Consider the following 71,707-nt stretch of genomic DNA (forward strand, 5'->3'; position numbering starts at 1 on the left):
GGTTCCGCCTGGATCTGGGGGGCGTCAGAAGAGATGGGATCTCTGGAGTTGTGCAGGCGCCTCCAGGGCCGTCCGAGGCACCTGTTGGTTTCAGATTCACATATGGGATCTGGCCACTGAAGAATAAACCTTCATTTTTTCTTAAAAATAATGTAGTCATTTTTGAGTTTTAATAAACCTCATCATCTGAATGTATTAAGTGCAATTTAGAAACAGCACAGGCCATACAGATGACATTGAGGTCAAACTGTGGATCTAGGTGGTAATTCAGGGAGTCCAGGTTGTAATTGTATGGCGTGAGGTCACTACTGTTCTGGTGACACAACCTGGAGAGGGGGTCGTGGGGTGGGGAACCCATTTCTGGGGACACCATCTGAAATTTTACTTTCTAAATTACAAAGGTGTGTTGGAAGTTACATTATAGGAAATTTAGAAAGAGGAGAAAACATCACCCACAATCCCACTACCTTCATTCCATCATGTCTCTTGCCACTGTAGATGCCCCAACAGTGTTCATACAGTTTTTTAGCCTGCTCTTTTCATCGTCATGAGCATTTCTCTGCCACTCATAGTCTTCACAACCGTGACCTTTAACAGAGACATACTAAGAATGTACTTTGTGTAAAAGACTTGAGAGGAAGTAAATTGGCATTGTTGTCAAGAAAATACTGACCTATATGAAAAAATCCTAAAACCCGATGCCAACCGCCAACCTACCGGATTTCTAGGGGCCACCTGTTCCTGAATTCATAGCCACGCCCTTCCTGTCCATCCTGCTATGGGATTGCCAGGTCTGCTGCTCCACGGTGGGAGTGCGCCAAGCATAGAAAGCAAAGTTGGTGGGGCAGGAATGAGGGGTTGAGTCCATGCTGATCGAGGTGAGGCCAGGGGGAGGAGGGAGGTCAGAGGGAGGAGGGAGGCCAGAGAGAAGAAGGAGGGAAGGGAGAAGGAGGAAGCTATGACCCCCCCCCCACCCCCACCAGGGGCCAGCCCGGAGCAGGACCCAATGAAAAGGGCAGAGATGGGGCACACAGGGATTCTGGCCTCAGAGGGAGGAAAAGGAGAATCCGCAGTATGAGAACTGCTCCCGCCAAAGAAAGAGCACTGGTTCTGGTGAAGGAAAAGGTCAAGGAGCACAGAGGAGGCTGAGGGAGGTCTGGTCAAGATGCCCCGGGGGCTGCAGATCCACAGCAGAATGTCTGCCGGCCTCCCAGCCAGCATCTTCTTCCTCCTGTCCCGCCTCTCACCCACCCTCAGCACTGTCCCGACGCCAGGTCACCTCTTGTTTTTAGGAGATCCGGGGTGCTTTGTGTCCCCTGGGAGCCCTCCTTGGGAAAGGCCACTCTTCTCCAGACAGCCCGTGCTTTGAGGCCCAGCAGATGCGGCCTCCCCGGGGTCTGGAGCCCGTGCAGAGGGCTGAGAAGCCCCTGGGTGTGGTCTTCATCCACAACTTTGACATAGCACGTGTCACTGTTCCTGTATGAGCTGTTTCTCTTCTCCCCAAACATGTAAGTGAGCTGCAAAGACCACTGACAAGCAATCATTTGTTTGGCCTCTCTAAATAGCGTATGAGAGGGAAGGGAAGAGGGCTGGGACAGAAAACGTCACATGTGGGAATGCCAGTGTTGGGGAAGAGGGAAAACGGGGGGTTGAGAGAAGGCACCAAAGGGAAGCCAACAGTGGAGGAAAGATCACGTGGCCCCAGTTCAGCCTTGGAGGGGCGAAGCGATGTCAAAGCCAGGGGGTCTTAGGATGCATCCCTGAGGTTAGAGGAGAGCAGAGGGAATCAGGTCAGAGGATCCCACTGGCCTTTTCTCTAGCCTGGGGCCATCGGAAGCCCTAAAACTTATGATCGTGTAGGGTGGTGAGTATAGTTCAGCATCTCACAAGAGTCCCTTAAAGCTGCCAGCAGATTTGCGGGGGGGGGGCAATTTTTGATTTTCTGGAAGGAGGGTCCAGAGCCCGCTTCACGGGCAGTTGTCTGTAGGAGCCGAGACCTGTCTAGGGAGGGTGGGCAGCTTGGAGATGGTGGGGAAGCCAGCTGGGGTGAATGGTCCCGGGTGGGTCTAGACTGGGCATGGGGGCTCAGATGGCCCCTGATAAGCAAATAAGAGGCCCGAGAGAAAGAGGATCCAGAAAGAGCCAGAAAGGTGAGGGGCAAACCAAGAAAGAGTTTTATAGCAACCAGGAGAGATGGGAGTTTAATAAAGAGGGAGTGAGTAACAGGGCTGGAAAGTCAACGGCTGCGAGTGTCTGCCGGCTGGGAGAAACTGGGAGGCGAGTGGTGTCCTCAGTTCCTACACTGGTGTGGTGGGAAACCGGAGGGAATGGGCTGATGCAGACGCACAAAGCACTGGAGAGAGTGAGGGCCTTTGCTTTGCAAAGGGGGCCAGGACACTTGCTGGGAGCTGGATGTAGGATCACGAGAGTTATTGTTCCTTGAGTTTTTGACGAGGTGACAGGCAGATGGAAAGAAGCCAGCGCAGGCCAGATAAAGGCTCAGGAAAGAGGATGGAGAGTGTGGAAGCCAGGAGCCCCGCTCCCGGGGCAGGGAAGGAGGGAGTCAAGGGAGTGCAGCCTGTTCACCTGCACAGAGGCTGAGAGTTGAGGTCCGTCATGCCCAGTGACCTCCACTTTGCCCGTGGAGTAGACAGAGCAGCGTCTGCTCAGGGAGACTGGTCCAGGGTGGGGTCCGCTGGGGAGGCCCAACCGCACTGGAGGCCACGCATGTGCAGGCATGCCCGTCGTGCCGCCTGGGTGCTCTGTCCAGCAGTGAGACCGGCCGGGGGCAACCCCTATGATCAGCCTGATTCCCCTGTCTGGCCTCCCCAGGTCCCAGCCCTTCCTGTCGACCCACTGCCTCTTCAGGAACCTGTTCCAGGCTGATCAGGTTGTGTGTGTGTGTGTGCGTGTGTGTGTGTGTGTGTGTGTGTGTATTTCACAAAAGCCCTGCAACACTTCATTGCCTGAAATGAGTTTTGTCTCCTGTGAAAGTTCTCATCATGTTGATGCCAAACCTGCTTCCCAGACAGTCGGTATTTTGGGGTCGCAGCAACTTCCACAACAACTGTTCTCTAAATCTACCTCCCAAAATCAGACCAATTGAGACCTGAGTCCTGTTTCTGCTCCTCACCAACTGTATATCCTTGGGCAGAGTTTTACCTAATGGTACTCTACCTCAGTTTCCTCAACTGTAAAATCAGAAGGATAATACTGTCTTAGGGGGTTGTTGAAGGATTAAATTAGAAGGTGTGCAAAGCATTTTGTGCAATGTGTGACCCATGGTGCAAGGTGAATAACTGGTCACCATCATGACAACGTATTAACGACCGTCATCTTTGTAAGATTGATAACAGTTCTTCAAATATTTAAAGTCAGCTGTGTTTCCACTAAACTCTTTTCCAGCTTAAAGATCCTCAGTTCTTTTAACATTTTCTCCTGGGGGCAAGGTTCAAATAGCAGCTCTGTCAGAGGGGAGAGAGTCCCATGTCCCTGGAGGAATTCAAGCAGAACATGAAGGGACACTCAGCAGTGATGCTGTACAGGGACTTGAACTTTTTCTTTTTTTTAAAGATTATTTATTTATTGGGGTGCCTGGGTGGCTCAGTTGGTTAAGCGACTGCCTTTAGCTCAGGTCATGATCCCAGGGTCCTGGGATCAAGCCCTGCATCGGACTCCCTGCTCGGCCGGAAGCCTGCTTCTCCCTCTCCCACTCCCCCTGCTTGTGTTCCCTCTCACGCTGTCTCTCTCTCTCTCTCACTGTCAGTTGAATAAATAAACAAATAAAATCTTTAAAAAAAAAAGATTTTATTTATTTATTTATTTGAGAGAGCACAAGTGAGCAGTGGGGAGGGGCAGAAGGAGAAGCAGGCTCCCCACTGAGCAGGGAAACTGATGCAGGATGCAGGATGCAGGATGCAGGATGCGGGTTGTGGGATGTGGGGCTCTGAGATCCAGGACCCCGAGATCATCACCTGAGCCGAAGGCAGCTGCTTAACCGACTGAGCCACCCAGGAGACCCCAGGGACTTGAACTTCTGATTGAGGCTTAAGCTGGAAAACCCTAGGGATCCTTTCCAACCTCATGGTCTCCCAACCTGCTGACTTAAAAAGCAAGTTCAGGAAATAGAGTGCGCAATAAACACTACTTCCTATCATAATAGTTACCACTGTCAAGGCCAAGGCTTCCAGACTCTAAAATCAGTGCAGAGGGTCTAACCAAATCACGAAACATCAGCAGCATCCTGCTTGATTCCTAGGGCTTACAGGTGTGTGAAGTGTTACTTTTCTTGATAAGCATCAGGCAATAGTTAGATGACGCTTATTCTTGAGTTCGGCATGTCTCATGTGGGTTCATTTCCTTCATAAAAACTACGAGGAAGGTCCTGCTGTTATCCCCATTTGACAGAGGAGAGACCGAGGCTCCGGAGGTTAAGTGACACACCCAAGGCCACCACGCTGGTGAGTGTGGGAGCAGCACCAGAACCAAGGCGCTCCGGCTTCAGAGTCCTTTTCTGACCACTGAGCTATACTACATGTCTGTGGACGCTGCGAACTGCAAACCTCTCACGCTGAGGTTGTGGGCCATTTCTCAAAAGAACTCCAGCCACTTAAACTCATTTTGTGGCTGGAAAGGAATCTTTGAAATCTCTTTGTTCAGCCCCCATCTTACAGATGAGGACCCTGCGACCTGGGGGAGTGTGGGGACTTGCCCTGAGCCCACGGCTCTTGCACCCACCGCGCTGCGCATCCCTGTCGCTTCTCTTCCAGGGGGGTAGGCCCCTTCTCTGGCCTTGACAAATGCTGGCGGAGAAGACTGGGGTACAGTGCCCTCATCACAGACACTCGTGTTTCCGACCCACCGTCACAGGCCTTGTCTGAGCCTTTGAAGAGCAGTAAACTCCGTCCCTGGTAGTTCAGTAGAGGCCCCGCTAACTGGGCAGCCTAACTCAAGAACTGGCCCTTCCCGGCCAGACCGAGAAGGCTTTGTCCTGGTCTGCCCTGCCTCCAGCTTTCGGGCTGAAATCCAATAAACGACTTCACCACTAGGGAAGTGTTAGGAGCAAATTGGGAATTCTTTATCAGAGACACAACTTGATTGGGAACCACTCCGGATGACTAATTATGACTTCAAGGGGAATTCGCCCAGTGGTTACAGCGTTGGAAGAGGTATTCTTTGCATATAAACTGGGCCATCTCACAGCTCTGAATCTAATAATTTAATTAGCCCCGTAGATAGTTAGACATTATAGAAGTCAGGGCAGCATGTCAAATAGACAGTTTTACCGTGGCTGCGCGGGGAGGCTTCATCCTCCACGTACGTGGGGGAGCAGCCACCTCGTGCTGCCAAGCAGGTGCAACCCCGTGGGGCTCTCCAGGCCTGTCACCTCCTGGAATCTCACCACGGACCCGTTTTCCCTTTGATTTGAGCCTGGAAAACGCTTCAGTGCAGCTCTCAAGATTTTAAAAATTAATCGCATTCATTTCACTTTTTATGGAATTTTAAAAACATACACAAATGCGGCAAGAAGGGTAATGAGGCCCCCTGTACTCAACACCCAGCCTCAAGCATCGTCTTGCTGATTCATCCAGTCTTCCACAAACAAACGATTTTGTTGAATTGTCTGTTCACTTTTGCTGGAATATTTCAAAGTGAGTTCCAGACGACATATCATTTCACTTGTAAATACGACAGGAATTATCTCTAACCACTAAGTACTTTAATAAAAACATAACATGATCCTGTTATCACACCTAACATTACCAAGAACTTTTCAACATCATCTAATACCCTGCTGCTAAGATATAATAACAATATCCTGGGATTCAATTATTGTCCAATTGGCCCAATTTTCCCCAGTTGTCTCCAAAAATGCCATTTTGCAGTTGGTTTCTTTGAATGGACTCCAAATAAGCTACACACTTTGCATTTCTTAAATCCCATCAAATCTCTAACAATTCCCTTCCCACCCTACCCCGATTTTATGCCTTTTATTTGTTGAAAAACCATTTATTTGAGCAAAATTTATTTGTTCATTTGTCCTATAGTTTCCCTGACTCTGGGTGGGCTGGTTGCATCTGGTGTCATTTTACATGTTCTCTTTCCCCTGGGTTTCCTATCAAATCAAGTCTAGAGACTTGATTGGAGTCAGGCTCAATTTTTTACTTTTACTTTTTTGCAAGAATTCTTCATAGGCAGTTCTGGGATCTTCCTATGATGTGATCTCTAGAGGTCCATAATGCCTGGTAGACTCAACCTTAGTGGGATTCAGATTGGTCAGGGACTTCAGGGAAGTTTGGCCTGACCCACCCGTCACGAAGTCCCCATCATGTCCAGGTCTGTTCCTTAATTAGGAGCTGCCCGCTCAACTAGACTTACCAGAGGCTTTAAAAGAGATCAGCTCAGTTCTCGTTAGTGGTGATTTTTCAAGTCTAGCATCAGATTTCTTTTGCTTTATCATTCTGTGTGCTGTTCTGAAGACTCTGCCCTCTTACCCAGAAATGCTTCCCCCCAGGAGAGCTACTCTAACCTCCTGTGCTCTCTGTTCCTGGTGAGCTGAGGTCTCCGGGTGGGGAGTTTTACTTTACACAGAAGCCAATTCTAGAACTCCACTAGCAATCCCAAATTGATTCAACCAGAAAAATCAACATTTTTTATTTCCTTTTCTTTCTTTTTCCACTCCCTTCCTCCCTCTCTTGGTGATTTTGGATAGAGGAGACAAGGGGTGTGTTCACAGAAAGTCTGAATACTCAAGTTCCTCACATCTTGCCCCACAGATCAAGTTGACATTTGTTGAGCACGTCCGTGTAACTGCTCCATGCAAAATATGTCCCATGTATGACTTTACTGGATCCCCACAACCTCCTTCTGATGCAAGGTATTCTTTCGAGACCCATTTTTCAGATGGAAAAGCTGAGATTCCAACAGACTTAGAATCTAGAGCCCTTGCTCCAAGCCACCACGTCACAGTAGCTCCCAAACATATGCAGGGAGCTCTGTTAGGTTTGTTTGCCTGTTTGCCTGTTTGCCTGTAAGAATGTCCGCTCTTGATTACAGGGCCCAATCTGCAGGTCATCAGGGCTGTGGAGCCAATAGTCAGGCCCAGTATTTAGCAGGAGCTTCATAATAAAAATTTGTTAAATGAATGAACCAAGTTAGTCTATAAAGACTAGATCTAGGATCTAGATAAGGATCTACAAAGATCCTTAGTTTATTTTTGTAAGTAGAGATTAAAGAAGACCTTTGCAGGGTTGTTTTAAGATTCATTGAGATGCCAGCACAGTAGCTGGCACAAAACAAGTGCTTGGTCCCTGGAAAGTCTCACCATGTGAATAATCCAAAAAAGCAGATAATCCCAATTATCCCAAACTCAGCCTTGGGAGTGCATTATCTGATTCAGGTAAGGTTTCACCTTCCTAATTATGTTTCGTCTGGGCTAGTACCATCGAACACCATGGAATGTTGGTCCTTTGAGATAATCTGAGTTCATGGTTCTCACCAGAGAGAATAAATGCCCTGAGCCAGCCTGCACTAAAGGAAGATTTTAACTCAAAGTTGCCCAAACAGCTCACCATAGAATTCCTTTTCCAAGTAATACTCACTGAAGTCCTCCAAAACTATTTTCTGTAGGTCACCCTTGGGGAATGTTGGCAGAGCAAATATTAAAGAGAGTTTGCATCCCCTCATTTCTCAACTAAGGAATATGATATGCTCAGTCACAAGAAGGGTAGGCCCTTGGAGAGAGCCCTGATTAAAGTTTGCCACCTGCCATCTACAAAGTGGGTGAGAGAGCCAGGCTGAGTTTTCATAGCAAAGGATGAAAAAGATGAGCATGTTTATAGCACATGAATCGAGGCTCAACTTCCCTAAAAGCTGTCGCCTTACTAGTAGCAGGAAGCCTAATGTTCTAGGACTGTCTGGTTTTAATTATTTCAATTTATCTATTTGATTTTGACTTTCTCTCTGTGGGGTGCCTGAGTTTCTGGCTTCCATCCATGAGATATGAGCTAAAAACATTTGAGAATATCACAAAGACTGCTCTGTCACTCACCCCACTCTTTCTATTAAGGATCTTGCTATTGACTACGATTCTCTATGATGGAAAAAAATCAACAAAACGAAACAGGTGATAATGATTCGGTGGGAGGGAGCAGTCATTAGGATACCTCCCTTGTAATTTTTGGCCATATCAGGGTACCATCTGTATTAGTATCGACATACTTTAAATCATCTCACCTTTTTAATATAAAGAAATATATTTAAATGGAAGTTTAGGGGCACCTGGGTGGCTCGGTCGGTTGGGCGCCTGCCTTCGGCTCGGGTCATGATCCTGGGATCCTGGGATCGAGCCCCACATCGGGCTCCCTGCTCAGTGGAGAGCCTGCTTCTCCCTCTGCCCCTCCCCCTGCTCATGCTCTCTCTCCCTCTCTCTCAAATAAATAAATAAAACCTTTAAAAAAGTGGAAGTTTATTGTACTGTATAAACAGAAAGCCAGAATCACTCACCATAAAGAAGGAAATTTTAAAATTACAATAAAAATAAAATAGCTTGTTAAACTTGAAATGTTTAAAAGGATTCGAAGAAAATAATACAGGGCACCTGGGTGGCTCAGTGGGTTAAGCGTCCAACTCAATCTCAGCTCAGATCTTGATCTCAGGGTCGTGAGTTCAAGCCCCACATTGGGCTCCATGCCAGGCATGGAGCCTATTAAAAAAAAAAGAAAGAAAGAAAGAAAAGACCAAATAACACAACTACTGAAAAATTTAAAACACATACCTAGAGGTCAAGAGATATATATTACATTTATTAGATAAACATAAGTTCTTTATGTGTTGTTGGTTTTGTTTGTTTTAATTCCTACCCGGAAAGGGTAAAAGAAAGCAGTTTAGCACTAGCTATTGAAATGGCAAATGCCCATACTCCTTGACCCTGTCATTCTCCTGCTAGGGGTTAATCTTATAGACACACTAAACACTTGCCAGGTAACAGTACAAAGCTGTTACAGCATTGTTTGCATCACAAAAGATCCAAAACAACTCAAAGATTGGAGACCCCTAAATGTCCTGGGGGATAAGTAAAAGTCAGTAGAACATGAGACCCATCCCATGTAATCAAAGACTAGGCAGACACAAAAAGAACCACACAGATCTTTATATATCAACCTGAATGAACTCCGGGACATATTTTTTAAATGGGAAAAAAAAAAAAAAGCAATATGTAGGACAGTGTTTATAGTGAAGGTAAAAATTTTTTTAAAACCCAAATATACATATTTGCCTTTATATGCATAAAATAAATCTAGGACACAGGATAACATCAGTTGCTTCTGGGGAAGGGAGCTTCCTGTCTGTGACCAGGGCGCAGACACAGAAGGGAGATTTTCCACACCTTTTTGTGTTTGGTTTTTTGTGTTTTAAGTTTTGAATTTTGAAATAAGAAAGTTGTGGTAGGCAGAATGATGACCTTGCTAAGACGTCCACGGCCCAATCCCTGGAACCTGTGAGTATGTTGTGTTATATCACAAGGAGTAATTAGGGTTGCAGATGGAATTAGGGTTGCTAGTCAATGACCTTAAAATAAAGAGATTATCCCGGATTATCCAGATGTAATCACAAGCGTCCTTAGAGCTAAAGAGGGAGACAAGAGAACCATCGTCAGAGTCAGAGAGAGAGAACTGAGGGTAAATTTTAGGCTTCTGTCTTTGAAAACAGAAGAAGGGGGCTAAGAGCCAAGAACTGCAGGTAACCTCTAGAAGATGAAAAAAGCAAGGACACAGATTTTCCCTAGAGCCTCCAGAAGGAACGCAGCCCTGAATACACCTCGATTTTAGCTCAGTGAGACCCACTTCAGACTTCTGACCTCCATGATACGAAGGCAATAAAATTATACTGTTTTGAGCCAATAGGCTTGTGGTCATTTGTTCCAGCAGCAATAAAGTATCACTTATTTTAAACATATACACACATATTTATATATTTAAAATATATAACATAATGGTTGAAAGTTTGGCTTGAGAAGCCAGAATTGTCTGGGTTTTAATCCTGGCTTCTCTGCCTGTGCAACCCAGGGCAAGATGCTTTTTTTTTTTTTTTTTTTGACAGGGGAGAGAGAGAGAGAGAGAGAGAAAGAGGGGGAGAGCAGGAACACAAGCAGGGGGAGTGGGAGAGGGAGAAGCAGGCTTCCCACCAAGCAGGGAGCCCGATGCGGGACTCGATCCCAGGACCCTGGGACCATGACCTGAGCCAAAGGCAGACACTTAACAACTGAGCCACCCAGGTGCCCCAAGATGCTTAAACTTTTGTGCCTGTTTCATCATCTATAAAACAGAGATAGTAACAGTCGCTTATTTATGGGATAATATCTGCCTCCCAGTGTCATCGAGAGGATTAAAGGAGTATGTGCATTTCCAACGGCGCCTTGCACAAGGAAAGTGCTAGTAAATGTTGACTGCCCCTCTGTTTAATGGTCTTCTATGACTGGATCAGATGCTGAAAAATAATTCCCACTTAAAATGACGTAAGTGGAACAAAACGATATAAATGATTGTATTCAAAAATGAAACAAACAAAAAAAACAAACGAACCAAAAAAAAAGCGGCTTCAAGAAACCATCTGAAGCTATCTCTAGAACCCGTTCTTCTTACAAAGGTCCAAAGTTATTTGGTGATGTCCTAAAGTGGTGCTGTAAGAGTTTCCTTGTCCGCCAAACCACTTCCAGTTTGACTTATAGAGCCCTTTTATTAAGTCGTCTCTTCCTATTTTCACGTGGGTTACTAACCAGATCTTTCAGGCAAGGGCAAAAATCTCAACTCCCCAGACCAAGGTGGGGCCAGATTTCCAGCACTGCGACTCCTGGGTCTCCATGGTGGACCACTCACTCCTACACTTGCCTGGTAAGAACACGCACCGGAGTTGACATGAGTGCAGAGATTGACTTGTGAAGCCAGGCCCATCCACGCACAATATCTCCCCCAGGGAAAGTTTTCAATGAAAAAGAATAAAGTTCCTTTTACAACTTGAGAGAACGAAAACTTTTCTAATCAAAAGACAATGAGCTTTTGTTTGAAACGGTGCTTTGCAGTCATGATCTGTCTCTTCATACAGCCAAGAAAAAAGGCCAGGTGTTTATTTAACAGCCTGCTTGGGACGTGGTTGACAATTTTATCAGCTTCATTAAGTACCCGTCTTAAGTCTTCATACGTATTCTGGAGGGCAACTGTTTCTTTGTAACAGCGTGAAGGTGGAGATGGTCTTCTGGTGTTGCCAACCAGACCTTCAGCCCGGGCACACCTGTCCCAAATTCTCACTTCCGGGTTATATCACGAGGCATTCGTCAGTTGTCTGTGCAAGTCGGCTAAGGTTGGCAGCCTAAAAATATTTTCATGGGCTTCTTTACCTAGTTCATAGGTTGTCATACTGACAACCCTAAAAGAACACTAGGATTCAGAATATCAGTGGGTTTGCCAGTTTGCAATGACTCATTTCACCTGGTTGTGCTAATAAAAATAGCTGCCTTCTACCGGCCGCCATTCTGTAATTTATTCTGTGGGACAGAGATATCTTGCCAATCATTATGTTTACTTTGATCATCATTCTCCCCCTTTTTTTTTTTTTTCTGGTGTCAGGACTGAAAATTTATCAATAAACTTAGCAGTTCTAGGCATTGCAATTAAATACAATCCTACACATTTGGCTTCCACACAGTTTACAATTTTATCTCCTGATACACTGTGTTCTAGTCATAACATTAAGTTACTTTGATAGTTTTTAAATGGTATTCTATGTACATTTCAAAATGATGCCTGATGTTGGATAAGTTTATGTCAGAATTTAGGAGCATCTCTAAAATATGTGATGCATGATGGCATCGGTTCACTTTCATTGCCAGTCCATTGGTAATCCAGATTTCAAATAATTACCACCACACTTGAATGTATTTTATTGTTTTGTTGTCATTTGCCTTGTTTGCATCTGATACCTTTGCAACACTAATAGTCAGTTCTGAGATTTATTCATGTGGTAATTACCCTTGCCCAAAGACAAATGCCTTTTTAAATCCCAATACCCAGGAATGCTCCCATGTCCTTCATAATTTCCACCTGTCTTCAACCACTGGTGCACAATGGGTTCAATTGGATTAGAAAAAAATCAGATCAGAATCCCAACTCCAGTGCACAACGATGTATTCTCACATATTGCAAACTAAAAAACTGTCAGCTTCCAAAAGGGGTGTTTTGATTTATTACTGAAAAGAACACACAACACATACAGGTGTTGGAGAATCTATTCCAGCAAATTGCTCTGTTTTTTTTTTTAACATAGCACTTATCACTTTCTAATATATTATTTACTTGTGTATTGTAGTTATTTTTATGATCTGTCACTACTGTCTCCCTTCCCCCCAGGAATGGAAGCTCCATGACATAGGGATTTTTGTCTGTTTTGATTTACAGCTGTCTCCCCAGCATGTAAAACAGTGCTTGCTACATAGTAGATACTCAGTCAGTATTTGTAGAATAAGGAGATGAATGGACCAGCAGTGCAGACAGAGGGTGGGCTCCCAAGAGCATCAAAGACCCAGACTATCTCTCAGCCCTGCCATGCTCAATGACAGCTTTGTCCTTGGCTGGTTCCCTTCGTGGTCACAAGATGGCCGCCAGAGTCAGTCAGCATTATCTTGTCCACATCTATGAGGATAGAGAAAACATTTAAGTGGGTCAACTTCAGTCCTGTGCTCCCAGTGGGGGGTGATGATACACATGCAGACAATGGCTTAAACTAATCAGAACCCATCCTTTCTCTGACAGCTAAGTCGAACAGTTTGAGTCAGCATCTCCTGAACATGTAGTGGGCCATGGAGGCTGATGGACACCTGAAGTAAGGAAGTGGGGGTGGAAATGGGTGACAGGAAGCCAATGCTGTCTACTACAACTCTCCTGATTTTTTAAAATACCAAATAGTTCAGGGGCGCCTGGGTGGCTCAGTTGGTTAAGCGACTGCCTTCGGCTCAGGTCATGATCCTGGAGTCCCAGGATCGAGTCCCACATCGGGCTTCCTGCTCAGCAGGGAGTCTGCTTTTCCCTCTGACCCTCTTCCCTCTCGTGCTTTCTATATCTCATTGCCTCTCTCTCTCAAATAAATAAATAAAATCTTTAAAAAAAATAAAATAAAATACCAAATAGTTCAGAGGGTAAGGAGGAAAAGTAAATCTTCCTCTCTTTCCTCCATCCCAACTGCCAGAAGTAACCTTGCTATAGCATTCTATTGAGCAACTATTAAGGGCAGAGCATCAGCAAGAGACATAACACAAGAGCTGCCAAGACTTGGGAAACTGGTAGCTGAGACTGAAGAAAGTCAGAAGAAAAATGATGCCAATTTTTTTAACCTGGATGTTGGTATAAAAAGGTGTCAGAATTTGTTTCTAGAAAGGGTGAGTTTGAGGTGGGAGCCGAGAGTAGGTATCCGATAAGCCACTCATTTGTCATTCAATAAATAAAGACCTACTATGTGCTAGATACTGCTCTAGGCAATATCTGCAGCAATGAACAAGCCCCACCCTCATGGAACTTATCTTTTATTGGGGGCAGATAGGTAATTAACAGAATATTAATAAATATGTAATATATCAGGCAGTGATATGTGCTATGGAGAAGAATGGTTTTATGACATGACCAGTGAGGAGGTGGCTGCAGATTTCAATAGAATGACTAAGGAAGCCTTTCCTGAGAAGGTAACATTTGAATAAAGTTTAGAGATGAGGGAACAAGCCCACAGACACTGAGGAAGGGGCTCAGTTTAAAAAATTTTAAATTCCAGATACTTGCAGAACATCCAAGAGCTTATCTCCTATAATGAAGTCAAAATATGTACAACAGATATGTAGACTCATATTCCATACAGAGTAGGAGATAGTAGGTTGCCCTTTTAAAACTTGGATCCAACCAGAGTGGCTGCCCCCTGGAAGACCCGGGATTAAAAAAAAAAAAAAAAAAAGCAGATTAACAAAGATTGGAGAATTCTTGAACAAAATCTTCTCTGATTGCTTCATTAAATTTGACCTTTTAAATAAACTTCTATGAGAGAGTAGTACTATGTTGTACAAATTTGGGGCACTTAGATTTGGTTTATAAAACTAGGTAAAGTAAACTTTCCCTACCAGCCTTACAGTTTGGAGGGGGAGAGGACACAATGAAAATATAAAATGAAAAATATAAGAGGTTAACACACACACACACAATATTGGGAAAAGTCTTCCTGCCTGAGGAGTCACCAAGAGGTGACATTTGATCTGGGAGAAGAGGACGTGGGGAGAACATTCTAGGCCAAGGAAAGAGCATTTCTGGGGAGCAGGGAAAAGAACAAGACCATTCCAGTGTTGAGGGGACAGGAAGACCACAGGGTAAAGGGCTGAGTGTGCATACTTCTCTCTCCAGAGATGAAATAGATTGTCCTTGCTTTGGGAATCAGGAATACTCGTGAACATTTCCATTTTGGACAACTTCACTGAACCATTATCAGGTGAGCATCTCCCCTGAGCAAAGCACATGCTTGGGATCCACTGTCCTGCTGGAGGTTCAAGGAAGAGACCAAGCAGGGGGATGGAGGTTGGGAAGTGAATGGTGTGGACAGCCCTGATAAAACAGGGACATGTAGGCTGAGAAAAGAAATGGCAGGACTGGAGCAGGCCCAGAATGCGGGATGAGGAAAATCTGGTGCTCTCCAGAGAGGCTGAGGGACTGCGGCGGAAGAGGCATGGACCAGGCTTGCTTCACTTGGTCTCAGGAAGATGGCGGCCCCTGGAGGCATTTGCTCTTCTGGGCAACTCCCTCCCGTAGAACTCTTTCCTCCCCAGTCTATGGAGCCCGAGTCTCTCCTCTCCCTCCCATCCCACTCCAGAACTCTCCTCAGTAGAAGCTCTTCCTTGGCTTGACTATTGGATATTGACATTTCCTGGAATTGTGCCATGGCCCTCTTGTTTTGTACTTTAGCTGCACTTTCCCTAGTTGACTCCTTCAAAGCCTATGGTTTTCATTTTGGCTCTTCCTGCTTTGGAAAGAGGGAGAGCAATTGAAAGGAGGGAGGGGAGGAAGGCAGGAAGGAAGAAATAAGTGGGGAAAAAACTTCTGGAAAGCACTGCCACCCAAGATACTGCTTCATTAAGGTCTTATTTTACTATATTCAAAATGTTTTAGGGATTTGACCTTTGATTTCTAAAACTCAAGGAAATATTGGTATGATAATAGTGCTTATTAATCAGGGCTCAAAATAGCTATGGTATTTTATTTCTTAACCTGGCATTTTCTTGAACCTAAAAAGTACACAAGAAAGTCCATGCATGACCACGGTCAGGTCTTGGTCTACTTCTCTGAGTCTCTTGCTAGGGTGACTACTGACCAGAACCCTTAGATCTACCCAGGCAAGAGGATCCCCTGTCCTGGCTCCTGTTCTCCGTGCCCCTTCTCACTGGCCAAGGAATCCACAGGGCCAAGGGACCAAACCTATCCAGAGTCCATGCCCTTCTCCCAGATCCCAGAATTTCCAGCTCTAAATGGCCCAAACCAACTCTAGGGCCTATGCAAGGCCTCTTTTCTGGGCCAGTCCTCTGGAGCCACCGCGGTGCTCAGGCCTGAGGGTAACCTGGGGCACCGATTGCAGGTGCATGTGGTCGAAGCTTGACCCTGGGCCCTGGTGTCAGCCTCTACTCTGAGAGGCCCCTCCAGGTGTGCTGCTGAGGCAGGTCGTGGGAGGAGAAGGGGCCGGGAGGGAGCCCTGCCCACGTTCCACACTCCAGTGCAAACGCCAAAAAACCTGACCATTCTGACTTCAATCCTGGACTTTCCATTGGAAAGTGAATTGTCAGGGTAGAGAGACAAACTATACGCTAATGAATGGTTTATGGGTTTAATAGTTGGTAGATTCTTGCATATGCACGATCTGGGCCTCCATTTGTACTCTTGGCCCAAGCCCTGCAAACGTTAGAGGTACACCAGGGACTGAGAGTGGAATGTCCCTTCTGCGGTCTCTGTGAGGGGAAGCATTTTGAGGGGAGCGATAAAGAGGAGGTACAAATGCAGTGTGTGCCCCGGAAACACTTGGTCTGACCCCTCGGGGGCATCGGGAGGAATTTATGCTCCACAGTTTCACCAGCTACTAACTACTGTTTCTGGTGCTTCCTTCTAACCTATAAACCCTTCTCCTTACATGTTCTCAGCAGTGCCTGCTGTAAAAGGGGCTAGCCTCACAGCAGACCCAGAAGTTCAAGGAAATGCGAGCATTCCTGACTTAAAATAATCTGACAAAAATATTCTTTCATTTATTAGGAGATGTTAAAATGAATACAAACAGATTCTTTGATATGAACATTACATTTCATTGATAATATATAGTGTGGGTGTTTGGTTATATCGCTGAGGGAAGTCTGGTTTTAAAAAATCTGGGAAGCTTTTTGTTTTGTGCTTCTGAGAAAGAGCTTCTGGAGCCATGTTCCAGCTTCCCCTCAAAAACAACACTGGTTTAGGGACACCTGGGTGGCTCAGTCGGTTAAGCGTCTGACTCTTGATCTCTGCTCAAGTCTTGATCTCAGGGTCATGAGTTCAAGCCCTGTGTTGGGCTCGACACTGGGCAGGGAGCCTACTTAAGAAAAAAAAACAAACACTGATTTAAACTACCACCTGTTCAACCGCCTTTCAAAGCTTTATCTCCAGGCCTGGCTTCTCTCCCAAGGGGTGCTCCATGTAGCCACTCGCCCAGCCAACACCTCTGTGTAGCTCCCCACCTTCGACATGGAATAGTTCGTATTAGTATCCTGTGGCTCTTATAACAGATAAGCACATACCTAGTGGCTTAAAACAAAAGATTTTAGTCTCTCACAGCTGTGGAGGCCAGAAGTCTGAAGTCAAGGTGTCAGCAAGGCCATGTTCACTCTGAAGCCTCTAGGGGAGGATCCTTTCTTGCCTCTTCCAGCTTCTGGTAGCTCCGGCCATTCCTTGGTTTGTGACTATAAGGAATCCAATCTCTGCCTCCATCTTCACATGGCCTTCTCCCCTCCCCTGTATGTCTCAGATTTCCCTCTGCCTTTCTCTTATGAGAACACCTGCCATTGGATTTAAGGCCCATTCTAAATCTAGGATAATCTTGTCTCAAGATCCTTAATTATATCTGCAAGGACCCTTCTTCCAAATGAGTTTACATTCACAGGTTCACAGGTTATGGTTGGACAAAGGATATGTCCAAGTGGATAACCCACTATTCAACTCACTACACAATTCATTGCATTCCCCCAAAACCAGTTTCTTCTGCCGGCTCTGTCTGAGGGTAGGGAGGAACGGTTACCCACATTTCCAAAGTTGACATGGGAAGCCATCCTGGACCATCCTCTGTTTTCTCCCTCATATCCGGTCTGTCACCAAGGGCTGTCAATTCACTCCTCCTAGCTCTGGAGTCCATCTCCTCCCCTCTGGTACCCACTGCCACCCTCAATGGCCTTTTTCTGTTTTTCAAACTCCGACCTCGGGACCTTTGCATGAACTCTTGCCTCTCTCTGGAAGTTTCCATCCCTCAAGCTTCACAGGCAGGCTTGCTCTTTTCACAGAACTCTTAGATCAAGTGTTACAGCTTCTGAGAGGGCTTCCACCTCCCCACCATGTACCTCAAATAAATTCCAGGGTTTCTATCCTGCCACTCTGCTTTATTCTTCCCAAACCACACACATACACAATAAATTCCATCAGGCCAGAGTTGTCTATTTGTTACCTCTGCCTCCCTGGTCAAAAACAGTGACTTGTGCATATGTATTATCTCTACTAACTGCTTCTTCAGGTGTCAGCAGGAATCTATTCACCACCTCTTTCCCCAGAAACCTCTCTCAAGGTCATCAGTTTGCCAAATCCAACTCCAATATACCACTTAGTAAACATGGTCTCGTTCCTTCTGTGATATTTTACACCTGCAGTTCCTCCTCCCTGATACTTTCACCTCCTTGACCCTCTAAGGATGGTGAACATATCATTTGTCTTCCAAACTGGGTCATTGCTTAAAGTGACAAAGGGCACTAATGAATTATTATGCCAGGCTGTCACAGACCAAGAACCTCCCAGGCAGACTCAGACGTGTGCTCTCCCTCCTTCCAAGACCCCCCTCTCCCTTCTCTCAGCGGCCTGTCCGCAGACTCGTCTCCTCCATCTACTCTTTAAATGTGCCCTGGACCCTCCTCCGTTGTCATGCTGCACCATCTCCCTGGGTGACCTTATCACCCACGGCTCAGTCCCCATCTGTCTACAGTGTCTTGATTCCTCTATTCCATGTACAAACCCAACTGCGGACCAGAAGTCTCCGCCTGGATGTCCTCGAGGAGCTCCGCATTGACATCTCAAACCAAATTCACTATCTTCGACCTCACACATGTTCTCTCGCTGTTGATGAACGGTAAATGGGGGAGCACGGAGGAAGAGGTGGTTAAGAGCATAGTTTCTAGAGTTACGGCTGCCTGGGTCCGAAGCCGCACCCCAGCCGTGATGTGAGGGCCATTATTCAACCTTTCCAGGCCTCTGTTTCCTTACTTGTAAAATGGAGATAAAAGCATCTACCTCATAAGTTGGTTGTGGGGATTCAATGAGACAGTAATACCAATGGCAGATATTTACGGGGGCACATGAGCTGGGCACTTCTGTGTAGCTCCCATGTATTATTTCATTGAGTCTGCACAACAGCCTAGTGAGGTAAGTGCCATTATTTATTATTTTAAGCTCCAGGCCCATGTGGAGTTTGAACTCACGACCCCAAGATCAAGAGTCACATGCTCTACCGACTGAGGCAGCCAGGCACCGGGGTAAGCGTCCTTATGGTGCCTCCTTCACAGATGAGCAGCCTGAGGTACAGAAAGGTTAAGTAACTTTCTCCAGGTCAGTGACAGAATTGGGTTTCAAATGCAGCAAGTGTGGCTCAGAGACATTTTCTCAAGCACCTCAATGTTCTCTGTGTGCAAAGTGCTTAGCACAGTATCCAGTATATAATAAGTACCCAGCAAGGGGCGCCTGGGTGGCTCAGTCAGTTAGGTATCTGCCTTCAGCTCAGGTCATGGTCCCAGGGTCCTGGGATCGAGCCCCGCATCGGGCTCCCTGCTCAGCGGGGAGCCTGTTACTCCCTCTCCCTCTGCCCTCCCCCCCTACACACTTGTGCTCTCTCTCTCAAATAAATAAATAAAGTCTTTAAAAAAAAATAAGTGCTCAGCAAATTATTTCCACCCTCTATCCAGTCTGCCAAACCATCTGCCTAGGAGGAGGCCTTATTTCCTCACGCTTCCTCATGCTATGCCTATCAAGTCCTGTCACCTATAGTTTAAAGTGCTCTGTGCTTTCCCAGAATTTACTTATTTAATTATTATTCTATATTCCTAGTTCATTGTCCAACGTGTCTTGATATTGAGAAGTCAATGACCAGGGGACCCATTGTGAATGGAAAGACCCAGATCTCTGCCTCTAGTTTGAGGCTTTTCCTTCCAAACCTCTATTCTGCTCGCTTTCTTGGAACCTTGCTGCATTGCCATAAAAACAAGTTCAGCCCCGCGTGCTGGGGCACAAGAATGCATGGAGCAGGGAGGAGGCAGCCCAGCAGAGGCCACCCTGAGCCAACAGCGTCCAGCCGAGCTAGCAGCCAGCCACAGACACGTGAGTGGACCTGGCCCACACCGGAAGAACCACCCAGCCGAGCCCAGAGCAAACTGCGGACCTGCAGTTTGGTAAGCTAAATAAATGGTTGTTATCTTCAGCCACTACATTTTGGAATTGCTTGTTATACAGGGAAAGCTAACTGATACACTTAGATATAACAGGAGCTTCAGCGGCTGTAACAAGATGCCCCGGGCTGGGGGCCTTAAACAACCAAAATTTGTTTTCTCATGGCTCAATATGCTAGAAGTCCAAGATCAAGGTACCAGCAGAGTTGGTTTGTGGTGAGACCTGCGTTCCTGACTTGCTGTATCTTCACATGCCGTTTGCTCTGTGCGAGCCCACAAAAAGGAGAGAGATCTCTGGTGACTCTCCCTCTTCTTATAAGGACATCAGTCCTATCAGATTAAGGCCCTGCACGCATAACCGTATTCACCCTTAATTACCTCCTAGCAGCCCCACCTCCATATACAGTCACACTGGAGGTTGGGCCTCGACATATGAATTTGGGGGGCACACAATTCAGTCCATAAGAGGTATCAATCACCAAGCAGAAGCAGAAACCCTAAGAACTGCTAAGATCACTTGAAGGGAGCGTGAGAGCACAGAGGAGACTCATAAACTAAGGACAAACTCAGGGTACCAACAGCACTCCTGGGCCAGCAGAGGGTGACGAAGCCCCGAGGGGACGGAGGAGGGAAGGTAGAGGAAGTACGAGGAGAAGCAAGTGTATGCTAAGGAGTCACTGAAGTAAAGCTATTTCACAAAAGAGGAAAGGATCAACAAGGTCCAGTGCAGTAGGCAGAAGTCAGGGACTGAGAAGTGCCCACTGACCTCGGCCAGGTCCTTGGTGATGGCGATAAATGTCAGAATCATGGTAGGGCCAGACGCCACATCGGGGTGGACTGAAGAACAAACAGTAGATGAAGAAATGAGTGAGCCGATAAAGCAAGCTTCCGAGAAGTTTGGTCGAGAAGAAACAAGAGAAATCTGGAACACAGGATCAAGAAGAGATTTCTAGGATGGAGGGACTTCTGCATCTTTACAGGCCAAGAGCAATGAGCTAGAAGCAGGGAGAGGCTCATAATGACGGAGCAAGGTCTGGAGGGGGCCGAGGGGGAAGGACCGAGAGCTAGCCCTTGTTATTACCATTTGCTCCGGGCCAAGACTGTGCCGAGCCATCTGTGGGGGTTATCTCACTGAATCCTTCCGTCAGCTCTATGAGGTAAAGGCAAGTACGATCCCATGTCACTGATGGGGAAGCTGAGGCACCGAAGAGATGAGGAGACCTACTCAAGATCACACAGCCAGGAAGTGATATAAATGGGATTTGGACCCTGGTGACCTGACTTCATAGGCTGGGGGGATCTGACCTGGATTTTGGCCTGCTTCTAAAATTAACAGGAAAGCAGGAGGGATGGTGGTAGCAGACTCGGTAGGGGGCAAGAATTTGATGGCGATCATGTGTTCCCAGTGGCCTCAATTTTGTTTTGCGGTCATAGACAAGGAGCTAAGCATTATGCCCGGGGTCGGGAGGGAGCGCAGGCCCGGCCCAGGAGGAGCCTGAAGACAAGGAGCCTCAGGGCTGCTCCCCACGCTGCCAGGTGAGGCTGAGTTGGGAGTCTGAGTCTGGGGAGGGGAGGAGAGGGTGCACTGGCCCCCCAACCAGGGTAGGAGGCTTGCCAAGGGGGTGCCGCCAAAGGGTGAGGGAAAGGGCCGTGGCTATTGGTGAGAGTCGGTGGTGCCTATGAAGGCTCGGGAGGGCTGCGCTCCACCTCGCAGCAATTACACCAGAGTCTCCAGAACTGGGCCGCAGCTCTGCTTAGTTGCGGTCCGTGATGGGGGCCTCTGATTCCAGGCCAGCACGGAGTGCAGGCTGAGTCCAGGAGGGTAGGGTGTAAGAGGTGTACAAGGCAGAGGAAGGGAGTGAAGGAAGGTGGAAATGGAGGTGTGAGTGCTAGCGGGGGTGGGAGGACACCTCAAGGTCAGAGTTGTCCTGCTTGGAGGGCTGGGAGAGGTTCCACACCCTCCTCCACACCCATATTCCTGTGGCCAAAACTGAATGGAATTGTCTCTGACCTTTCCCTTCATCCTCGGAGCAGAGAGGTCCGAGGGGCTGAACTAGGGGAGGCCTCAGGAGCTGCCTGAATGGGCCTGTCTTCCCGTATGACCAACACAGCCCTGCAAGAGCCACCAAGGAGTGACATCAGGAAGGGGTTATCTGTAGGGCTGGTATCTTCCACAGCTGAGGGACTTTTCAGGGCAAGGAATAGTAGGGATTTGTTTAGGATGACTGAAAATGGGAGAAACATGTTCATTTTAGCCAACCAATATTTTTCGAGCTCTGATAGGTACCAGGCAATATCTAAACACGACAGGTAATATGATCTTGTATGGCATTTCCCAAAGCATTCTCTGGGATGGTAACAGTGTCCCTTTTAAAAAGGGGGTGGGATCCAAGTGCAAATAAGTTCAGGACACATTAGGCTAGAGCGAGGTAAACAGATTTACGCCCTGCAGGACTTCTCAGAGCCTTTCATCTGTCAACATGGTCTGAGACTCTCCCAGAAGTGGAGATGCTAGCTAGCATCTCCCTAGTAGGCTTGACCCAGGTCTCTTTCATTCCTGGCAGACCTAGGGGAATGAATGATTCATGGAACATGCTTTGAGAAGTGTAACGTGGTGGCAGAGAGCTCAGCTTTGAAGTCATAAGACCTGGCTCCCAGCACAGGCCATGCTGCGTGTGACCTTAGGCAGGTGCTTATGTCCATTTTCACATCTGTAAACTAGAGCTCCTTGTGTCTCCCTCACAAAATTGTTGTCAGAAGTACATAATGCCCGTGAAGCACTGGGCGCAGTGCCCAGCACACAGAAACCACTCATTAAAAGGGCTCTGGGCTGGCTGGGGAGATCCTTGTGTCTGTACTAAAATCCTGGGACACACTGGCCTGAAAAACTGGTTGGAGACCAGGGGTCAGAGTTTCCGTCTTCTACCAAGTTCCACAAGACTCAAATGGCTTTCAAATCCTGTGAAACTGACCAAAGAAAGAAGCGTTAAAGGGGATGGGGGCGGGGAGGAAGGCAGGCAAGGGACGGGGGGGGGGGGGGGGGGAGGGGGAAGGAGAGATACTTCTGTTTCCATTCGTGCCCGAAGAAAGAGACTCTAGGAGCCGGCTGGTGGTGGGCTGATTTGGCTTCTTGCAGAGGGTGGCGACAGGGAGGGGATTGGCCAGCCACCACACCTGCCCCCAGGGCCCCAGGATTGTGACATTCAGAGTGGGCACACAGGAAGCCTCCCCAGGCCAGGCAGGTGCTGAGCAGCTGTGGGACTTGGCCTCACCCCAGCGGTGTCCTTCCCGGAGGCGGGCGCTTCGAGAAGGAGATTACCAGAAAAGCTCCACAGCCCTGCTTCTGGCTGACGTCAGTGCCCCTGGAAGATGTTGGGTTTGAGGAATTTCTACCGCAAAGGATGACTGGGAAAAGGGTGTCCTTCTCCCAAGTGCTCCGTCCCATTTCTCTGGGGCGCTGCGGAAGTGCGAACAGATGGTGGAGTGTAGGGAGTAGGCATCTGAACTGGGGGACATCGAGTAAGGACACCCCCGCCCTGGGACTGGGGTGCTGCTCCAGAGACACGGCGGGGGGTGCACCCAGCTCCCTGAGGTTCCAGACCCCACCTCTTCACTCTGGCCCCTAGAAACCAGCCCCCATGGCTTTCATGACACAGGAAAGACCCAGCTGTATGTACACTTGAGAGCATCTACCTTCATATTCATTAGGTCTCTTGGTAGTCTCCTCACCTGTGGGGTGGGGGACGGGAGACTATTCGCCAGCGAACACCTACCAGTAACTGTGATCTCCATTTTACAAGTCTCAGAGGTCAGGCATCCTGCCCAAGGTCAACGGCCACACCAGGATCTGAACCCACCTTCTGTTCAACACCAAGGCTTTCTCTAATTAGGAGGGATGTGCAGGGATCCCCACTTTAACCTGTGGCTATGTCCTGGTTTACTGGGGAAAAAAAACATACGTATAAATCAGTAGAACATCTCTGATGGAATGAATGCTAACCTTGTTTTTTTGTCTTTCCTAAGGAAAAAAAAATTGCAGAGCCTGCTGCACAGAGCTCTGTCAGCCTCTAAGCAGGAGCTAACGGTTTTTCCAGGAGAATACCCCATCATCACCAGACAATTCAGACAGGCCCCCCCCGCTCCCCTGGCTTCTGGGCTGCCCCCCAACACTCCCCTAGTCTCTTTTTCTAGCCAGGGTGGGGCCCCTGGGACTTATGGCCTTGGGCCCAGAACTCGCCTCGCCTCCTTTCTTGGCAGCTGCTAGGCATCTCCACAGTTTTTGGCCTAGTAAAACCCTTTTTTGCCTGCCCAGGGGAGAGTTTTGATTGGCTTCAGCTGGATGACTTCATCCTCTCCAGAATTTGGGGGTGTTCCCATTTTCCACTGCTCCACCTTCATCCAAGGAGTTCCCTCTAGCCATCTGTTCTCTAAAAGCCACCCCCAGCCCCAAATTGCCCAGGCTCTGGACTCCCCCAGCCTCTGCTGGGAAGGCAAGTGTGTGCTCTGGATACCTGCTTGCCCCCCAGCCAGGCACTCAGCGCTGTCTGGGCTGCCCCCCCGGCTCTGCCCAAGCCCCTCCTGCACATTCCCTCCGCCTTCACAGTCCGCTTTCCCATCCATGGGCCTCTGCTCAATCTCCAGGGCGCAGGGGAAGCTGCATTATTTTAAATAATCATATTACCCTTGTGGCTGCCCTTTTCATGTTACAGTATCTCACTTAATCTTCACAATAATCCAGTGATAGAAGGATTCCCCAGTTTGCCGATGAAGAAATGGGAGACTTAGAGAGTCAATGTGACCCACTCAAGATGAGCCGTTAGTGTGGACGGAGTGAGGAGCCACACACAGGCGTGTCTGCCCCAAAGCCACGACACCGTGCTTGTCACGTTGAGAGATGCTGCTGGCTGGGCCCACACGAGTGACCCTGCCAGCCACACATCTGGCTTCCCTGGAAGGACCAACAACAAATCCCATTAGCTCTCCCTTCCAAACATCTCCAGAATGTGACCACCTATACCACAGCCCATGGCTGACCCACCTCTGCCTCCCACCTGGATTCACTGAGATCCCCATCTAAAGGGTCTCTTGCTCTGCCTTCACCCTCCCTGGTCATTCTCCACACAGCGACCAGAGTGGTTCTTTAAGCTGTTTTCTTTGATCACATCTCTCCTCTGCTCAGAGCCTTCCAATGGCTCATGTCTCACTCAGAGTCAAAGCCAAAATCCCCACGGTGGCCCAGAAGGCCCTCCATACCTGCAGTCCCATTATCCCCCCACACATGATCTCTGACTTCACGTCTCACTGTTCTGTCTGCTCCAGTTACACCAGCCTCCTTGCTTGCCCTTCAACACAGACAGCACGCTCCTGCCTCAGGGCCTTTGCACTTGCTGTTTCTGCTAGTGACAGCTTCATCCACCTCAAGGGGTCCCTGAGACCCCGGAAAAGGGTGAACTGGATCCCAATATTACCCAAGTCAAGTTTGACACACTGCTGTTCAGAGTTGATGATCTTCTGGCGAGAGAACCAAGACAAAGTCTAATTGAGAGTTATACTAATGGTGCTCTTTAAATTAAAATAAAAAAAAAATAGCAGGAAGGTGCAGGTACTCAAATCATGATGAATTGTTGAGCACTTTGCCTACCTTCCTTCCTCCTGCACCTCCTCCCCTGTGTCTGTGGCATCCGCAGCCTTCCCTGCTTGGCACACAGAGTGACAGGTGTAGGCTGTCATTGTGAGAACTGGAAAATGCGGTGTGTCGGGCTCATTAGCATGCAAACAGCAGTGGCCTTTCTCTTCTCCAGAGGAAGGGCTGGATGGGTCGGAGGCGCACCAGCAGGAACTGTGCTTCCTGCAGAGGTGGTTGGTGGAGAGGGGGATAGTCCTTTATTAGAGCAAACGTCCATCAGTGTCTACATGGAAAAAAGACTTGCACTCTCAGCATGTTCCTCCAGGGGAAAGCACAGAAAATGCGAGATTATACTTAGGAAATCCGCAGAAGTGGTGAGTGGGCTCCAACCTCTCTAGTCGCGGATCTCCATGCGAAAGATGTGGCCCACAGGAGACAGCCTAGTGGCCAGGCAGAGCCAGGTAGCAGGCAGCGTAGCGTTTGGCTAAGAGCTGCTGTCAGATGGTCTAGGTTTTGAATATTGGCTCCTTAACTCTTCAGAGGTGAGATTTTCCTGTCTGCCTCCCTCCCCCCAAGAGAGGTCTTAACCCCAATACCAGAGAATGTAGTCTTACTTGGAAATGGGGTCTTTACTGACGTAATAGAGTGAAAATGAGGTCATTAGAGGGGGCCCTAATCCGATGTGACTACTGTCCTTATTCAAAGGGGAAATTTGGACACAGAGGCACACACCCAGGGAGAATGCCATCAGAGATGAAGGGAGAGATTGGGGTGATGTTGGCAAACATCAAAATCTAGGAGAAAGGCATGCGTGGAACAGATCCCCCCCACAGCCCCCAGAACCAACCTTGTGGACACCTTATTCTCAGATCTCTACTCCCCAGAATCATGAGGCAATCAACTGGTTAAGGCACCGAGTTTGCGGCACTTTGTTATGGCTAGCAAACTAATACACTGTTACGTTTCGGGGGCTCACTGATTCTGATTCTCTGCTTTCTGGTCTACAGAATGGGGATGATATTACTTCTCACACTTGCAACAATTACATACAATTAAACCATCTCTGTAGTAATTCCAGGCACAGAGTGTGCCCTCCACGTCAGTGGTGGTGGCTCTTAGAAGTTGGAGCAGCTCATAGCAAAGATCTTTTCCTACACCTCGTTTCCCAGCCATCCCTTTCTCACCACCATCCCAGATGAAGAGAGCCACCCAGGAGTAGCGTGTTCTGTGCACTGAGCGTCACTTAGTTACTTACGCTGCCAGGCAGTCCGCAGGGAGGGAAGGGCAGGAAGGCCCTGCCGCAGCCTTCCTGGAGCCTGGGTTGACCCTGATCCTGACCACTGCCTTGTGGCTCTCAATACACAGATGGAGAGAAAGGAGAGGAAGCTAGGTCAGCCCTTCCAGGTATTCAAAATGACTTTCAAAAATTAATAAAATAAAATAAAATAACTTTCAGTCAAAGAGGCAGCATCATTACCAAAAGCAGACACTTAAATCATACCCCTCATGCTCAGCACTGAGCTTCAAGGAGTGATCTTGAACATCCCTCCTTGCTTCAGAGAAAGGGAAGGCACGCGATGAAGCAGTGCCCCACTTTGAAAGTGGAAAGTGAACAAAACTATTGTCCATTAAATGTGTACTGTTTACTGTAGCTGCCCTACCATACCTTGGGATGTTCTAAAAGTTGTGAAGTTGTGTGTGTTGTTTAATATGTGATGCGTACACTTAAAAGTTCATTGCAGGTCTTTAGATAATCAATGTGATATGTGTATTTTGTAGGGCCTGGAAAATAATTTTACTTTTTTGAATAATTGTGGAGATTTGTAGTTACTATGGCATTGGTTTTATGGTATATTCTTGGCTCTATGATTCATTTATTTGTTCAGGAACCTGCAATGGTAACATTATTCCTTTTGGAAGCTTTCCTCCTTCTCCTTGACACCTTAAAGTTTATCTTTTTTTCCTCTTTGCTTCTACAGTTTGTGTTGTTAATTTTGTGTTTTAACAACATCTACCACAACTAAAAGCTTTTACGGGGGGGATTATAAATGTGATCCATGCTTATTTTTTAAATTTTGGAAAAGACAGCGGAGTATAAAAAAGAAAGTAAAATCTGCCGGGATCAAAACCTCTTAGAATATTTCCTTCTTGTCTTTTTTCTCGATCTGAGCATAAATCAGCAGTGCATGTGTAAGAGGAACAGGTGGGAGTAGAGAGCTGTGTCTGTGGCCCAACTGGGAGTGTCTGGGCTTGTGTAGGGAAATGGTGGGGCAGCTGCCAGGGGCTGATGATACAGAAGGAGTGAGGAACCTTCTAGGTGAGCACTCATCCCATGGGGAGAGAAGGTCAGGCAGATGCCTTTGCCTCAGTGAGTAAGCCTTCATTATTAAAGGAGTGCCTCTGGATATAACCTAGCTCAGCTCTGAGCTCAGAACCCATGGAATCGATCTGAGTGGGGGGGGGGGGGGGGGGGGACTCCTGGGCAGCGATGTCAGACACCGCAGACCTGTTTCCCTAAAAGCGCTGTAAGACGCTGGGGCTCGGACAGCCCAGCTTTACAACTCCCTGGCAGAGTACGACACTGGCAGGAGAGAGGCATGCTCTGTGACATCACCCCAGGTCTAGGACCTGCTTCATCAGCCGTAGCAGCCCAGCAGGGGTGTGGTACACAGGGCACCAGAACTGAGCAGGGAAGAGGGGAAAGCAGTCACGGAAATTATGTGTTAGCGGCAATGCCCAGACTTAGGCATGAGCCCAGGTGGAAACTTCTAGAAACACTTGGAGCGAACTTGCAGAAGCAGATGGGAGCAAGAATATGCAAAGCTTAGGTGCCTTTTACTGTGAGGACTTGCTCTATGACTCTCTCCAGACAGTGAGACTCCTAAGGTCATATCATATTTAACTTTATTCCCATCACTTCGCTCACTGCCTGGCATATAGTAAGTGCTCAGGGCATGAAATTTTTGCTGACTAAATATCATCTCCTTTTTGATAATCTGATTTATGACATGGTTTCCAGGGACATATTATGGTTAAAAATGGGACTCCCTGGACAGAAAAATGAAGCCAGAGATGCTGCTCACAAATTTGGCATCAACGAACCTTGGTACTGCCTTCCCCCAAATTCTCTGCAATTCATTATTTTCAGAAACATCAAGGTTAGAAAGATGGCGGAGTTCTCCATCCATGAACGCCCCTGAGCTCTGACACTTCTCCTCATTATTTAAATGGAACTGGGAGTAGACAAGAGATCAGAACCACCCAAGCCACCTCCTTAGGTGGACAGGAGCCTAGAGATCATAGCCTTTGTTTTACTGGTGAACTGGGCACCAACCATGTGTCTGGCACTGTGCTGGGTATCCTGGGGGTTCTAGATAAACAGATCTTGGTCCTTGCCCTTGGGGAGTTTGTCACAGTGAGAGAGATTAACAGTGCAAATACCTCTGCACTGCAGAGCTGTTCAGGGCAGTGTGCAATCAGGAAGCAGTAGCGTAGAAGAAGTGGCCGGGAGGATCTGGCGAGACAGAGACTCTGGAGGCCGGAGGAAGGAGAGAGCTTTGTGAAGAACGTGGAGAACAAGTGAGCATGGGGGACAGTGTCGCCTTGAGGTTGAGAAGGAAGTCAACTAGCTGGGTTCCAATCCAGCTCTACCCGGTCTAGCTGTGTGACCTTGAGCTAATTATGTCACCTCTCTGACTTAGCTTCTATAAAATAGTTCCTACCTCATGGGGTTGTTGAGGAGTAAACAATATGCATAAGGCACTTAACACAGTGCCAGGCACACAATAAGCGCTCAATAAATACCAGCCACTGCTTTTGTTACAAGGAAGAGTGGGTGGGATTTGGAGAGGGATAGAGATTGGGGAGCCTGAGAGAGCTTCTGGAATAGTTCAGTTCAACTGGACAGATGTTTACTAAACACCTAGTATGTACCAGGCGTTGTTCTTGGCTCCCGCGTGGTGGGGACAGGGTCCCTGCCCTTAAAGAGCTGACAGGTGAGCAGGGACAAACAGGCAACATTCCCTACTGTATTCCCTACAATAAAGCAGGAAGGGTATGGGGTCTGTGGGCTTACAGAGGAGGTCACGGGGCCAGGGCTACAGGTAGCCAGAGAGCCCTTTCCCAGGACGGTGCGCACCTCGGCTGAGCTCTGCCTTTGAGCAGGAATTAGCCAGCGGGTAGGGGAGGGCTGGACGGGAGAAGAAAGGGAGAGTCTTGAGCAGAAGGAAGCACATTTCAATCATCTGGAAAGTTCAGTCCATTCAAGCCACAAGTCAGCTCGGTGTGTCTCCATCCAATTGGATGGGGAGGGAGTGAAACTGGTCATGAGGGCTCTGTCTGAGGCCAGTGGAGACTCTAAAAGGGAGGGCCACAAACTCGTTTGTGCCTTCAAAGGATCACCCTAGTGCCCGGTGTGAGGGGACAAGGCCAGGGGGAGACGGGCCATGATATTTTGTGACCATCCGGGTGAGGGACTGGGGCCTGAGCTAGGGCGGGGGGTGGGCATGGTGACAAGGGGGCACACTCCAGAATTCCTCAAGAGCAAAAGTGATGGCAGTTCTTTCTGCCCACAGGTCCTGTTCCTGCGCTCTAATGAAAACCACCTTTTCTGCGCTGGAAAAAAAAAAAAAGAAAAGAAAAAAGTGACAGGAGCAAGTCTTTGTCCCTGGGATTCTCCCACTCCCACCGCGCTGGCGTCAGGAATGGGGGTGACAGACACGGAGACCGCGCGGGACGCCCAGTGGCGGGGACACACGCGGCGGGGGGAGGGCACAGGGGAGGGCTCACTAAAGGCCGCCCCCCGGGGCCCAGGTCACACAGGCCGAAGCTCCTGCCGGAGGGAGGCGAGAGTGGCGGCCTGGGGGCCACTGGGCACGGAGTGGTCTTCCCCTGGCCCTCGGGACCCCAGCTGGGTCACACCTGAGGGTCCGGGCTGTAGGGGCCTTTCTGGGGTCCTGAGAGGGAAGGAGGGAGTGGAAACGGAGCGCGGGGGGGGGGGGGGGAAGCAGCTGTCGGCAGGGTTCATTGGAAGCGGGGAAGGGGGTGGGGGGCGCGGGGGGCGGGGAGCCGGAGCCCAGAAAGGCAGGTGTGCTGGTCTGGGCCCAGGGGAGAGAGACGAGGAGGAGTGAGGAGGAGAAACTTTGCAGGAAGTGACCGGGCCGACGGAGGGAAGGGCTCCCCTGTGGCTCAGGGCACGAGATGACAACAGTAGCCCTGTCCGGACCGCGCGGCCAGACCAGAGCGTTGAGCACCCCGCAGCAGGAGGTCAGAGTAACAGCGACCCTGAGTGCTGAGTGCCTGCTGGGGCCAGGCCCACAGCCTGGAGGCGTGCGGGCGTCGTGACGTCATTTCGCCCTCACTACCACCTCCGCCCGTGGTGTCAATCCCCACTTCACAGACGAGGCCACTGTGGGCCCCAGAGCCTAAGCAGCTCGCCCAGGTGCCTGAGTGATGTGAAGCCATTCAGTCAGCACAAACCTTCAACATGGACTATGTGAGTTAGGGTTAAGCATGAAGTACACGGATGTGTGCAGAGGACACAGAACAGCGCCTGGGACGGAGCGAGCATTTTCCGAGTGTCTCCTGTTATTATCACTGTCAGACACAGAGTCAGGCCCTGGAGATACTGTGCTTAATGAAACATGAGATTCCTGCCCCCATGGATCTTAGAGTCCTGTGAGGGAGCTGGATGTAGAAGAAAGATGCAAGAAAACATAACACAGGAAGTGCCATGAAGGAAAATGGACTCCACACGATGAAGCCCCCAGTCTGACCCCGAAGCCCAGGCCACTGGACCACAAAGGATCCAGGCATTATGGTCGGGGACCTCGGTTCTCCAGCTGGCTCTGAAACAATACTACTCATGGTGGCACCTCCACACCAGGGTCTCTTCACGGGAAGAAGCAGAGACAGACTAAGCAGTGGGTTTCAAACTCTTTTAGCTGAGGAAACTTTTATTAAAATATGATCTTAAGCAGAAGCCAATCCAGTGTGCAAACCAGTGCAAGCTCAGCTACTCTGGTTGAGGGAACAACTTCCCCCAGCCCAGTCCTCCTTTCCATTCCTGTTCTCAACAGCCCCAGAGGAGCTTCACAGAATTCCCAGTAGGTAGGAACACTACGGGATCATAATAGGACTTAACATTATATGAGCACTTACTAACAGCTATGCTCATTACGCATGCTAGCTCATTTAATTTTCTCAATGACCCTATGAGGCCATCATTTTATGAGGAATCTGAGCCTCAAAGGGGTTAATAACATCAATCAATCAACAGCTGCTTGAAATAGCTGTTTGCCGATCATGGTCTGGCACCTGTCCAGCTGTGCAGCCTCCTCGCTCACACCCCCTCACACACACCCATACACACACACACCCATACACACTCACACACAAACACCCCAACCATAACTTTTCTCTTTAAATCAGGGTACCCATCCCACATCCCTGGCCTTGGCACATGCTTTTCTACTCTTCAGCTGGTGTGTTAGTCCCTTATTGTTGCTGTAACAAATGATCACCAACAGTGGCTTAAAGCACCACACATTTATTATCTTATGCTTCTGGGATCAGAAGTCTAAAATGGGCTAGCTGGCCTTCGTTCTTTTTGGAGACTCCAGGGAAGAATCCATTTCCTTGCCTTTTCCAGCTTCTAGAAGCTTCCCTGGCACATGGTCCCCTTCCAGCAAATTCTTCACTCAACCTCTGCTTCCATCTTCCCATCTTCTCTGACTCTGACCCTCCTGCCTCCCTCTTATAAGGACTCCTATGGTTACATTGTGCCACCCAGACAATACAGGATACTTTCACTTCTCCAATCCCTAGCCGAATCACGGCCATCTTGCTACCAAGGTAACTTATTCCTAGGTTCTGGGGATTAGTACGTAGACATCTTTGGGGGGGGGGCATTATTTATCCTGTCACACCTCATAACCACACACTCATTCTTCACATCTGAGCTTAGAGATCATGTCCTCAAGGAAGCCGTCCCTGACCAATCAGATAAGACCTTCTGGGTATGGGGTCTCACAGCAGCCTGTGTCTGTCCCTCACATGGCTTGTCACAGTCACAGTTGAGCATTTGTTTGGACATTTGATTAATGCCCTGCCTCTAAACTTCGGGAGTGTGGGGAGCCACTTGGTTTTTCCATTTGTGTTTTCAACAGAGCCTGGCACACGGTAGAGGCGCAATTATCATTTGCTAAATAAATGGATGAACAAATGAAGGACCCTGCCTGGGGCAAGCAGCAGAGGCAGGATTTCCTCGCAGGCAGCGGGTTTACAGAATCCCAGGCTCTAAGCCTTACACTGGATTGCCTCTCACAGACCTGACGTGCTCAGGCGCACTGAGCCCCTGCTGTTTAAGCTCCGGGACGTCCGTCCCACCTGGTTATGCGGTTGGCTGGCCAGACCGCGCCTGAACACCTGCTGGGGTACCAGTCTGACATCCAGTGATTTCGGACGTGGGGTGGGGGGTGGGGGGAGAGTACTGTAAACCCCAGCCACGCGGGACTGGGGACAGTGGATGGCAGAGGCTGGAGAGGCGGCAGTGGTGGGAGGCAGCGAGAGGCAGGGGCGGAGGAGCGCTCCACGGGGGCCAGGAGGGCGGGGGGACGCGGGAGGCAGAGAAAGCCAAGGGCAGCGCCTCGGGCAGGCCCACGGGGAGAGGCTGGGAGGGGGCGATGGCAGCAAGGAAACGAGCTGTCAGAAACTCGGAGGCGGCGTGGGAAAGTGCAGTGTCATGGAAACCAGAGGAGCGAGCAGGTCCATCCGGGAAGAGGCGGCTGTTGAGCATCGGCGCAGGGCGGGAGCGGGAGTGGGAGGCCCAGGGCCACCTGTCCTTGCTGGGAAGGCCGGCTCTGTCGACCTTCCGCAGGGTGGTTTCAGCAGCGTGCCGGGGAGTTGGAGGATGAGGCGGAGGCTTCCAGGCTCTGGAGGCTGCAGACCAACCCGCCCGTTTCCGGATCGGGGCGGGGGGCGGGGGGGCGGAGGGTGGTTGCTAGGAGGGGCGGAGGGCCCGGAGCGCTTGTGGGCTGGCAGGCGCCTGGAAGAGCCTGGGAGGAAGCGGTGGAGGAACCAGAAGGAGGGCACCTCGTGGGCGTGCACCCGGCTGGACAGGCAGAGTCCGAGCATGAGTCAGCAGCCACGGAGCGCAGTCAGTGAGGTGGGAGACGCCCGGGCACCGCAGACCAGCTCGGGGCTCCCGCCCAGCTCCCACAGGCATCGCGCCTGGGGCAGGGGGGCTAAGCTTTCTCCCTTCAAAGGAGCGCCCAGATTGCTCTGGAGAGGACCTCCCCCACCCCCACCCGACCCCGAGACCCGGGGCTCAGGCCACTGAACGCAGAAGCACAGCACAGCCTCCTGCCCAGAGGCCAACTGCTCCCCAGGCTCTAGGAGACCTTGGAGGGCCCCATGGCCTGGGCTGGGAGAGACTGGATGGGACTGTGGAGTGCCTCTCCTGCCCCACTTCTCTAAAAGGTTCTAGAACTGCCTTCCCCACCAAGGGATCTGACAACCATATTTTGAAGATATGAGTCCAGTTTTGTGCTTTGCATTCCTTTGGGAGGTTGGGGAAGCCTATGGACGTTTTCTCAGAATAAATGCATAAAATGTATCAAAATACCAACAACCTTTTTCACAGAACTAGAACAAATCTAAAATGTGGATGGAACCACAAAAGACCCTGAATAGCCAAAGCAATCCTGAGAAAGAACAAAGCTGATGGCGTCACAATCCTAGATTTCAAGATATACTACAAAACTATGGTAATCAAAATAGTATGGCACTGGAACAAAAATAGACACGTAGATCAATGGAACAGAATAGAGAGCCCAGAAATAAACCCATGCTTGTATGGTCAATTAATCCAACACAAAGGAGGCAAGAGTATACAATAGGGAAAAATAATCTCTTCAGTAAATGGTGTTGGGAAAACTGGACAGCTACATGCAAAAGAATGAAACCGGACCACTTTCTTATGCCATATACAAAAACAAACTCAAAATGGATTAAAGACCTAAATGTGAGACCTAAAACCATAAAAATCCTAGAAGAAAACACAGGCAGCAATTTCTTTGACATTGGCCCTAGAAACATTTTTCTAGATATGGCTCCTCAGGCAAGGGAAACACAAGCAAAATAAACTATTGGGACTACACCAAAATAAAAAGCTTTTGCACAGCAAGGAAAACCATCAGCAAAATGACAAGGCAACCAGTTGAATGGGAGAAGATATTTGCAAATGATATATCCCAGAAGGGGTTAATTTCCAAAATGTATAAAGAAATGATACAACTCAACACCAAAAAAACAAATAATCTTACTGAAAATGGGCTGAGGGCCTGAATAGACATTTTTCCAAAGAAGACATACAAATGGGCAACAGACACATGAAAAGATGCTCGATATCACTAATCATCAAGGAAATGCAAATCAGAACCACAATGAGTATCACCTTACACCTGTCAGAATGGCTAGAATCAAAAAAATAAGAAATGGCAAATGTTGGTGAGGATGTCCACCTCACCAGTTGTTGTTGAGAGCACTGTTGGTGGGAATGCAAATCGGTGCAACCACTGCGGAAAACAGTATGGAGTTTTCTCAAAAAGTTAAAAATAAAATTACCATATGCTAATAATTCCACTTCTGGGTATCTACCCCAAGAAAATGAAAACTCTAATTTGAAAAGATATATGCACCCGTATGTTTACTGCAGCATTATTTACAATAGCCAAGATATGGAAGCAACCCAAGTGTCCATTGATAGATGAATGGATGAAGATATGAGATATATTTATATGTATAATGGAATATTATATATTATTACAATATGTTATATATATTATATTCCATTATATATACATAATGGAATATTACTCAGCCCCAAAAAAAGAGAGATTTTTGCCATTGACAACAAGTGAACCTAGGAAGGTATAACACTGAGTGAAATAAAGCAGAGAAAGACAGATACCATATGATCTCACTCGTATGTGGAATTTAAGAAACAAATGAACAAAGACAAAAAAGATGAACAAAAAAACAGACTCTTAAATACAGAGAACAAACCAGTGGTTGCCAGAGGGGAGGTGGGTGGGGGATGGGTGAAATAGATGAAGGGGGTTAAGAGTGCACTTATCATGGTGAGCACTGAGTACGACATAGAATTGAATTATTATACTGTACACCTGAAACTAATATAACACTGTATGTTAATTATACTTCAATTACAAAATACTCAAATGCATAAAATAAAACACATGGGATTACAAATGAAACCGATTATATTGAAAATCACACAATATTTTGAAAACCAAACTTCTGGGGCGCCTGAGTGGCTCAGTCAGTTAGGCATCTGCCTTCGGCTCAGGTTGTGATCCCAGGGTCCTGGAATCGAGCCCCACGTCAGGCTCCCCGCTCAGCGAGGAGCCTGCTTCTCCCTCTCCCTCTGCCTGCCGCTTCCCCTGCTTGTGCTCTCTCTCTGTCAAACAAATAAAATTTAAAAAAAGAAAGAAAACCAAACTTCTAATATCACAATTTTTGTTCTTCTTTATCAAATGCATTAAAAAACAAGATCTAGTGATAGGCCCTGACGTAAGAGTAGTGATAAACACAAATGACATTTGGAGACATCTGCAAAAAAAACCCTCTAATGTGATAGGAAAATGTCTGTGATTTCTTCTGGTGACAAAGTCACAGATCCCATTACTACTGTGGTCACTGCCTACAGCCATAATGGAAGGAAATGTTCAGTTTTAGGTAGAGGTTAGTGAAAATAAAGATATAATTTTTACCCACGCAACTTCTTGGACTCCCTTGAACTCTGTCCATAACTTTCAAAACATTGAGAGTTTCTGTTCTGTAGCAAAAGTGCTTGCAGGAGCCAGACAGGTGCCATCACAAAGCAGTAGGGAATGGCTGTGGACTTGGCACCCAAGAGAGCACACACTCCTTCTAGGGTGAGCAATACTGCTCAGCTCCTAGTATTGCCCATCTTCACATTTTTAAGAAATACCACAGCAAACACCAATTTTTATGTGAGTTCTCCTAATTTTTAAATGTTAGCAAAAATACTCACATTTTAAAGGATATTTTGGGGGCCAAATAGAACACAGCTGTTGGCCAGATGCATAGTGGAGACACTGGGTTTTGGATCTCTGCTGGATGGGGTTCTTTGTGGGTCCTGGGCATCACCCTCCAGGTCTACAGTCCTCCATAAGGGGCCTGTTGGATCCTACGTAACCCATAGCTCTGGTCTAAAAGTGGACTAGGCAGTAACCCCAATCCACAGTAAGTTACCACATTCAAACTAGCAATTGTCAACTATGCCACCTCATGGGTTCTGCTTCCCTCCCTACCCCCATTAGCCCAGGGGCTGACAGTGTCAGCCCCATGTAAATTGCTCAACCAAGGGAGTTGGATGGGAACCAGGAGCCCTGAGTTTCAGTCTTAGCTCTGCCACTTCTCAGCCTGGTGACCTTGAGAAATTGTCACTCTCTTTCAACCCCTACAAGCTCTCATCTACAAAATGGTTTAATGGGTCAATGGCACATTCCATGTTGCAGGATGCTGTCCACATGCAAGGAGTTCTGGTTATTTCTATCCAGTTTCTTTTTGTTCTCTGCTCTAGTCAGCTGGGTCCCTGTTAGGTAAGCATGTAAGAGATAAGGGAAGCCATGTTTGTCCCAAAACGTAGCATAATGGACAATATCTGTTAAATGCCTAAAGCAAGAGCCTACCAACGCGAGGCAAGGCAACTGTCTGATTCATTCAAACAGTCACTCTGGAAGGGTCTAGGGATTGGGCTGTTACCTGTTTTTTCTGGCAGCACTGGAATCTGGGTGTTTTGTAGATTTAAGAGGGGAAAAGAGACGAGCTGCAGGCTTCAGGGATGCCGGCTGCCTTCATTTTGCACACACTGTGTTCGGCTGGCTCCCAGGGGTCTCACTCTCATTTTCACATAGAGCAAAAGGATGCTCTGAGCTGCTCAGCAGTAGGTTCTCAGGGGCTGGGCTGTTATGGGAGCTGGGAAATGAGACTGGGTAAGATTCCTGCCACCACACTGTCACATCAGAGCTTTTTTTTTTTTTTTAAAAAAAAAAAGAAGGTCCTGTGGCTCCGTGGGAGTTTTGCCTGCGTTTTCCGGGTAATTGCTTCGCCCCCGCCCTCTGGGAGCTGGGCTGTGGCAGGCGCTCAGGCTGGGGGTGGTGGCCAACGTCTGCCTCCTTCCCTGCAATCAGCCGCGGGGCTGCCTGGGACACAGCAGGCAGGCGAATGAGGATGAATTAGAGCCCTAGGGAAGCAGGATCAATCCATCCTGGAGGCACAGAGGGAAGCCAGGAGCCACTCACAGGAGGCAGACCCAGTGAAGACTCTGCCCATGTTCTGAAGGCAGACTGCTAGGTTTGAGTCCCAGCTATGCCCTTGGGTAGCTAGATACTCGAGCAGATACTTAAATCTCTCAGTACCTCTGAGCATCTATCTGCCTCATGCTTTACTGTGAAGATTAACAAATTAATACAGGGAAAGCATTTAGAGTGGCTAAACGGGAAACAAAACCAAACCAAACCCCTACACTCACCAAATACTTCTGACATCAAATGTGTGGAGATTTTCCAACTGTTCGGACACCAGCTAGGTGTCCTCTAATTCTATTCCCTAACTGCTCAGAGTCAGTGCTGAGGCCGCAGTCCCGCAAGACTGACCCCCATCTCTGAAGCCAGTCATACGTCCCAGGTTGTCACCTGGACTCTGACCAACTGCCTAGGTTCCCACAACCCATCCTCGGGTTTGATGATCTGTTATAATGGCACACAGAACTCAGGGAAACACCTCTTTATTTACATTTACCAGTTTATTATGTAATAAAGGATCCAGATGAACGGCCAGATGAAGAGGTGCATAGGGCAAGGTATGGGAGAAGGGGCATGGAGCTTCCAGACCCTCTCAGGGTGTACCACCTTGCCAGCACCCCATGTGTTCACCCGCCCAGATGCTCTCCAAACCTCATACTATAGGGATTTTTTATGGAGGCTTCATCACGTAGGCTTGATCATTATGCATTCCATCTCCAGCCCCTGTCCAATCCCCAGAGGATGGAGGGTGGGACTGAAAGTTCCCAGCTTTATTCATGCTTGGTCTTGGCTGGTGACCAGCCCCCATCCAGGAGCCCACCGAGAGTTGCCTCATGAGAGCAAAAGACATTCCCGTAACCCGGAAAATCCCAAGGGATTTGGGGCTCGGGGTCAAACACTCCTACAACCCCTGTCACTCGGGAAACGACAAGAGCTTTAGGAGCTTCATGTCGGGAACCGGGGTCAAAGACCAAATATTACAACAAAAGATGCCTCTAGTACTCCTATTACTTGGGACAGCAAAAGAGTTTTAGGAACTCTGTACCAGGAACCAAGGACAGAGACCAAATAGATGTCTTAGTACACCACAGCGGTACGTGCCAAGTGCCAACAAATGGTGGCTTTTATTATCCAAGCAGAAGCACCCCCTACAGTCTCTAATGGGCCCATGGAGGCACCCCTGCACAACCCGCAGTCACCTGTGCTCCCGCTTCCCTGTTTGGAACCTGGTAAACCTCTGCGTGTCCATAAAGACCCAGTTCAAATGACCCCTCCTCTGTGAGGTCCTTTTTTCATGCTCAATTTTTTTTTAAGATTTATTTATTTATTTTAGAGAGAGACAGCCCAACGGAGCAGGGGGAGGGGCAGAAGGAGAAGGAGAGAGAGAACCTCAAGCAGACTCACCACTGAGCACAGAGTCAGATGCGGGGCTCAATCTCACAACCCTGAGATCATGCCCTGAGCTGAAATCAAGAGTTGGCCGCTGGGACGCCTGGGTGGCTCAGTTGGTTAAGCGTCTGCCTTCAGCTCAGGTCATGATCCCAGGGTCCTGGGATCGAGTCAAGCATCCGGGTCCCTGCTCAGCAGGAGGCCTGCTTCTCCCTCTGCCTGCCGCTCCCCCTGCTTGTGCGCTCACTCTCTCTGGCAAATAAATAAATAAAATCTTTAAAAAAAAAAAAAAAAGAACGGCTTAAAAAAAAAAAAAGAGTTGGCGGCTTAACCGACGGAGCCACCAAGGTGCCCCTTTTCATGCTTATTTATAAATACGTTTACTTATTTCATGCCTATTATTTTTACATTATTAAGTGATGGCTTTAAGCTAGGATCTATGCTGAGCACTCTGCATATGGTCTCCTGCAGAGGCAGATTCAGGTTTTGTGGGGCCTGACACTTAAAGAGTTCAGCAGGCTTTCTTTTAAAAAAGAATGAAAAACGACCTGATTTTATAAAGTTTATAAAACAAAAAGGTTTTATAAAGTTTATAAAACAAAAAATTTGTGTACACATAGCTAGGGCCTTGGAAAGAGCCTGGGCAAGTGAGGGCCTTGATGCTTAAGCTTTGTCAGATTCATGGTAAACCCATCTCTGGTCTCCTGTAAACCCCATAGTAGTCAAGTGAAGTGGTAAGTATTGTTCCCGTAAGTATCTCCACATCCAGACATAGACAGCAAGACTCAGAGAGAAGTCAATTGCCTAAGATTGTGCCCTCAGCCATTGTGCTACATTGGCATTCCCTGCTGTCCCTGATGGGTAGAGACTGTCATCAGGCTCATCCCTCCATTACAGGGCTCATCCCTGTGAAGATAGGGCGCTGTAAATACCAGTTGCCCAGCTGTCTCCTCTCCACCATAATGTCAGCATTTGGGGGGGGGGGCGGGATGGCCATAGAAGGCACTCAGTAAAGGCATGTTGAATAAATACACACACTCCACCTTGTCTGTTTTGTGCCCTTGGTCTCCACCAACTAAACTGTTTCATGCTCATGGGTTCCCAGTCTTACCTTAATGTTTTGGATAGAGTTTTTAGGGAGCATGGCAGGGGCAGGGAGGGGAGAAAGAAACCTTCCCATAGGGTCTAACAGGGCTGTAGAAGAAGATAGTCCATTTCTACCCTCGACAACTGTTTATTAGGTACCATTCTAAATAAATAGCCCTGCTTCCAAGAAGTGCACATGCTACTGAGGGGAAATAGACTATAGCAAAATAAATAATATCATAGCCTGACAGATGCTGATAAGTGCTATGGAGAAAAATAAGGCAGGAAAGGAGATCAGGTTTGCTAGGGGAAGTGGGGGTGTAGGAGGGTCTCATGCAAAAAGTGACATATGAGAAAGCCCTGAAGAAGAGGGAGTGAGTGAGTCATGTGGCTATCTGGGGAAGGGCCTTCCCAGCAGAAGGAACTGCCAGTGCAAAGGCCCCGAGGTAGGAGCATGCCTGATGAGTGAGAGGAATAGTAACCAGGCCTCTTGTGAGTGAGGGGAAAACGTGTGAGAGGGATCAGTAAAGGGACAGGGGCCAGATGAGAGAGGTACTGTGGGCAAGCCTGCAGAATTTGGATTCTACTCAGAGAGAGATGGGAGCCTGATTTTTACCTTAGAAGGATCCCTCCATCTGCCACCTTGAGATTAAACTGTAGGAAGCCAGACTTGAACCAGGGAGACCAGTGAGCGATTATTTCAAGAATTCAGGTGGGAGATGGTTGCAGTGAGGACTGGGTTGGTGGCTGTGGAGGGGTGAGAAGAGGTGGCCTGTTTCCAGGTGACTTTGAAGACAAAGACATCAGGAAGCAGGATGTGAGGGAAAGGATAGAATAAAGATGACTCTGGGATCTCTGGCCTGAGTCACTGGAAAGATGGGGAATTCTAGGGGAGCAGAAGCATTTGGGGATAAGATTACGATTTGAGGTTTGGACATGTGAAGCTTGAGACGTTTCTTGGAGTCAAGAGGGCAACTGTGTGCACAAGACTGTCATCAGGGGAGATGTCCAGGAGAAGAAATAAAATTGGGAGTCATCCACATATGGTTGGTATTCAAGGCCATGAGACTGAATGAGATCACCAAGGGACTGTAGACAGAGAAGGTGACCATGGTCTGACCTCTGGGGCTTGCCAGTGCTAGGTCAGGGAGAAGGAGCCACCCCAAGATCAGAGAGAAAACCAGAGAGCATGGTGTCACAGAGGCCAAGGAAAGACAGTGTTTCTAGCAGGAGGGAGTGATCATCTGGGCCCAGTGCTGCTGCTGATTCTGGTAGACGAGAGGAATGATTACCAGATTAACGACATGAAGGTTTTGGTGACCCAGTCAGTAGACGTTGCCACAGAGTGGTGGGGAAGGAAGGCTGACTGGGGTGGTCTGAGAGAGAAGCAGAGAGAGGAAGTGTGGAGAGCAAGTACAGACCATTGTCCTGAGGAGTTTTGCTATGAAGGCGAACAAAGAAAGGGACAAAAGCTGGTGGCGGAAGCAGAGTCAAGAGAAGTTTCCTGAGGATGGGGAAATTAAGGGTGTGTTTCCCTGTCACTGGGAACAATGCAGTAGGGAAGTGATGACGCGGGAGAGGAACAGAGAGTGCAGGAGGGATGGACTCCAACAGGTGGAGGGTGGGGATTGAGGTGAGCATTGGCCTCGGAGTGGAGCACCCAGATTGGCAGCAAAGACGGATGGGACCGTCGACCCTTGTCAAGTGAGGGAGGACTAGGAGTTGGGGTATAGGAAGGAACTGAAGAGGGCTGAGTGAGAGGTGTGGCCATGAGGCAGGCAGCAGGCACGGTGAGAAGGGGATGGCTTCGGAGGGTCTGGGTCCTGGGAGGGCAGCAGAATAACTGGAGATTGTGGAAGACCCCTCGTTGGCCCCCAATCCATTCTCCCCTTCTTCCGTAACTACGGAGTCCTACTGCGCACACGCCTGCCCAGGGAAAAGGCATATTTCTCAGCCTCCCTTGCAGCTGGGTGTAGCCATGTGACTGAGTTCTGGTGGTGGAGGGTGACAGAAGTGAAGTGTGCAAGTTCCATATCACTTGCATAAAAGGAATTTGTTCACCCCGCACCTGTACCCTTCTCCCTTTCTGGAATGCTGACACGCAGGGGCCCAGTTTCAAGCAGTGGAGGGAGCAACACGTGAGGCAGGGCTGCTTGGATTTTGGGGCTTGGACACCTTGGGCTGTCTGGAGGAGCCAATGGATGCTTGTCAGAATAATGTTCTCAAATTCCCGGAATAAAAATCGTAAGATGACAAAGGAAAGCAACTGTATTGAAATATTACAGAAATATTAAAGATTGCAATCGTTTAGCTCATATTAATAACTACCCTGCCTTCAAAGTAGCGCTAATGAGGATAAGTGGTATTTCACAATATCTGCAACAACTAAATGGGATACGAAAATCTCTGTGATTTCTGTCAGAGATGAGGTCACGGGTATTGCCAATACTCCTATGTTTGTGGCCTGCTGTCGTAATGGAAGGGAATGCCAACTTCTACGTAGACCTTGGTGGACATCAAGGTGTGCTGTTTTCCCATACAAGTTCAGAGAGCCAGTGAATTCTGGCCAACCCCGTTTAGAGCCCAGGTTTAGAACATCAGTCTTTGGGGGTGGTAGAACCACAAGCCGGGGAAAAAAACCACATTCAGGAATAACTGCAGGAGGCAGAGCCACCCTGTCGAGGGGGAGCGGCCTGGCTGTTCCGGGAGACAGAGTGAAAGGCCTGCCTCATTGACACATTCGTCTTTGGGGGTCTTTTTGTTATAGCAACTTACCCTGTACCCTAAGACAGAGGTGGACGGTGACTAAGCAATTTTCAGTACACGGCCGCATGAGTCAGTTGCTTGCCTTGTCCCAAAGCAACCTGAAAGCCAGCTGAGGGCCTCCAGACTCCCGGGCCTGGGAACGCACAAGCGAGTCCTTCTCGTTCTGCCACGCACCCTCTCATGCCCAGACATGGGCCTCCTCACGTCCCACTCCCACCTGGGCCTCCGCAAAGTCCACCTGTTTCCTGTTCTTGGCCGGGACAGGCTGTGCCCTGGCCTCGCCCGCCGGGACTGGTTGACAAAAGAGCAGTTGTCGCTCCCCCCCCCCCCCCCCCCCGCAGGCGCAGACACACCCGGACAGACCTCGGCAGATCCCTGACCACAGTTAGCAGGAATGTGAGCGGAGGACTCCGGTTGGCTGGGGCTGTGATTGCTGGCAGGACCTCAGGACTCCGAGAGGGTCTGAACCGGAGCTGACGCAGCAGCTGGAGCAGCAGAAATGCCCTTAAAAAGGGAAGGGAGAGAGAGGCCAAGGAGAGAGCCGAGGCTTCTGCCCGGAGCATAGAGATCTCAGGAGGTGGGCAGAGGGGACGGAGTCAACAGTCATAATGGTGAGAGCTACCCTTGACCCAACACCTGCTGTCAGGACTGTTCCGGTGCTTTCCACAAGTGGCCCCTTTTAACCCTCACCAGTATTGACTTCACTTTATGAGTCTGCAAACTGAGGCTCAGAGAGGTTGAGGCGCCTGCACGGGGCCACAGAGCCAGTGAACTGGTAAAAGTTGAAGCCTCCTCTTAATAATAAGGACAGGAGCAAAGCATGAAGTGCCTCTTTCTTCCCTGGGAAAAAGGAGGACCAGCCTTCACTTCAGACATTCCTGCTCTTCTGGGTCACTGTATGGGCTTCACAGAAAAAGGCAAGGTTGGAATCTCCAGGGAAACTGCTCTGTGTCCTGGGGTAGAAGGGGACACCCTACGGTAGCCATGTTGAGCTGTGGGATGATGACAAAGTCAGAGCCGGTAGCCTCGGCCTGGGCTTCAACCAGGGCTGGCCAGTCTGTCCATCCTTGCCCTGGCCCAGAACGAGCTGGACAGGACCTCTGCCCTGGCAAAAGGCCATGGAGAATGCCCTGCGGAGTCCCAGGAGGCAAGGAACGAGATGGTTCCAGACTTTGTGAGAGGCCCCATTTCCTGGGGGAAGGGTGGGGCCAGAGAAGCACCCATAGGCAGCGCTGCACGGTGGGGTAGCACAGACCCAGCATGCCCCAGGTGTGTGGAAGCGTGCTTCTTCACCTACGAAGGACAGTTCCCATCCCAGCAGCACTGGTGTCTGCTGGGTGATGGAGGTCATATGAACTCTGTTATAAAGGGACACTGAGGAGCGCGCTGGGCACACAGTGTCCTCTCCATGGCCGCCCTAATCACTGAGTGAAGGTCAGGACGTGGTGCAGCAGCCATGAATCCTGAGAAACGGGTGAAGGCTCAGGGGAGGTGGGCAAGCTGACTCACGCAGAATGGGCTGCCTGGCTCCCTGACCTGCAGCCAAGGAAACATGAAATCCATCCGCTCCCCACAGTCCAGAGAGCACGTGGGACTGCATGTGAGGGGGACCTGCCACCCGTGGGTGCTCAGGGAGGGCTTCTCGAAGGAGGTAGCATCTGAGCCAAGTCCAAGGGCTCAGCCAGACAAACGTGGGAAGTACCCTGGGGTAAAGCACAGAATGATGCAAGAAGGTTATTAGAGGGAGCTTGGCATCACTTTAAAGATGTGCAAGGAATTCAGTGAGCAAGCCAGTAAGAGATGCAGTGAGGAGTAGGAACCAGGTCAATGGGGAACGACTGAAGGGTTTTACAAAGGAGGAAACCTGACTGAACCATTATTTTGGGACCAACCTCTGGCTGCGGTAGGAAGAATAGATGGGAGGACAAGACTGGAATCGGAGTTAGGAGGCTGCTGCAGGAACCTGGGTGCCAGGTAGTGGTGGCTGCAACCCAGGTGAAGGCAATGAGGGTAGGACCAAGAAGTGCAGGTGAGCCAGCAGGGATGAGAGGGTGCAGGATCCAGGAGAGGAGGTGACTCCTGGACTTCTGTCCCGGGCTGCTGGGTAGATGGATGGTGGGGTTATTCTCAGGGATCCAAGAGGAGAGCAGGCTTGGACAGAAGGGAAATGATGATCCCATTTGGGACCTAAGTGTAAGCTGCCTGTGGGGCCTCAAGTGGAGGCGATCCAGGAGACAGATACATACAAGAGTCTGGCGCTCAGGAGACCACCTGGGGAACGGGCTTAAGGGAGCACATGGATGCAAACATCTGGGCTGCGAGGCTCAAGAGAAAGGGGAGACTCTGGGGGGAAAGACAGGCAGAAGGGCTGGCATGTTCACACCCAGCTCGACTGAGATAAAGCAAGACACACTTGGGAAACCAAAAGTGGTTCCATGCAGCGGGGACAGGTTAGGGTGGGTAAGAGAGTTCCAGAATGATGGACCGCTGGAGAGCTGTAACGGGGGAGGCTTACAAGCCATGTTAAAGAATGTGGGCTTTATCCCGAGGGTAATGGGGAAACACTGAAATATATTCAGCAGGGCAATGCCTTGCTCATGGATGTTCTGATCTCACCAGATGTCATAATGCGGTGGTGGCAGAACCCGCTAGTTGCCCTCCAGTAGCCACTCTCCCTTTCTTCCATAATAATAGAGTTTTGGGTGGGAATGTGGTTGCCCAGCTAAGGACTGTATTTCCCAGCCTCCCTTGAAGCAAGATGTGGTCATGTGACCGAGTGCTGGCCCACGGGATAAAGGCAGAAGTGATTTCTGTTGGCCTGATTACATGAGTGCTCCCCTGTCTCCCTTTCCCCCTTCTGTCAGCTCTGGGACATCACAAGAACTAAAGCAACTTTGGAGCCAGAGGCCAATGCAAGGAGAATGGTAGGGTCTCCCCTAAAAGCTCTGGACCACTGACCCGCAGGCAAATAAACTCTTGTTTTGTCCGAGCCGTTGTATTTGCCTGGATCCTACTACTGAGGGGCAGTGACAACAGATCCCAATGGGCCTCTGACTGCGCCCATTCTGCACCCTTTCCTGGTGTCTTAGGAAATTCTTGGAGCATCCTGTCCTCACAGTAAGTAAGGCTGTTGCAGAGATTTAAGGTCGGAGAGATGTGCAGAAATAACAAACAGATACAATCTTCTAAAGTCCTTTCAGTACTAATATGCCAGATACAACCACATGGAATCCTCACGATCGCCCTTTGAGACGGGGAGGGACTGCCGCGTACCCATTTGCTAGCTTCTCCCTGAATTCCACCCTCTCCTTAATGAAGAGCCACATCTAAAGCAACTGGAATCGGGGTGGCTGGGGAAGCAGAATATCCCAAAAATCTAGAGCTGGGACACAGAGCTGCTACCATTCAGCTCATTCATCCAGCAGCCAGCTATGGAGCACCAACTGTTTGCCAGGCTCTGAGCTCCGCATGAGAGGTACAGAGGTAAGCAACCTGACGGGCGCCTGCCCTCCTGAAGCTTGCAGCCTGTGTGGAGAAGTCTTAGCCAGACAGAGAATCACGCAGCTGATACATAATGCCAGAGAGATGAAAGGAAGGAAGGAAAAGATTGCCTGGCCAAAGTCACTAGCAAGTTTGACGCAGGGGATATGGAGCCGGCTCTGGAACTGGGGTGGGCCCTGGACCGCTGGGAGTTTGGGGAGATCAAGAAGGAATTGGCTAGAGTCTTGCCAACACAAGGAGGCCATCTATTTAATATGACCCACTCTGACTACGCATGCCATGACTATGCCCAGAGCAGTCCTAAGAACCTGTGTCCTGTGTCCTAAAAATCTGACACATGGACTTCCTCACAACTCTTTGGTTTTACTCCAAGATGATTATTTTCAAAACATGTTTTAAAAAAAAGAAAGAGCTCTGACTTTAGCTATTAACGAAAAGACTCCATTATGTTCTTACTAAAAAGGTATGTTTTTTATGATTGAACAAGTCAGGGCCCACTTGCCAAGAGGCTAAATCAGAACTGTGAGCTGGACCCCTTTCTCTTTGTGCCTCTTCATGCAGCACAGCAGGTCTTAGAAATTTCTGGAAACTGGTCTGCTTTATCATTTAGAGATGGATTTGTCTGGGAGCCTCCCACTGATAAGCTAAGTCCCAAGGCCTGCACATTGTCATTTCCCAGAGTTACTGTATTTGCTTTTGCAGTTCTCCAATTTAACAAGGGAGTAAATAAGGTAGTGGTATATTTTATGGAAGAATTAGCAGTTTAAATATTCCACAAGCAAAACTCTGTCTGACCAGTCAGCAGTTCAGGAGCGAGCTGCCAGCTATGGGGGACTTCTTGTGCATAACAATTTTTAAATTGAATTATAATTGACATACACTATATTATTTTCAGGTATACAACACCGTGATTCAGTATTTTTATACTTTACAAAATGCTCACCGCCATAGGTCCAGTTACGCTCTGTCACTATACAAAGTTACTACAGTACAATTGTCAGCCCAGCCTTTGAGTTTGAATCCCTGTACAGGGATCAGCTTCTGCCCATCCTGGATAGTTATAGGGAGCCGGGGGGCTGCAGTAAAGGCTCCCCTTGTGGTTTCCTGGTGGGCAGTGGTGCCACTTTTCTCTTCCACAGAAATCTGAGCCTCGGGTGGGGAGAGGGAAGAAGTAGGCATGGAAGTATGCCTTTAGTTAGGCACGTGGGATGTGGGTGGTTTCAGTGAGGCCAGGAGGGAGCAGTCAGGTGGCTGGTGAGGGGACAGCAGCTGTGGGAGTGACACAGAGTGAGGCCCACTTGGGAGCACTTCAAGGAACAGTCTATACTCCACAGAGTCATTGGAAGCAGGCCCCAACCTTCAGCCCTGAGGACCGGCTCCCCTGTGGTCAGGAAGAAGGGGCTGGTGGGGGGTCCTCAGATGGGAGCCAGTACCAGGCCTATCTGACTCCTTCACTCAAGGAAACTCTCAGGCTGACACCACCCACAAGGGGACCAGCAGCCAAAAGGGTCAGAAGAGTCTCCAACTCGGTCTGCCCAGTGGCTGCTTGGCCTGTGCAGGAAAGGGAACTGTGATGTCTCACCGGCAGCAGCCCTGGGAGAGGGGAGACCCCCAGAGCGCAAGCACGTGCCCGCAGGTGCACACAAGAAACTTAGTTGAGGGTAATACATTCTAGTCACGTGCTTTTAAAATTGAAAGCAGGGATAGAACAGCTATTCGGTGAAGGTTGGTCAATTGCATGGCCAAGGGCTACAGGATAGAGGCAGCCTTTCCCACCTGGTTAAAGGAAAGAGAGGAGAGAATCCCAGGGGAGAAGAAGGAGGAGGAAGAGATGGGGTAGCAATGAGGTGAGATCAAATGAGAGGAAGGAGGGAGCCCACAGAGCTTTGCTCATGCTTCAGTCACCACTCACTGGCTTTTCTTATAACTGAGGACCCACTGTGTGCACATGCTTTACTCCCATCATTGACTTTGACTTTCACAACAAACCGGGAGTATGATTAACCCCACTCGTAGATGGAATAGCTCAGGTTCAATTACGTGGACAAAGCTACGCAGTAGATCCAGACCTGGAGCCAGTTCTGCCTGACGGCAGGGCCCTTGCTCGCCCCCACCCCCACCCCTCGCTACGCCACCCACACTGGCGTGGAGGTGAGTGCCCTCGTGGCGGGGATCCTGGTCTCTCACCTGGGTCTGAAACTCCTGATGCCTATCCTGGGGCCTGTGCCTGGATAGATGTGCCATGAATGACAGAAGAGAGGGTGTGCGTGCAGGTGGGAGGGGAGGAGAGGAAAGCAGAGGTGACCGAGACAGGAACCCCATCGCCAAGGGGACCATTCTTTGGCCACCACCAGGCTGGGTGGGAGAAACTGTGCGTGTGGCCTCGACAGTAGGCTTACTTACTCTTGCCCTGCTCAGCTCTGACACGGGCTGCATTCAAGGGAAGCACGGTGAGGACATGGGAGGGAGGGAGGGGGCCAGCCCGGGGGCCAGACCCAGCTGTGGCGCAGATGCATTCTACCCTGCAGGCCTAGGCCTCTCCCCCAGCTGATTGCTAAGCAATCAGCTGGGGAATTTTGAAAATACCTGCAGCTTGCGCCCTACCCGCAGACATTCTGCGTTCATTGGTCTGGGAGGGGTCCTGGGCAGAATTTATTTTGTTTTTAAGATTTTATTTATTTATTTGAGAGAGAGCACACGAGTGGTGTGAGAGACAGAGGGAGAAGCAGACTCCCTGCTGAGCAGGGAGCCCGATGCAGGGCTCGATCCCAGGAGTCCAGGATCATGACCTGAGCCAGAGGCAGATGCTCAACCAACTGAGCCACCCAGGCGCCTCAGTGGGCAGAATTTATTAAAAGTCCCCCCCGGTGGCTCTAAGATACATGTTGGGAACCACTGCAGACCCAACCTACCACTAAAGGGGAAGGAGGAGAAAACTAACATTTCTCAAGCCCCTACCATGTTGCTGCCCACTGCCCCACAAGGTATCCTCAGGCCCACGCTACAGGTGACAAACCGAGCTGCTGGGACATTAAGGGAATCAACAGTTGGATCGCTCTGGAGTTGTCACTGCTAAGGGGCAGAGGTGGGATGGGAATTCAGATCTGACTTCAAAACCCAGCTTTCTCTACCCAACACACAAATGCCCACCCATTTGGGATGCGCCCTGGCTGGGATGGCCCTGGCTTCCTTATTCCCCCTGTCCACACTCCTGTGAGAGGCACACTCCCCTCCTCAGCCAGGGAGACCAGGGAGAGTTCTTACTATTTATGACAAAGCTCCATTTGCACAGCTCCGAGCTTCTACAGAGTCTTCCCGCCTGCCCCAGGAGGTGAGCCTGAAGGAATGATCAAGTCCACTTCACAGTGGATGAAACTGAAGCTCTGAGAAGCTAAGCCAGTTGCCCAAGGTCACAGAGCTAATTAACTGGCCCAGGGGGGACTCAAATCCAGCTCTTCTATCTCTAAGAGCAGCACTTTTTTTTCTGCCTCATTCCTGAATCCGAGTTGGACCATCTGGCATTGCTAAACCATAATTGGTGACAGAGCAGGCCACCCGGCTTAGCCCGGTCAGGGACAGAGCTGTCCTTTAATGGCATAGAGCACTTAGAAAAATGCCAATGTGCAAGTGTTTACGAAAGTGTGGGTTATGATTATTATTATGTTGCACAAAAGTGCTGTGTGCCTTTCCGAATGAAAAATCAAATGCTATCTGGCAAGTTCAAATCATGGTGGGGAAAAAAGTCTTTTTTGAAATCAACATTGAATTGGAGAACTGTCTCTCAGTTTCGAAACAACCCTCTCTAGCCATCATCATCGGGCCACCAAAAGCAGGGCCCCTTAATGACGTACTATATGTTGGCTAACTGAATTTCAATAAAAAATTGAAAAAAAAAAACAAGAGCAAGGCCCCAGCAGCATGATCTCAGTGCCTTCCTGCCTGACAGGGAATGTGTTCTCTGACCTTTGGCAAGTCCTGTGACCCTGGTAAGTCGAGTCTGTCCTGTTGGAAGGGGTGTGGTTGGAAAGTAGCCTGGGTTTTGGGTTTGCCAGGGTGAGACAGGTGGGTGGCCCAAGTGTTGGGCAGCACATGACTCAGGGGATACCTCCTGCTCGCCACAGGTCCTGGAGACTTTTTGACTCACCTGTCTTGGTCAAACAGAATTGTTAAGAAGCCTGAGAGAAAGGAAAAGAGGGCAGAACTGGAAACGCGGGAGACCGATTCCCAGGATATCAGAGGCAGTTCCCGAAGCCTCTCCTCCCTGGGACAGTGCAGGGAGATGGCACGGGCCACGGCGTGTCATCAGCTGACCCAACCAGAGCTGCTCTGAACTCCAGCAGAGGCCACAGTAGCACAGTTGGCCCCTAAGGCAGCCCTAATCCTGGGCATAGCTGCTTGCATGCCGCGAGAGTAGGAGAGGAAGATAGGGGCCTGAGGGCAGGAGGAGGGGCTAGGCCACCAGGGGGCCCAGACTACCCAAGGCTTCACCTTGCCCACTTCTGGAAGGTTTTAGGGCCTCACGCAGCCCTGAGATGCCCTGCACCACATCTCTCTGGCTTAAGTTTGTTGAAGTTTTGTGTGTGTTTTCTTTGGTGTGTGTTTTTTTTTTTTTTTTTGCTGGTTCATATTTCCCAGCGTAAGAATGAGTATGTCCCTGGAGGAAATTGAATCCCACCATTGAAATCACTTTAATAAACACTGATTGAGGGGCGCCTGGTGACTCAGTCGTTAAGCATCTGCCTTCGGCTCAGGTCATGATCCCAGGGTCCTGGGCTCCCTGCTCCGCGGGAAGCCTGCTTCTCCCTCTCCCACGTCCCCTGCTTGTGTTCCTGCTCTCGCTCTCTCTTTCTCTGTCAAATAAATAAATAAAATCTTTTAAAAAACAAAACGAAACAAACAAAAAACACTGATTGAGGGATTAGGATTATGAGATTGTTCAGGGAAGGATACAGAGTGAGAAACACTCCACCTCTGCACCAAGACCAGGCTCTCTACCTTCCCCTTGCCCTCTTCCCGTCTTCTCCTCCGTGCTCCGCACCACCCCCCACCCCCCCACCCCACCCCCCACCCCCGCCAAAGAGGCCGCACTGCCCCCTGCCCTGATGTCTCTGCACCTGCTATTCCTGCTGCACAGAGGCTCTTCCTCCCTCCCTGCCCCCACCTCCGAAGGCATCCAACCTTCAGGATGAAGCAGCACAAAGAATTCATGTTTCTTGAGGACTTACTAAGTACCAAACACTCTGCTAAGCATTTTATATCACTGCTCCTTGAGTGTTGAGAGCAGCCGCGTGCAGTTGGCCCTATGAGCACCCATCCTAAAGACAAAGTAACTGAAACTGGCACACCTACTCACAGGAAATTCAGTGCCAAAACTGGGTTCAAAACCGGGGCTGCTTGACTCCATACCTGTGTCAAGACCAAACAGTCTCTAACGTCCCCCAGGAAGTGAAAGACTCACTGCACCCCAAGATGCAATTAATTAACGGACTCAAAAACAGAGTACCCTCAGGGGCGACTGGGTGGCTCAGTCATTAAGCGTCTGCCTTTGGCTTAGGTCGTGATCCCAGGGTCCTGGGATCAAGCCCCAAGTCGGGCTCCCTGCTCAGCAGGAAGCCTGCCTCTCCCTCTCCCACTCCCCCTGGGAGTTCCCTCTCTCACTGTGTCTCTCTCTGTCAAATAAATAAAATCTTTAAAAACAAAACAAAAGAGAGTTCCCTTATTGTCCATACCTCATTCCAGTGTAACTACTGCTCATGACTCTTGCTCTATGTAGGAACTTCTCCAGGGTAGGTGTTCCATTTGATCTCTGTATATTGCCCAGGGCCTGGCAGGGTGCCTGGTACACAGAGCATAAGAAATGTTGACTACTATTGAGTAAATGTTGAATGAATGAATAAAGATAAATAGGCAAGTAACAATACATGGAGAGACTATGGCAAATCCCAAAAGAGGGATCTGGACAACAACAATAAAACAAGAAGTTTGGAGCAGGAAGTGGTCACACCTGGGTGGGGAATCAGGAAAGCCTTCCTGAGGAATGAGGAGGTGGCATCTGCTTTGAACCTTGGGCCTGGTTGGGTTTTAGCACGAAGCATAAGGAGGAGTGTGGGAGGAAGTCAGCCATGGGAAGAACATAGGCTTTGGAGCTTAAATGCCAGGTGTGCTAACAGCTATGGATTAGGGGCGCAACAGCATGCTGGGGGGCAGTGGGGAGAGACCTGCACACAGAAAGAACAGCATGTAAAGATGAAGGTAGAGATTGGAATGATTGTGTCTGTAAGCCAAGGAACACCAACGGTTGCCGGCAAACCACCAAAAGCTAGGTGAGAAGGCACGGAACACCAGGTGCCTGGGTGGCTCAGTCAGTTGAGCATCGGACTCTTGGTTTCCTCTCGGGTCACCATGTCCCAGTCAGAGGCTCTGCGCTCAGTGTAGACTCTGCTCCAGATTCTCCCTTCCTCCCGCTCTGCCCCTCACCCTGCTCTGGAGCAGGTTGCAGGTGCACAATCTCTCTCTCTCAAATAAATAAATAAAATCTTTTAAAAGAAAGAAAAGAAAAGGCATGGAACAGATTCTCCCTCACAGATCCTAGAAGGAGCCACCCTGTCCACACCTTGACCTCAGACTTCTAGTCTCTAGCACCGGGAGAATAAACTCCAATTGTTTAAAACACCCAGTTTGTGGTACTTCCTTGTGGCAGCCCCCAGAAAACGAATACAGCTTGGGAGGCCCTCCATGGGCCAGCTGGGGATTTGGACTTGCCAGGCAACAGGAATTCAGCCTCGGCTTCTGGGCAGGAATGATCCCAGTCAGCTATCTGTCCCTCGGTGCTACCCAACAAAAGTAGAGGATTCTCTGGGTGGAAAGGTCATGGTAGCCCACCTCGAGAAACAGAGTCAGGCTGAAGGAAACTGTTTCACCCATATTAATGGATTGCAAGGCATGGGGCCAGTTGTCACCACCGCCCCCACCGCCCCCCCGCCCCATGCTGTGAGTAAACTCTAGGGTGCCTGCACTCCACTGCTCACAGTGGAGCTAAGGGGCAAGACAATAAGCAGGGGCGGAGGTGAGCGGTGCAGGGCCCCGGTACCAGCTCTCCGTAACCCAGCTTTGCCGGGAGGGAGGAACGGTGCGTGGCCACACCAGGGGCAGCGCCAGACCTCCTCCCCGCTCGTTGGGTGTAGGGTGGCTTTATCACCTCGGGTGGTTTGGGTTCCAAACTATAAAATATAATTCTAACTTGCGCTAACAGAGGAATTTATTGGGCACTTATAATCAGTGTGTGAATAAAGGTTGAATCAATGGAGACGAAATGTCAAATAACGATAGGCAAGTCGGAATGCGATATATACTAAAAGAACGCCTGAAGAAAATGCGAGGAGGCAGGGATGGGCCACATCTGGTTGGGGGAATCCAGAACCACATCCTGAAGGAAGTTGACAAACAAGAAGGAATGGCTGCACTCAGGAAGGATAGGACCAGGCACTCTGGGGAGCAGGGTGGGCACCCTGGAGGTGGCAGCTCGGCTCTCTCCGTGGGGACCCGGACTCGAATTTTCCGAGAGAACTGGTTGGCTTACCTTGGGTAGGAACCCACCCCCCAGGAGGCGTGGCCTGTGATTGGCAGCTTGGGTGGAAGGGACTAGTTCCTTAAAGGAAAAGAAGAGGGGGCCATTCGGCAGAAAAGCAAGGCTGGCAAACAACTGGCTGGGCAGGCAAAACAACCGACACCCTGTGCAGAGAAGAAGAGGGACTGGAATTACAAAGAAAAAGAGCTGAAATGAATCATGAATGAGACTTAGGGGGGAGACACCCCTGGCCAGAACCCAGTGTGAGTGCAGGAGTGGTGGACACCTATTGGTTCCTGGGCCAGGAAGCCACACCCCACACCCCTTCCCTCCTGAGACCTGTCTTGGCTCCTTCCCCGCCCCCACCCGCATCTCTGGGGTTTCTACGGAAGCCGTTCTGACATCATGTCCTAGGGGATCCATCCGGGGGGTGGCACCGGACCCACCTTGGGCCAACTGTGGTACATTCGCAGCCCTTGATGCAAAACTTTTGCCTAGTAGGTCCCTAAGTGAGTTTTGAATTGGGTTTCTAGTCCTTGTGATTGTGTAAACTTAGGGTCCTAGCTAATGCACAGTTCCTGCCCTCGGGGTGCTTCAAAAGCAAGAGAGACCATTACAAACACAGCTAGAACTGAAGGTGAATATACTTATCCCATATTTAGTTGCTCCCCTAAGTGAGCACATAAATACGCAGGTAAATCCTTACGAGTCATATACATACATTCATGTACAGAAGTCCTGGAAACACGGACGAAGCTGGTAGAGGAAGAAAGGCATTCCAGGGGGGAGAGCAAAGAGGGGGGAGGAAAGCACTCCAGAGTTTGGGAGAATTTAGTCCCGCAGGGCTGGCGTGCAGGGTACATGACAGCCAGCGGCTGGAGGCCAGGTGAGGACCTGAGATGAGCCTCGCATGTGCAGTTCAACAGTGTGGACTCAATTCTTAGATGTGCGGGGGACAGGGAGAGCCAGGGCGGGAGCTGTGTTTGATGTACAGCACACGGTGGTGATGTGCAGATGTGAACAGCGTTGGGGAGTCTGGGACCGGGCCTTCTCCCCTGGTGGGCGGGCAGGAAGAGAATGCGGGAGCTAATGTTAAGCACAGGGGGTGAATGGTCTCAACAGCCAGAGGCGTCAACCACCCAGCTTCCAAACTGGGTCCTCAGTCCAAAGGGCTGATGGGAGTGGGTTGACCAGGAGTGGAGGCCCAAAGGGGAGGCTGGAAGGGGAGTAGAGGTTGGAAGGAAGGGCAAAGCCCAAGGCAAGGAATGGCAGAGCTGGTGAACAGGAAGTGAGCAGAAACAATTCTGGAGTTAGCATGGACTCCCACAGGCTCTCCATCACGGAGAGCACCTGCAGGAACACCCGCCTCCCCAGCCAGGTCCACTTAAAGGGGCCTGAACGCACAGAAGCAGAGCAAACAGCCAGGAGGGGGGCTCTTTTCATAGTTTAGGCAAGAGCTGATAGGGATCTAGGGCAGTGGTGATGGGGATACAGGGGAGGAGAGAGCCCAGAAGCGCTTTTCATTTAAATTTTAATAGAAAATGCATGCTCATGGTTAAAAATAAAAAAAATATTTAAAAAGCATTCAGCACAAAGCCTGTTCCCACCCTTGTCCTTCAACCCCCTGATAATTGACCTTTAGCTGCAGAATATAATCCAGTGGATTTTCCCCTAATTTATCTACTTATGCTTCAGTGAATATTTGTATTATTTCCAATTTTTCCAGTTACAAATTATGCCTTAATAAGCATCCTAGAACAAAGGTATTTGATTATATGAGCAAGAAAATATGCAAGATATATTTCTAGTAACAGTCAAAAGGTATGGATATTTTTGGTATAATAGATATTGCCTAATTCTGCTCCAAAAAGAATGTACTGATTTGCAGTCCCAACAATGGCTTATGAAAGGACCGTGTTCTTTACCAACACTAGATATCAATAACTTCCTAAAATCCTTGTCACTGTGATATTTCATTGTTCCTTTTTTTTTTTTCCCACTGTTCTTCTAATCTGTATTCCTTTGACTGTCAGTCAGGCTGACAATCTTTTCATCTGTTTATTGGGCATTTGTTTTTTCCTTTTGCAAATTATCCATGCATATTTTTATCCATTTTTCTATATAGCAGTCTTCTTTTTTATCAAATTCTACAAGCCCTTCTCATGTAAAAATTAGCACCTTTGACTGTCAAATATATTGCTGATATTTTTCCCAATTTGTTGCTCCCCCCTCCCATGTATGTGTCATTTTTTCTTTATTGCTTAGGAATTTAACTCTTCAGGGAAACATATTTATTGATCACTTCAAAATAATAACAATGCTCATGCAGAGTTTCTTCTAATACTTTAATAGTTTCATAATTCACATTTAAACTTTGATTCATTTGTAATTTATGTGATGCTTGGAATGAGGCAGGAATAAAAGTTTATTTAGTCAAATGGCTATCTTGTTGTCCTAAGAGCATCAAGTGAACTGTCCAGTTTTCTCATTTGGTTTCAAATACCAACTTTTTCATACACTAAAATTTTGTGTATTTTATCTCCATTTCACAGATAAGAAACAGAATCTCAAAGAGATTAAATAACTAGTTTGAAGTTGCACAGTGAGCTAGTGACGGCGCCCAAGTTTGAAAAACCAAAGTCTATACTGCTTTCAATATAACCCGCCTCCCACAAGGAGGGCAAGGAAAAATCAACAAGATTCAGTGGCGAGCTGGAGGGAAAAGGGAAGGCTGTGTCAAAAGTGAACCTGAAAATCATGCCACTGAAAGTCGGGAAAGTTGGTCTTCTAAGCCAGTTTCAAGAGAAAAGATGCTTATTGTAGTGACAAATATAGTTTGGGATATATCAGAGTAGTTAGTAGCCAAGTAGAGGATTAGCTAGGTGGAAATTTCCAGAATCCAAGTTTGGAAGAAGTGACAGAGCATGAGGAGTAAGAGAGGGAGGGGTTAAGGCTGATTTCCAGGTTTCGGGGGGGGGGGAGGGAAATGCTGTCTCCCTATCATGACAGGGTGAATCAGAGGAGAAACAGGCTGGCAGAGGCGGGCGGGGGGATTAGGGAGTTCACTTTGGGGCCCATCAGGCTTCCCAATCAGCAGTCAGACGCTCAGGCCTGGAGGTCAGCATAGGCTCTTTCCCAAGGGAAGGTAAAGGGGGGCAGGCCAAAAGGGAAGGAGGGAACCAAAAAGACAGTAGATATGAAATAGAAAAGGGACCATTAACTGCCATGGGATAGAGCAGGGAGACTCAAACTCCTCATGAAGCAGCCAAAAATACAGGTGCCAACAAGTAAGGGCTGTTAGGGGAAGGAAGGAAATCCAGAAGCTGACCCACCAGTGATGATCTGTAAATGGTGACTACCCATATGATTGCCCATCTTTGTTGTCACACTCCCAGAGGCTAGCTGAGTTTATCGTGCTGTCCGAAAGAGAAGGGGGACGGGAGGGAAAAAAGACAGCCACCAGGTTGCCAGCTCATTTCCTTGTGCAGGGGGCAGTGACAGGCAATCCCAGACAGATCACATGCTAACCATGGTGGTAGAGACCCCATGGACAGGAGCCAGAGGAGAAAGCTCTTGCTGAGGCTTGGAGTGATCACGTGTAGCCTCCTGAAGGCTGAGCATCGATGGGTGGGTAGGATTCAAAGCACTGTGAGCAAGTTTAATGAGGTGGAGTGAGGCCCGCCTGAGGACAACCTGAAAACTCAGGCCGAATTCAGACCTGATGGGGTTAGAAGAGAGGGATCTGTGGAGGCTTTTCAGCCAAGGAATAACACTGAGACGGTGGCCTTCTAAGAAACATTGTCAATGCCAGACAGGAGAGACAGGAAGCCGGGAGATACGGAGGGGACTTTTAGGGGATGTTATTTAGCAAACAAGTCCTGGGAACCTAGTATATACCAGGTAGGAGGTGTAGACACAGAGATAAAGAGAAGAACAAAGATCTGGGAGAAGGATCAAGAAAGTCTTCCTAAATGAACTGGGTTTTGAAGGATAAATAGGAACATGGCAGTTAAACCCTCCACTGCTGGGAAATGCCTTAACTTATCTTTAGGAACCTCTATGAAAAAGTCAAGCTATACAGAGGGATATGCAGTAAAATAACTCCAACCCAGTTTGGGCCGCAGTGCCCCTCTCCTGGAAAAGGCAGCCCCTGCCATTGGCTACTAGCACGAAGTAGTGACTGAACACACACGTTTTGCCTGGATTCCAGTCTCCGCCCCACCACTGGCAAGCTGGTCAGCTTGGGCCAGCCGTTTAACTTTTCTGCCTTAGTCTCAACATGTAAGGAGGGGGATGAGAATAGGACCCACGTCCAGGGTTGTGGGAAGAATTAAATGAGTGAGAAATGTATAAAGAGTTCACGACAGTGCCTGGAACATAATGAATACTCAGGACACGTCCTCTTAGTATTCCTAGTTTGCTCCCAGGGTGGAGTGTGGATGTGTATGATCACTTGGTACGGATGAGGGTGAAATAAGATGAGGTATATCAAATGCTTAGTAAATTATCCAGAAAAAAAAAGTGTTCGAAAAAGTCCACTTGCTGTTGTGTTGTCTTCATTCGTGCAGCAGTGTGGCAATCAAATGACCAATGAGAGTGAAAGGCCAGAGCTCCTACCTAGGATGATCCCCTACACGTGTCTATTGAGCAAGTGAATGCATGAATGAGTGAATTAATCCTTCACCTTCTAGTCACAAGATGAGCTAGATCGAGCTATATCCGTTCCGTGTCCTGATTTTAAAGAAAAGACAAGTGCAAAAGAAGGAAGAGAAAGTTTTCTCTCTTTGTCCCAGAGCATCTTCACCATTCCCTACCTCCTAGGCATCCCCTCTGCCATGGTGGCTGAGAGCCTGAAAATTACAGATCCCAGAATCCTTCACTAGCAGGAATCTGGGTTCAAATGCAGTCATTAGAGGTGCCTGTGCAAGATTTGAAAGGAGGAAGAGAAGAGTGAACATGAGAATTTGTAGTGGCCTCTAGGAATGTGCCTGAAAATCACCTGCTGTGGTCTGCAGAGACCTGTGATCATTATTGCCATCTCCACAGTCCCTGCCAGCAGCCAGCCTGACAGCTTGGGCTGGTTTGTCTTTACTTTTGCTCCTCCAGCCTTTTCAGCAGTCGTGTAACCGCTTAATTCCATGTATTAAAGTCCCTCCTGCTGAAATACCTAGAGTGGTGTCTGTCTTCCCGGCTGAACCAACTACTAACAGTTTCCTTTTTCAGGGAAGAAGAACTTCCCTAGAAATCCACCATCGGACTTCTACTGACATCTGATTGTCTAGAGCTAGTCACAGACCCAAGTCCATTGGCAAAGATAAATGGGATTACCGTAACAGGCTTAACCCAGCCAGGATTCATGCCCCCCACCTCCCCCAGGGCTGGGCATAATGCTGCCTCATGCTTGAACAAAGAGGGAAATGACCATTGTGCTGGCATCTATAGATTCTGTTACCCAGAGCTTGGGAGACCCCAATCTGGTTTGGAGGGTCCCTAATAAGACAAGTTGGACTGGGAGTGGGGTTTGTCTTCCAAGTCTGACTGATGGTAGAAATGAACGTCTAAAGACTGGGCTTCATGATCAGGCTGAGAACCCATCAGAAAGAGAATCAATTGTGTTTGTACTGATTTGAGGGGAGCTTTTGTATTTTCTTCTCTGTAAGGCTAGGCATTCTTGGGACATATTTCAAAACAAAAGTACAGTGAAGCAAAGCAGGACAAAAAAATCACTCGTGCATTATCTATTGGAAGAATAAATAACATGTCTCTCACAGCTATCCTGTGTTTTAATAAAACCATAGTAATTACTTTCACAGTACTTACAGTATGCCAAGCATGTTTCCCAAATGATATTGAGTTATTTAATCCTCCCAACAATATAAGGCAGGTGTTGTAATTATTCCCATTTACAGGTGAGGATGCTGAGGCTGAGATTTGGACCCCCACAGTCCGGGTCAGAAGTCAAGTTCAGGAGGAATGAATGAATGAGTGAATGAATGAATCCATCGCTTTGCTGGGTGTGAGTTATATTGCTTCTTAAATGTTTGCAGCTGCTGAATAGTTAACAAACTATTAGTGCATTACTGAATTCGAGGTGGCCTTTTGTCCGTATGTGTTCTGTTCATCGATACATGCGAAAAACCAATCACAGGAGGGGCCATGGCATTTGCTCATGTTTGTATTTGCTCACAGTTGCTATTGTAACAAATTACAAGTTTAGTGGCTCGAAACAACATACCTTTACTCTTTTACAGTTCTGGAAGTCAAGAGGTCTAGAATCGACACGGCTGCATTCCTCCTGGGAGCTCTAGGGGAGAATCTGTTTCCTCGACTTTGCCAGCTTCCAGAGGTCATCTGCCTTCCTTGGCTCTCGGCCTGTTCTTCCATTTTCAAAGCCAAGAGCATAGTATCTTCTCTCCTCTCTGACCTCCTGCCTCCCCCTTATAAGAACCTTTGTGATTACATTGGGCCTGCCGGGTAATCCAGGGAAACCTTCCCATCTCAAAATCCCTGGCTGAATCAGATCTGCAAAGTCGGTTTCACCTTGTAAGATTACATATTCCCAGGTTCCAAAGATCTGGACATCGTCGTCTTCGAGGGGCCAATATTCAGACTACCAGGATGTTATAAAAAGATCCTAACCCTGGAAAAGGTAGAGGAGGGCCCTAGGTACATGAGTCCATCCCACGGATAAGGAGGCGGCTGAGGTCCTTTCCTGAAGGCCCGTGCCCTTCCCTAACTCACTCCGGCCCCTGGCTGGTGGGGCCAGCTGGGCTCCCGGGCCCTGAGGAGGAAAGGGGAGGGAGCCCTGAGGGGCAAAGTGGCCAGTCTCCCAAGAGCGCCCCGGCCCCTGACTCTGCACAGCCAGCTTTGAGGGGCCTTTTGAGGGGAGCTCTGCTTTTCCAGAAGAAAATGAACAGACGGACAACAGTCCCAAAACAATAAGACTTAAGTAAAAGCTCTGAAGACATCCGGACATCCAGACATCCAGGGCTTTCCATCCGTCACACAGGGTCCCTCAGATTTCAGCAGCCTCGTGATGGGGTTCGGGGGGTGGGGGTGGGGGGAGGCAGAAAGCGTGTAGGAGAGGCTCCACTGCGTCTTCCTCAGGGTTTGGGGCCTGGGCTACAGTGGCCTGGGAGGACATATGGTCAGCACGGTCGGGTCACCCGGGGAGAGAGTGGGGGCGCAGACGGGCCGCTGCCTCTGAAGCCGCTCAGCCGTCTGCACCGGCCGTGGGTCACGCTACGGCTTCTCCTCCTCCCTGTCCTCCCTGACAACTAACACTATACACAGTGTTTTACCGCAGGCCGGAGACTAGGAGTGAGGCAGTGGGGTCTGCGGGGGAGCCGGGGGGGGGGGGGGGGGGGGGGGGGGGGGGGGGGCGTCCCTTTTGCTCCCTGGCCTCTGCGGCTTCCGACTTTCCGTCTACCTGAGGAAACAAGGCAGGAGCACAGAATGACCGCGGCAGGTCGGACACCCCCGAGTGGCGCCTGGCTTCCGGAACTGTCGCTTGTCCGTGGGAAGTACGGGGCGACCATTCAGCCCGTTGCGCTCTACAGAGCGTGTTCCCAGATCCCCCAGCGAATCTTAACCCACAGGAGCGGTCGCTATCAAGCGATTTTTCTCCAGCGGCTTCCTGTCAGGCTGGCTGAAATAGGGGGTCCCCCACGGTGCTCCTCTTCTGGGCCGGTGCCACACAGCTGCCCGCTGCACCCCCTTTATTTTTCATAGCAACCCTCTCTGTTCCTGACGCCGGCAGCCTGGAGCCCAGCTCCAGGGGACAGGGACGGCAGGGATCTGCCACCGTGACTGTGGTCCCCTTGGCCCAGAGATGTCAGCTGGGCGTGTCTGTCCCCATCCCTTGGGAGTCTGAGTTTGGCCCATCAGACGAAGCAGAGGCCTAGGGCAGGCAGACCTGTTCCCGGGAACTCAGTCCCGGGTGAGAAGGGTTACAGAAAACACAGGGCAAAGAGAACATGGAGCAGGGGCTCAGAGCCCTCCATTCCTCACGCCGGTGGGCAGGAGCGGCCTCAGCTTCGAGCCTGAAGGCCAGAGCCCATAAGGGCACATCCCCAGCTCACCCTCCTGAGTTAGGAATCCTGGTGTGTGAGAGCAGGACACGCCTGAAGATGACCAAGACCGACCCTGTCGTCTAATAGATGAGGAGACTGGGGCCCAGAGGTGCTGAATGACATGCTCAAAATCAGAGAATGGGTGGCAAAACTAGCGTTAGAACCTGGGACCTACCAAAGGAACACCAGTAACACTGGCCTTCAGCCTCCAGCCCCCACACACCCACACCCCCAGGCTGCAGATGACCCTTCTGTGACTTCCACACCCTAATGAGAGTGCCTTTGACCCAAGTACATTTGCACACAAATGTGGACTCAAGGGGGTCCTGGAACCCACTCCCTGATGATTACAGCAGCTCAGCTCTGTGCCAAGGACAAGGCCAAGCCCTACCTGCAGTAGCTCGTGTAATCCTCATGGCCTCAGAGTAGTAACGATTATTCCCAGCTTACAAAGGAGGAACCTGGGCTTGGGGAGATTCCTTCGCTCACCCACGTTATTCAGCTGGAAAGAGGCAGAGTCAGGGCGCGCCTGGGTGGCTCAGTTGGTTAAGCGACTGCCTTCGGCTCAGGTCATGATCCTGGAGTCCCAGGATCGAGTCCCGCATCGGGCTCCCTGCTCGGCAGAGTCTGCTTCTCCCTCTGACCCTCTTCCCTCTCGTGCTCTCTATCTCTCATTCTCTCTCTCAAATAAATAAATAAAATCTTAAAAAAAAAAAAAAAAGAGGCAGGGTCAAGATTTGTGCCCAAGTCTGCTGACTCCAAACCCACGCTCTTAGTTATTTCAGGATCTGCCCCCACTGAGACGGGACCTGCTTCGATTCCTCCCACTAAAAGCCTCGAGTAGGCTCTGGGATTCTCCCCTGGGCCTTCTCTTCAGGTAGCAGGCATAGTTTTTAGCAGAGGAGAAGGTCAAGTGTTGTTAAGTTTGATGAATATCAATCCAAACACAAATGTGTAAGAAGCCCATGGGCCCTCATGGGAGCCGTGCAGACCCCTCAAGTTTACATGAGCCTGGACAGCACGGTAGCCTGAAGGAAAGGTGAGGGCAGGCCTGGGTCAGGGTTGGAGGAATACTGACTTTGAAATACATACCATCTTTACATCTTTCAAATCTAGCATTCTGTGTGTATCTTGCCCTTTAAAAAATAAAACATGTTTTTTAAAAAGTTACCCAAACATATTCAGAAGGGGCTATGACCTCAAATTGATCCACAATACATGCTTTTTGTAGCATAAGCCCTTGTGACACCTGCCAACCTCCGGAACCAGCCAAGCGCTTCATGCTTTGGGGATTTATTGCGATAAATAATAACCTGTCACCACCTTGGCCGAGCATTACAAGTGGGTTCTCGCATCTCCCGGCCCAGTTCACACTTTGACTCGCCTGAAAGTTCCACTTAGCAGAGGCCCGGGTATCCTAGCCTCCTCCTTACTCAACCAGAAAGATAGGTAGAGATCTGGGAGATATGGTTGCCATCAACCACTACTCACCCCACCCCAGAGCACATCATCCTCTGTTACTTTCTTCAGAGTACTTAATACTACATGAACTGACCTCCTTTGGGTATTTGTCCCCTGTTAATCGCATCTCTGCCCAGTGAGCGAGCCCCATGGGAGCAGGGACTTGGTTCTGTTCCTAGCACCTAGCACAGTGCCTAGCACATAGTGGGCCTGTTTTGAATAAACGATCACATAGACCCATAGACCATCAGAGGAGAATTACATCACTGCCTTACAGAACTGAACTGAGAGATGAGATGACCCAGGATGCATGTAAGGCTCTTCCAAAGGAAAGTATTATGCCTCGCACAGTGCCTTAAATATGGGAGCTTATGGACTAGCCCCACCCAAATATTTAATTGAAGACCAGCAAAGTGAACTGGACTTCACTCACCTCAGCCTCCTTGAGAAATAAGGAATGCCGTTCCCCTCCATTTGGTTATTAGCCAAATTTAGGGATCTGCTAAGCAAATGCCAAACCTCACCCTGGCCCCTGCCCTGCCCGGCAGCCCCCAAGAACATTCAGACCCCTGTAGACTGCCCTACCCCTCCCTGGGCATCACTGAAACAGCAAAGCAGAACATGAGTCCCTCTCTCTCCCCACTGACTAATAGGGTTTAGAAAGATTGACTCTGACACTGTAGTCCCAAGGGCTACTGTCTCTAGAGAACAGAGCCCCCCCCTCTGTGTTCTAGGCATTCCAGAATATTTCAAGGAAAGGCCAGGCTGCCCGCACAGCCTTTTCTGCTGGGTTCCCTCAGGCTCCTGCTTTCCCAGGCTGGCTCCTACGTTAGCCCATTAGCCCTCATACCATCTCTCTGCCACGCACCAGAAGCTCAGCCCCCGTTGTGCTCTTTCAAATCAGATCGACACCTGGAACTGGCCTGGAGCTCCCGGGGCCGCAATTTGGATTTGAGCGCCAAGTGTCCAGCACTTCTGAGATTGCTACTTCGGCCTCAGCGTTCGCCCCTCAGTTTTGCTTGCTCCCCCACCTTGCCTCCCAGTATGCCCCACGCCCAGCAGAGTACCCGCAGCCCTCCTGGAGGTCAGAGGTAGCAGCAGAGGGGAGGCTGGGAGCAGAGGGAGGTCATCCTGCAGGGAGTTGCTAGTCACTGCCTTTACCCTCTACGAGGGCGTCTATGAGTCCAAGTCTCCCATGCAATGATGTGCACATGGCAGGTTCCCAGCAAATCCCTACTGGCTTGAGTTTCCCTTCATTTTTTGTCTTCCCAGAAGTCCCCTCGTCCCTCTAATTCAGTTCCCCGGATGGTGGTGAGCACAAATACCTAATAGAGGCTAAGTAACTGAATACGCTGACAGAGTTAGAAAGGAACTGGAACAAACATCCTGAGAGACTGTATTTTCTGCTTGCTCCTCCGTAAGCCAGCTTCATACCCGGTTTCCTGTAGGCACAGAGACCCAGGCAGGGCCGGGCTGCAGCCCAGGTGAACTCCCCAGAAGGAGGGGGTCTGGTTTCCAAATCAGACAGCAGAAGTCTGTAAACAGCCCAAGTAGGCCAGAGGGCAGGTAGAGGGACCGTGTTGACTCTGCCCTTTCCAGTTGTGGGAACAGGACAGTTCAGCCACGGATGGTGGGTGCTGGGGCCCGGCACGGCAGGGAGAAGACACTTCTGACTGGCATTTCCTGGCACACCTGAGTGGCTTGGTAATTTCCTGCTCCTGAGACATATGGGTGCTCGGGAACATTTTAACCCAGAGGTAAGTAAGGGAAGGTTTTGTGTTGATCAAGACTCTTCCAGCTGAAGTGACAGAAAATTCAACTCAAGTACAAGTAATAATAGGTAATGTTGTATAGCATTTCCTGCGCGTCAAGCTTTATCTAAGTCCTCTATACCTTAACTGCGATCCCTCTCAACAGTTCTGTTCTTCTCCCCATTTTACACAAAGTCACTAAGGAACCTGCTCAAGATCACACAATGTTGCAAGCCAGGATTAAAACCCAGAGATGTTCCTCACCCCTACCCTTTCATGCCTCTTGAGATTGAACAGGAAGAGAGAGGTTTGTGTGAGCACACATCCCCTGGTCCCACAGAGGCAGGATGCAGGTGGGGCTTGGAAGACAGGTGGCAGGAACAAGGGTGCCTCGGGACTCCCCTTCTTGGTCCTTAGTTCTTGTTTTCCTGTAGGCTAGACTGATTTTCATCTACTGCAGCTTGATTTCCTCCACCCGTAAAGGGGAACCTGGCTTCTGGCAGCTCCAGAGCTCCATTCAGCCCCCAAAGAGAAACAAACTGCCCTCTCTCTGTGCTCCCAAGTCGGAAACTTCCAGACGAGGGCTCTGACTGGCCAGTCGAAAGAGAGCAAGGAGTGGGGGATCCGTAAGAAGATGGGAGTTTCCGTTCTAATTCTTGGTCAGAGCTATGGCAGGGGCCAGTTCCAAGAAGAAGGGGGTAGAGACATTTTTGGACCCAAGTGCCCTCTGGGTACAACTGATGAGTGGGAAAATTCTCTGAATCCAGGCCCACATAACACAATGGGCCAGGATCCCCTGGGGCTGACCGGGCAGCAGGGTGGGGACAGAGAGGAAATAAGGGGACTCAGTTGCTCTGAAAGGAAATGAGGGTAATCAGAGAAGGGAAGAAGTCAAGAATGGATGCTGGCATGATGGACAGCTGTCCTTGAGACAGGCTGGGAGCCAACGAGCATGGAGGACAAATACTCTTGGATTCCTAGGTCAAGGGTGAGGAGGCGACGGGGATCCTTGCTCTGCTCTTTCTTCTACAAGGACAGTCTCCAGGGTCCATCAGGATGCCTGCTGGAAATTAGGCCCCACCCTCCCTCCCAGCTTGTATTAGACTTATTCCTGAATGACAACCCCAAAACTAAAACAAAGGTATTCATTTGTTTTCTCTCACAGTTTCTACGGATGGGACATATAGGTGTTTCCCAGGTTTTTCCCCTTTATGAACACCGACATTTCAGTTCCTTCATCCCTAAAAAGGCAATAATGCCTTCCTATAGGGCTGTTGGGAGGGGAATCATACAGGATTGACCTGAGGATCACATAATATAAACCATGTAAAGCATCTAGTACATTCAGCCTCTAAGATTCACGTTCCCCATCTGTAAAATAGTGGTATGACTTCCCCAGTTGAATGATTTTGAGGATTAAATCTCATGGACTTGTAAAGACTAAATGAAATAACCCAACTAAAGCACTTAGTTCTGAGCCTGGCCCATAGAAAGTGCTCAGTAAATGTTAGCTCTTGTCATGGCTCGTAGTCTCCACTAAATTTGCTATTTTATTACGGGTATTAAAACTACTATACAGCCTTAGAGCAGCTATATTTTATGTTGATTATGGTTCTTAACAACTAAAAATATTTGCTGAGAGTAATCTAGGCAGAAGACTCAAAGCAGACCCTTTAGGGATAGAAATGTACATAGAAACATGTCTCATTAATATGTTTCTTGTTATTTTCTTTTTTTTTTTCTTTTAAAGATTTTATTTATTTGACAGAGAGACACAGCGAGAGAGAGAACACAAGCAGGGGGAGTGGGAGAAGGAGAAGCAGGCTTCCCACGGTGCAGGGAGCCCGACACGGCGCTCGATCCCAGGACCCTGAGATCATGACCTGAGCCGAAGGCAGACGCTTAACAACTGAGCCACCCAGGCGCCCCTGTTTCCTTGTTATTTTCTGTTGGGGAAATCAAAGTTTCTTCTTTAGCAGTAACATGGAAATGAGCCTTCGCAGGCTGGTGGGGTGAACAGAATGGATCCCTCTGATAATTAACCCTGGAGAGACAAACCCCAGTTTGATATTGTCCTTCATGTTGCTCTACCAACAAACATATTTGCTCCTCCCGTGTACCCTGTCCTAGAGAGGTGACAGGGGACATGGAGAGGGAAGGAGCCTTTCCAGAGTTCTTGAACTACAGGGACCTGTAACTATTGGGCTGGAACACTAATCCCACAGAGCATCCGAGTCACCAGGTGAACCCTGTAAAGCGTTCTAGTGGCTTCAGAATAAACACCTACAGAAGCCAGGCGGTTCCCAGCTGTTAAAGAGGAGCCCGTGGATTTTCAGAGCAGACAACCCAGCCCGAGAACTGCCAGTTTTAACTGCGCTTGTGGACAATTAAGCAAGAGGCCTCCAAACACATTGCTTCACACACATCCGTCAGTGCCCAGCCAGTCCGGAGGCCGGCGCCCGCCTTCTCCCAGAACTTGACATCTCTATTTGGGCCGTCTCCCCACAAAGAGTTCCCATCCAAAGTTCCCCGGAAAGCAACAGGCATCAGGCTGGCGGTCACACTGCCCACTAGGCTAAAAGCCACTGGGACTGGCATTGAACCATGTGGGGCTGTGGAGAGCCAGAGGGAGGCTGGGAGGGAGCCGGGACGTCCTCTTCCTGCAGGGCCCCTCTCTGCCTCCCCCTGCTCCTGGCACACAGAAGTATGTGTTCTGGACGCCGCTGGCCCTGAGAAACTGGGGCCAGGCCACGGACGCTCAGGCCAGTACAAACAGGGAACGTGATCCTGCCCGCTGAGCCTGCCCCTACATGGGAAGCTGCCTCCCTCGCGACTCCGGTTCGGTGGCTCTCAGACTCCACTGCGCATCAGACCACCCTGGGGGTGGGGGGCGGGCAGAGAGGAGGCTTGTGAAGAAGGCAGATTCCCAGGTCCACCCCCAGACCTTCTAACCCTGTGAATGACGCTCTGCATTTGAGAAACATGTCCGTGTCAGAATCACATACTGGTAGACAGTTCACCCAAACTGGCCCCCAGACAATGCTTTCAAAAATGACTGCACCATCAGGTATAAATTGGAAGCTTTTGTGTAAAAAACCTCATCTCCATCTTGCACGAGGCCAGGCCCAGGTCTACATTACCACTTGGCAGTAAAAAAAACAAACCCCAGTGCTAAGCAGCCTCTGCCCTTCGAGGCAGGGCTGGTGCCCCCCAGTTCACCTTAGCACCCCACCTCCAATACACGCACAGACGCTCGTGCACTCACCTTCTGTCTCCCCTGGCTGCAGCCTCTGCTCCATCCTGCCGGCTGGACAGGGGTAGAGGAAGCCCAAAGAGCTTGCCTTTCTCCTTCCCCAGCTGCAACCAAGTGATAGTGATGGCCCCCCCGCCTTGTGGAGCTCCGTCTCCTGATGGCATTGTCCTGTGTTGTCTCCCCACTAGGATGGAACTTTCACCAAAGCAGAACCCGTGTCTGGTTTGCTCTCTGGCGTGCCCTCCGAGCCTAGCACGGTGTCTGGCACACAGGAGGGGGGTCGAAAATACTCACTAGCAAATCAAAACCACAATGAGATACACTTCACACCCACTGGGATGGCTCTAATTAAAACATGGAAACTAACAAGTGTTGGCAAGGGTGTGGAGAAACTGGAGCCCTCGTACATTGCTGATGGGAAGGCAAACTGGAGCAGCCACTGTCAAAAACAGTCTAGCAGTTCCTCAAAAAGTTAAACATAGGGTTATGGTATAACCTAGCAATTCCACTCGTAGGAATACGTCCTAGAGAATTGAATGCAGGTGTTCAAACAAAAACTTGTACACAGATGATCATAACACTATTCACAACAGCCAAAAGGTAGCAACAACCCAAATGTCCATCAGGTGTTGAATGGATAAACAAAATGTGACCTATCCATACAATGGAATATTAGTCACAAAAAGGGATGAAGTACTGATACATGCTAACACATGGCTTAACATTATAGGCTAAGGAAGCCAGACTCAGGGGCACCTGGGTGGCTCAGTTGGTTGACCATCCAACACAGGTTGGTTTCGGTGCAGGTCATGATCTCAGGGTCGTGAGATCGAGCCCCAACTTGGGCTCCGCACTCAGCCAGGAGTCTGCTTGGGATTCTTCTGCTCTGCCCCTCCCCCCCCATTCTCTTGACTCAAATAAATAAATAAATAAATCTTAAAAAAAAAAAAAAGCCAGGCATGAAAGACCACACGTTGTATGATTCCATGTATGTAAAATATCCAGAATAGGCAAACCCATAGAAAAATGGTTACCAGCAGCTGCGAGGAGAAGGTAATAACAACTGACTACGTAGGGATGGTGGGGGAGGTTCCCTTTGGGAGGGATGAAAATGTTCTGGAGTTAGACAGTAGTGATGGTTGTACGACATTGTGAATATACCAAATGCCACTGAATTGTGCCCTTTAAAATGGTTACGATGGTAAATTTTATGTTATGTGTGTTTTACCACAATAAACAAAAATGAAGGAAGGACGGAATCAGCCAGGGCTATGGTATTACAGCGCTGGGCCCCAGAGAGGCAGACAACTAAGTCCCGGCCTGAGCCTCACAGAATATTCAGGCCAGAAGGGGAGCAAGGAGACAGACGATTTCAATGCCGAGGGAATGCAAATGACCCAGGTGGAGAAAGGGTTTCCAGAAACAGTGAGCAGCTTGCGTGGAGGCAGGGGTGGGAGACAGCTTGGAGGTTTGGAAAACAGCTGATAGTTTGGGTTGCCTGGAGAGCAAGGGAGAGAAAGGGGATCCCGCAGTGGTGGTCAGGCCAGACTACAGAAGAGCTCACTCACCTGAGCGAGGAGCTCGGACTGTGACCCCATAGCCAGTTGGGAGTCACTGAGGAATTTTAAGAAGGGGAGTTACACAATCAGATTTGCAGTTTGCATGTCCTTGAACCTAAGGATGTTCCATGAGGCCCCAAAAGCAACTGTGACGCAATTCCCCCTTCACACCCCATGGACCCTGTTCATTCTTCACTCACACGTATATTAAGAGGCTTTCTCATAGGTCAGGTGCCCTGGAAACAGAGACTCTGAGGGAGCGGTTTGTATGTGGGGTAGCCTACAGGGGAAAAGGGTAGAGTAACACCTATAGGAGAGGAAAGGAAGCAAGACTGGGTAGAGGCAGAGGCTGAACTGGGGATGCATTTGCAACAGACACCACAGAAAGCTCTGAAGCTGGGATGTCCTAAATAAGGCAAGGGGCCGGGTCTTTGTGCCCCTCATCCACCTGTCAGTCATTGGATTCAGGCTGTGCTCCAGGAGGGGGCACAGCCTTGAACGTGACAGCTTGCTTCACCTGGGGGCACTTCCTGGGGAGGGACAGGGGGTGGGGTGCCTGGATTCTGAAGGCGGGTCTGGGCAGGGCCCCACGACATCCACTGCCAGCCTCCTGGGCTCAGAGTTCTTTGCAGCCAAGTGTCCATAGAGCCACACGCCGTTAGAGAGCCAGCCCTCAGCAGTTTCCCTCGAGTGTTTCAGGACATCACCTAGAACACAGTTCCATCTTCCCCCTCCTCATGCCTCCCCTGTCATCACTCTACTACCACTGGAGCTGCTGAATTCCTCCCCTAGCACACCACCTGGCTGCCTGCACAGGAACAGAGCGCTATGTGGTTTTTTCCTAGCAAAATGGGGGAGGAGGTCCCCTTCCCCTTGTGACACACTCCCCTAGAGGAACCCTTAAGGACTCCTGTGCCTCAGTTTACAGGGTTAGCTCTTTATTTGGCCCTTGCTGGGCTAGGGAATAAAAGCATGAGAAGCTACAGTTCTCAGCCCTGGCTGCCCAGTAGCATCCCCTGGGAAACTAAAAAAAAAAAAGTACCAGGGCCTGGACTCCACCGCAGACCAATGGAATCAGAAACTCAGAGGGTGGGGCCCTTTTTCAGTCTCCCCTGGTGATTCTAATACGCTGCCAGGGCGGAGAACCACTGACCTGGATTTGTATTTACAAGGATCAGTCAGGCAGTGTAGAGGACAGGGATGATTCAGGGGAGAGAAGTGAGGGCCTGACCCCGACTAGAGGTGATGGGAATGGGAAGGAAAGGGTAGAGATCACAGAAGGAGAATGAGCACGGGCCAGAGCAGGGTTAAGGCCCAACAGGGGAAAGTTGGAGGAATCACCTGAGGAGCCAAGAAGTGCTGGTGCCTGGGCCCCACCCCCAGGGATCCTGATCTGATCGGTCCAGGTTGCTGAACGTGGCATGGGTGGGGAGTGGGGTGGGTGTCAACGCCGCCCAGGTGATTCTAATGGCAGGCCAAGCCGACAGCCAGAGCTCTGGGCCATGCCACAGCCTCTGGCCTTGGGAGCCCCACCAAGCAGGGGTCCAAGGTGTCCATTGTTGACAGCCAGCCATGCTTCTGGCCATCTGGACCC

The 71,707-nt window shown here is 49.4% G+C and overlaps 1 long non-coding RNA gene across 1 annotated transcript; it reads right to left on the reverse strand.

Annotated features, from left to right (window-relative positions):
- Window positions 1-12,326: 12,326 nt before the first annotated feature.
- Window positions 12,327-37,345, reverse strand: LOC141372751 (uncharacterized). Its single transcript, XR_012378153.1, has 3 exons — window positions 37,167-37,345; window positions 23,506-23,672; window positions 12,327-12,686 (listed from the first exon to the last, which is right to left on the reverse strand). It is a non-coding gene; the product is annotated as an uncharacterized lncRNA (long non-coding RNA).
- Window positions 37,346-71,707: the final 34,362 nt, after the last annotated feature.

This window comes from Callorhinus ursinus, unplaced genomic scaffold, assembly GCF_003265705.2.
Source record: "Callorhinus ursinus isolate GAN/ISIS: 27379988/994484 unplaced genomic scaffold, GSC_fseal_2.0 scaffold5, whole genome shotgun sequence".
Classification (NCBI taxonomy): domain Eukaryota; kingdom Metazoa; phylum Chordata; class Mammalia; order Carnivora; family Otariidae; genus Callorhinus; species Callorhinus ursinus.